A 72,089-nucleotide genomic window follows, 5' to 3' on the forward strand; every position below is an offset into this window, starting at 1 on the left:
GGCAGAGGTTACAGTTCGTTGCCCAACCAAGGCGTACAGGCGAGAGAGATGCAACTCCAATCCAGCAGAGGCAGGGGAACACTGTCAACCTTCTGGGACAGTTTTCTGAGATCCGCCCAGCTTACAGGCCCTGAGGCGCGGGGTACTCTCAGAAGGAGTGAAAAGTTTCAAAAGATGGTGAGGGAGTACCTTGTCGACCGTACCAGCGTCCTCCGTGATTCCTCTGTGCCTTTTAATTATTGGGTAGCCAAGCTGGACACTTGGAATGAACTCGCTCTGTATGTCTTGGAGGTCCTGGCCTACCCTGCCACTAGCGTGTTATCGGAGCGTGTTTTTAGTGCCGCTGGGGGAATTATAACTGATAAGCGCACTTTCCTGTCAACTGACAATGCTGACAAGCTGACCCTTATCAAAATGAGCAAGGGCTGGATTGGACCAGACTTCTCATCACGACCAAATGACAGCAGAGTAACATAAAGTCAAATCCACTGTGTTATTTCAGGAGGTGTATTCCCATGCACCGCTTTACACCCACACATGGGTATACGCATCCTCATTTCAGCTGTTTTTGCTCTTCTCCTTATCCTCAGCCTCCTTCACCACTATACCACCAGGGTGACCGTGGTCCGTGTTGCCAGCATTGCAAGTTCTTCCGTCCTAATTTTTGGCAGCTTTTGCTTGGAAGGCATAGGCAAAGACTATGGGAGACCCACTCCCCAATAATGGAAATAATGTTTTTAAGATGCTGTACTGCATGGCTCTTGTAAGGGGCATTGAAATCGTCTTGTTAAGCTACTATGACCTCCACGTCTCTTCCGAGAGTCATTGATATTGTCTTTTTATTCCACTGGGACCTCCACGTCTCTTCCAAGGGGCATTAAAACCGTCTTGTTAAGCTACTGTGACCTCCACGTCTCTTCCAAGGGGCATTAAAACCATTTTGTTAAACCACTCTGAACTCCACAGCTCTTCCAAGGGGCATTAAAATCGTCTTGTTAAGCTACTGTGACCTCCACGTCTCTTCTAAGGGTCATTGATATTTTCTTTTTATTCCACTGGGACCTCCACCACTCTTCCAAGGGGCATTGATATTGTCTTTTTATTCCACTGCAACCTCCATCACCCTTCCAAGGGGCATTGATATTGTCTTTTTATTCCACTGGGACCTCCACGTCTCTTCCAAGGGGCATTAAAACCATCTTGTTAAACCACTCTGAACTCCACGTCGCTTCCAAGGGGCATTAAAACCGTCTTGTTAAGCTACTGTGACCTCCTCGTCTCTTCTCAGGGGCATTAAAAACGTCTTGTTAAACCACTCTGAACTCCACGTCTCTTCCAAGGGGCATTAAAACCGTCTTGTTAAGCTACTGTGACCTCCACGTCTCCTCCAAGGGGCATTAAAACCATCTTGTTAAACCACTCTGAACTCCACGTCTCTTCCAAGGGGCATTAAAATCGTCTTGTTAAGCTACTGTGACCTCCACGTCTTTTCCAAGGGTCATTAATATTGTCTTTTTATTCCACTGGGACCTCCACCACTCCTCCAAGGGGCATTGATATTGTCTTTTTATTCCACTGCGACCTCCACCACTCTTCCAAGGGGCATTGATATTGTCTTTTTATTCAACTGCAACCTCCACCACTCTTCCAAGGGGCATTGATATTGTCTTTTTATTCCACTGTAACCTCCACCACTCTTCCAAGGGGCATTAATATTGCCTTTTTATTCCACTGGGACCTCCATCACTCTTCCAAGGGGCATTGATATTGTCTTTTTATTCCCCTGGGACCTCCACGTCTCTTCCAAGGGGCATTAAAACCGTCTTGTTAAACCACTCTGAACTCCACGTTTCTTCCAAGGGGCATTAAAACCGTCTTGTTAAACCACTCTGAACTCCACACCTCAACCAAGGTGCATTGAAATGTTGTTTTTAATTACCTCTAACCTCCACGACTCTTCCAACGGGCATTGCATTTCCTCGTAATTTTAGTCAGCTTTTGCTTTTCAATGTATAGGTGAACACTACCCCAATAATGGGTAGAAGGTTTTTAGTACGCTGTTATCCACGTCTGTTTCAAAGGGCAATACAGTTCCTCATAATTTTTGGAAAGCCTTCCATTCACTGCTTAAGCCAACAGTGTACAGGAGACCCAGTTGCTATAAATGGAAAAAACGGTTTAGTTAAGGCCCTCTGACCTCCATGTCACTTCCAAGGGGCATTGGAGTGCCTCGAAATTCTGGGTAGGCATTGCACTCACTGTATGCCCTATAACTGTGTAGCCGAACCGCTCCTTTTGGTACAGAAACATATCCTACAAGACATGTGCGGTTGACTGGCCTGATATTGATGTGAATGGTCACTGTTCCTCCTGCTCTTTCTCCTTTGCCACCACCTCATTCATCGTTCATCACCTGAAGCTTTGTTTTAACGGGAGTCATAGAACTGGGATAGTAGCAGGAAAACATCCAGCAAACGCTGACCACCTCAGGCCTAGCCGCTACTACATACATGCGCTTGCATTCCAAGGAATAGAAAGCTAAGGAGATGGATGGCCTCATGATCATGAATAATTTACTCGTTGTGTAGGAGGCCGACCACTGCTGCTGTCTACCTTCTGAACTTTGTGCTGAACCCTGATTGACCCAGGACCCGCAATCCTCTATGTCTGGAGGACATGTTGCATCCCAGTGTCCAACTGTGTCCCGGCTTCCACAATTTTAACCCAGTGTGAAGGCGTCAGTGAGATGGACCATCTCTGGCCACATTCACTTGTCCACGTGTTTGTGGTTAGGCTGTCCTTCCCACTAAATGCACTGGGGAGGGCACAGGTAATGTTTTGGTATGCGCGCTTTTGTATAAGGCACATCAGGACAAATAGGGGTGTCTGGGGTCCATTTATGGACACCCGGCCACCCCTAGGCGGCTGGGGACCGCGTGTGGGAACCCGGCCGTGGGGCGGCTGGGGACCGAGTATGGACACCCGGCCGTCGACGCAGCCATGACATGGTGGCCGGCGTCTGCCTCCACAAGCCTAAAAGGCCTCATTTCAAATGCAAACAAGCTAGCAGTATGGTATTGCAGCCTGGGGGTGGGTGGCAGGCTGCACACTTACGCTTGCATTCCAAGAAAACAAAGCAGATGCTAACTTCTATCATCATCATCATGCGCCTCACCTTGGCACTCTCAACTCCCCTGATGGAGAAGCCAGGGCCCACCGGAGGAGTCTGGTTGTCTGGTTGGCTCGTCCATTGCTGCCCTAAAGCAGGCCAGGCTAAGAAAAGTGTGGGGAAGGTTCCCGGGACAAATAGTGGCGGCTAGGGACTCAGTATGGAGACCAGGCTGCCGACACAGCCATGAGGTAGTGGACAGCTTCGGCCTCTTCCAAACTAAAAGGCCCCATTTCCATTGCAAGCTAGCAATATAGTATTGCAGCCTGCGGGTGGGTGGGTGGTTGGCTGCACATTTGCGCTTGCATTGCAAGGAATGGGGGAGGTACAATTGAACACTGCCCTGGGACAAGGACTTGCACGGGGATAGTTGCAAGTCTGCATCTTCTGATGCGGCAAGGATCACTTCTGATGGGCACACTTTTAGGCAGTGACCTGGGTGTCAGAGATGCTTCCAGGGGTCTTCCCCATGCTTTTCCCATGTCTTTTCAGCACTGTATTCATGTGTCACACAGCACATGGCCATATAAGGTTGTAAAATGTTAAAATGACATTTCCCGGTGAATGCATTTGTCACGGTTAAAAGCAATACAAAAGTGCAAAAACACATAAAAAATGCTACTTATGAACATAGTCCAAGGTGTGGAGGAGTAATTTTTTTTTTGGTTATTTATTTTACCTTATACACAAGTCTTTACCCTGGAAAAGATGTTCCTTAACATATTTCACAGGAAAAGCGTTTCTGTTTCGCTTTTGAACGTTTTATTGTGAGTCCGTAAAAGTGGCTTAATACCTCTGACCACGTTGTTGACAGCAGTGACCTGGGGGTCAGAAATGCTTCCTGGTGCGATCCCCATGCTGTCTCCATGTCATTTGAGCACTGTCACCATCGTTTTGGGCACTTTTTAGGCTTTCTACAGACTGCTGGGGGTGCCGCCACAAAAATGCTCGGGTCTCCCATAGACTAACATTGGGCTCGTTGCTCGGGTCGAGCACCCGAGTATCACGGTGAGCTCGGACCGAGCTTCCAGCACCAGAGCAATTTAGTGCTCGCTCAACACTATAGTTCACGCATTTTAAGATTTTTTAGGCTTTCACAAATACCTCCAAATTGATAAATAAACTTTCTTGAGAGCTCTCTTGAAGTTCCATACAGGGCTGCCATCAGGGCATTACTGTTCTTGCTGCTGTATGGGGACCGGTGACCAGAAGCAAAGAGCTGGGGCCTGGGACTGGTCTGGAAACCCCCTTTTGTGCTTCTCTCACTGGGCCCCAAGGCATCGTGTGTCAGAGAGCAAATGATGAATTGAGAGAGGGGTGTGGAGATAGCATATGATGAACTGTTAGTGGGGGGTGGGGAGAGCATATGATGAACTGGTAGTGGGGGGTGGGGAGAGCACATGATGAACTGGGAGTGGGGGGTGGGGAGAGCATATGATGAACTGGGAGTGGGGGGGTGGAGAGAACTTATGATGAACTGGGAGTGGGGAGAGCTAATTATAAATTGGGAGTGGGGTGGGGATAGAAAATGACTATACACTATATTCTACTGTATATACAGAGCTCCTGTATATAATCTCACTGGTAATTACTTTATTACCTGTCCACAATATACAGAGCTCCTGTGTATATTGTCAATGCTGATCTATGAGTTACCTGTAAACTGTATGCAGAGCTCTTGTGTAGAGATGAGCGTTGTTCTACTCGAACTGTTCGCCAATCTCAAATTCGAGCTGTTTTGGGCGGTGTTCGAGCCGGTCGGCGAACACGAACAATTTGAGAAAAATTCGGCTGTTCGAGGTTATGTTCGATAACTGTTCGTGCACCAAAATCATAACTGGATTTTTTCTCAGTAATGATGAAAATTAATGTTAATACGCAGTTTGAGTGTACAGCGGGGCGGGGGGAGGGGCAGGGGATGGATCTCTGCAGGAACAATGAAGATCTCCATTTTTTTTTCTCTTTCCCGCATTTGCAGTGGGGAGGTGCAATCTGTCAGCCTATCAGCAGCGCACACACGGAGCGAAGTGCTTTTTTTCACACAAGCAAGGGCATGTGTGATTGGCAGTGTATGTCACATGTCCTTGCCCTATAAGACCAAGCCATTTTCCCCGTCGCCACCATTTTCTCACTGCTGCAGCTGCGTGTTAGACGGCACCGCTGTTGCTGTGTGCGCTATACCTTGTTAATTTCAAGCCAATTTTCGCACAAATATACAGATAGCTTGGGAGTAGGGAATAGTTGTGATTGCAGTCCTTTTAAGGACTAGGTTACAGCATTTCCTACGACTTTTATCAGGCAGGTCTGTGCTCTTAAATAGATAGATTGTGGGAGTAAAGACTAATTGTAATTGGAGTCCTTTTCAGGACTAGGTTACATCAGTTCCTATCAGTTTTTGCCAGGCAGGTCTGTGCCAGTGCTGTGCAAGTTTTTTTCACAGCATTTGGCTGAATCTAGCAAAGCTAATCCTTTTTGGCCTATTGCAGAGTGTGTTAGTCAGTGGAGTAGCCTATCTGTGTTGCAAGATATACCACCTGTGTATAGAATACCAATTTTTTTACTGCACCTAGTGAAGTAAAATCTTTTGGGCATAGCATCATTCTATTAGTCCATCTATACTGACCTCCATCAGGTTGCAAACTGAATATAATTTTTTTCTGCATCTAGCTCTGAAAAAATATTTGGGCTTCTAGCAGTGTGTGGGACTTGGTCTATTAGTCCATCTATACTGACCTCCATCAGGTTGCAAATTAAAAATAATTTTTTTCTTCATTTAGCTCTGAAAAAATATTTGGGCTTCTAGCAGTGTGTGGGACTTGTTCTATTAGTCCTTCTATACTGACCTCCAGCAGGTTGCAAATTGAATATAATTTTTTTCTGCATCTAGCTCTGAAAAAATATTTGGGCTTCTAGCGGTGTGTGGGACTTGGTCTATTAGTCCATCTATACTGACCTCCATCAGGTTGCAAATTAAAAATAATTTTTTTCTGCATCTAGCTCTGAAAAAATATTTGGGCTTCTAGCAGTGTGTGGGACTTGGTCTATTAGTCCATCTATACTGACCTCCATCAGGTTGCAAATTAAAAATAATTTTTTTCTTCATTTATCTCTGAAAAAATATTTGGGCTTCTAGCAGCGTGTGGGACTTGTTCTATTAGTCCATCTATACTGACCTCCATCAGGTTGCAAATTAAAAATAATTTTTTTCTGCATCTAGCTCTGAAAAAATATTTGGGCTTCTAGCAGTGTGTGGGACTTGGTCTATTAGTCCATCTATACTGACCTCCATCAGGTTGCAAATTAAAAATAATTTTTTTCTGCATCTAGCTCTGAAAAAATATTTGGGCTTCTAGCAGTGTGTGGGACTTGGTCTATTAGTCCATCTATACTGACCTCCATCAGGTTGCAAATTGAATAAAAAAATTTTCTGCATCTAGCTCTGAAAAAATATTTGGGCTTCTAGCGGTGTGTGGGACTTGGTCTATTAGTCCATCTATACTGACCTCCATCAGGTTGCAAATTAAAAATAATTTTTTTCTGCATCTAGCTCTGAAAAAATATTTGGGCTTCTAGCAGTGTGTGGGACTTGGTCTATTAGTCCATCTATACTGACCTCCATCAGGTTGCAAATTAAAAATAATTTTTTTCTTCATTTAGCTCTGAAAAAATATTTGGGCTTCTAGCAGTGTGTGGGACTTGTTCTATTAGTCCTTCTATACTGACGTCCAGCAGGTTGCAAAATGAATATAATTTTTTTCTGCATCTAGCTCTGAAAAAATATTTGGGCTTCTAGCGGTGTGTGGGACTTGGTCTATTAGTCCATCTATACTGACCTCCATCAGGTTGCAAATTAAAAATAATTTTTTTCTGCATCTAGCTCTGAAAAAATATTTGGGCTTCTAGCAGTGTGTGGGACTTGGTCTATTAGTCCATCTATACTGACCTCCATCAGGTTGCAAATTAAAAATAATTTTTTTCTGCATCTAGCTCTGAAAAAATATTTGGGCTTCTAGCAGTGTGTGGGACTTGGTCTATTAGTCCATCTATACTGACCTCCATCAGGTTGCAAATTAAAAATAATTTTTTTCTTCATTTAGCTCTGAAAAAATATTTGGGCTTCTAGCAGTGTGTGGGACTTGTTCTATTAGTCCTTCTATACTGACCTCCAGCAGGTTGCAAATTGAATATAATTTTTTTCTGCATCTAGCTCTGAAAAAATATTTGGGCTTCTAGCGGTGTGTGGGACTTGGTCTATTAGTCCATCTATACTGACCTCCATCAGGTTGCAAATTAAAAATATTTTTTTTCTGCATCTAGCTCTGAAAAAATATTTGGGCTTCTAGCGGTGTGTGGGACTTGGTCTATTAGTCCATCTATACTGACCTCCATCAGGTTGTAAATTAAAAATAATTTTTTTCTGCATCTAGCTCTGAAAAAATATTTGGGCTTCTAGCAGTGTGTGGGACTTGGTCTATTAGTCCATCTATACTGACCTCCATCAGGTTGCAAATTAAAAATAATTTTTTTCTGCATCTAACCCAGCCAATAGTTTTGGCCTAATACCACAGTTTGGCCACTCAGCTCTGCTCGGTTACCATCCATTGTTTTTTTGTGCAAACAACTCCAGAGTTGTGAATTAGTTAACCACCAAAATGAGTGGAAAAAGGCCTGCTGCTGGTGGAAAGGGGAATAGGCGTGTTGGGAAGGGGAAAAAAGGTTGTGTCCGTGGGGTAGGTGCAGAAGAAAGACCATCTTCCAGCCAAACTAAAATGTCTACTTCTTTTAGCGGACAATGTGATAAGATCCCTTTCTTACGGCCACGCCAATCGCTACAAATTCCAGATGAGGCACAAAAACAGCAGGTGCTTCAACGGATATCAAGTGCTCCTTTAAGTGGGCTCTCCTCCACATCAACTTCAACATCACAAATACTCCAGTCCTCAAAGGTGTCACCCAAATCGCACTTGCTTCCTCACAGCTCCCAAATCTCCAGCTGCCCGTCTGAGTATGAGGTAGAACAGATGGTTGAGTCTGCAGAGCTGTTTACTCATACTATAGCCTGGGAATCAGAGGTCGACTCCAGCGCTTCTGTGAATCCAGACGAGGAAATGATCTGCACTGATGCCCAGAATCTTTATGAGTCGGATCCAGGACCAGACGCAGAAGGTTCTGACCATAATGTAGACCCTCATTCCCAAACTGTAACTCCTGTTGGTGGAGACAATGAGGAAGACGATGATAAGACTCAAATACCTGATTGGAGCGACAACTTTAGTTTTTTGTCAGGGCAGGAACAGGTTGGCTCTGAGGACGACGGGTGTGATAACGCACAGGGTGATGATGATGAGGTCGGAGATCCCACTTACTGTCAACCCACAGTCAGCCAAGAGATGAGGTCAGCAGAGGAGGTGGAGGAAGATGCTAGTGACGACGAGGTCAGGTTGCGCCTTCCTGGACAGAGACGTAGTACTGGAAGCACGTCAACAACTGCATCCTCAAACACAACTCTGCCTCTCACCACAAGTCGTGGTGGCTCTTCAGGTCGCATGGGTGCTAAGCCTTGCATAGCCTGGGCATTTTTTCAGATCGATAAAGATGACCCAACTCGTGTTATCTGTAACATTTGTCAGCAAAAGCTAAGTAGAGGCCAAAAAATACATAGTTTGAGTACTTCATGCATGAACCGGCACATGGACATGAAGCATAAGTTGCAGTGGGAAGCTCAGTGTGCTACAATGCGGTCTAGCCGGCCGGGCCAACCACCGTCTGCCATATCTTGTGCATCCGCGGCCTCTTCATCCTCTGTGACTGGGGGGACAGCAGTCACACCTGTTTTGGGGCGCAGACCTGCCACCTCTTTACCCGCAACAGCCAGCGTGATTGGCAGGTCATCATTTTCTTTGGAGGTGGTAACACCAGCTGGTCTTGAGCGCTGTCCGACATCGATAGCACCACCTTTGGATCAAGGCAACCTAACATGTCCGCCTGCATCTTCCTCACAGACCGGCAGTTTGCCGGGGACACCCTTATCAACCCCGTCTAAGCACAATAGCCAGCCCTCGGTCCCTCAGATGTGGACAAGTAAAAGACCATTTCCTCCTAGCCATGAGAAAGCTAAGAGGTTGAATTTCACCATCTGCAAGCTCTTGGCTACAGAAATGCTGCCTTTCCGCCTGGTGGACACAGAGGATTTTCGAGACCTTATGTCCGTCGCAGTGCCCCAGTACCAGATGCCCAGTCGGCACTACTTCTCAAAGAAAGGTGTGCCTGCGCTCCACCAGCATGTCGCACACAACATCACCGCTTCTTTGAGAAACTCTGTGTGTGACAGGGTGCATTTCACCACAGACACTTGGACGAGTAGGCATGGACAGGGGCGTTACATGTCGCTGACTGGGCACTGGGTAACTATGGTGACAGCAGGACAAGGGGCTGCTGTCCAAGTCTTGCCGTCCCCACGAGTTGTGCGTCAATCCTCTTTATGTCATTTTTCCTCCACTGCTTCTGCCTCCTCAACCTCCTCTCGGTCTTCCACCTGCACCCAAAGCCTGTCTGGTCATGCCACAAGCTTTCTAACTGCGCAGAAGGGATCCTGCACACCTCCTTACTATGCTGGCAGTAGGGCTCAACGTCATCAGGCGGTTTTTACATTGAAATGTCTGGGAAATGTGAGTCACACAGCTGAGGAGTTGTGGTCAGCTCTGGAGAACCAATTTCATGAATGGTTGTCTCCACTGGACCTGAAACCAGGGAAGGCCGTGTGCGACAATGCTGCAAACCTGGGTGCGGCCCTTCGCCGGGGCAATGTCACACACGTGCCTTGTATGGCTCACGTGTTGAACCTGGTTGTCCAGCAATTTTTAGCCCACTATCCCAGACTAGATGGCCTTTGCAGAGGGCACGGTCGCTGTGTGCTCACTTCCGCCGTTCGCATCCCGCAGCTCAGCGACTTACATCTCTACAGAAGTCGTTGGGCCTGCCACTTCACCGGTTAAAATGCGATGTGCCTACCCGGTGGAATTCAACTCTGCACATGTTGCAGCGACTGTGGCAGCACCGACAAGCCCTGGTGCAATACGTTCTGACGTATAGCCTTGGCCAACGAGATTCAGAGGTGGGGCAAATCACGCTGGAGGAGTGGTCTCAGATCAGGGACCTATGCACCCTTCTGCACAGTTTTGAAATGGCGACGAAGATGTTTAGTGCTGACGATGCCATTATCAGCATGACTATTCCGGTGATTTACATGCTGGAGCACATGTTAAACAGAATTCGGAGTCAGGTGGTGGCACAAGAGGAGGTGGAGGAAGTAGAGGAGGAGGAGTTGTATGCGGAAGGGCTAACATCTGCAAGGTCCAGACGGTCGGCAGCACCAAGGCGGCAGGCATGTGAGGGTGGGGGAGATGATTTTACCAGGGCGCATGGTAGCAGCCAAACTAGTGAGGAAGGTGCAGGAGCCCAGGAAGAAGTGGAGGACGAACTGATGGAAGACTCATCAGATGAGGGAGACCTTGATCACATTTCTGTTGTGCGAGGTTGGGGGGAGAGGACAGAGGAAGGAAGCATGATTGCTACCTCGCCACCAACACAACAGGGACTTGGTGCTCCTGGATGCGCAACACACATGAGTGCCTTCTTGCTGCACTACCTGCAACATGACCCTCGAATTGTGAGAATTAGAAATAATCCTGACTACTGGGTTGCCACACTGTTAGATCCCCGGTACAAAAGTAAATTTGCAGAAATTATTAATGCCATAGAAAGGGATGCACGCATGCAGGAGTATCAGCAGAGACTGTTGCAGAATCTTACATGTGCTTTTCCACAAAATACCAGTGGTGCACGTAGTGAATCTCACAGTTCCAACTTGCCAACCGTGGGACCGTCAAGTGTTCAGCACTCAAACCGTAACAGAACCACAGTATCTGCTGGTAACATCAATTTTGCGGAATCATTTCACCACTTTTTTAGCCCATCCTTTGCAAGGCCACAGGAGACAAGAAGTCTGACACATAGTCAACGCCTAGAGACGATGGTACAGGAGTATCTCCAAGTAAACATTGAAGCCACGACTGTGTCACTGGACCCTTGCTCTTTTTGGGCTTCCAATCTGGATAAATGGCCAGAGCTAGCCACTTACGCCTTGGAGATCTTGTCATGCCCCGCAGCCAGCATTCTGTCTGAACGTGTGTTCAGCGCTGCTGGTGGTGTGCTGACAGATAAGCGCACGCGGCTCTCCACTGATAATGTAGACAGACTCACGTTCATAAAGATGAACAAATCATGGATCCGAAACGACTTTTCTACCCCTGTGTCATCCTGGGGAGAGTAAAAGCTTGATGATTGGTTAAAATCACCCTACCAACCGTTTTAAGCTTTCAAATTACTAATCATGTTTATCTGTATCTTGACTGGAAAATAATTTGGGCTTTGTAGCAGTGTGCAGCACTGATCCTATTAGGCCATCTATAATAAGCTTCACCAGATTTAAAATTAAAAATAATTTTTAGCTGCATCTAGCCCGGAAAATAATTTTGGGGCTCCGAGATGCGCAAGACACATAAGTGCCTTCTTGCTGCACTACCTGCAGCATGACCCTCATATTGTCAGAATTCGAAGTAATCATGACTACTGGGTTGCCACACTCTTAGATCCCCCAAACTTTTCGATCAACCTTTTCATTTTAATAAAGACCAAAAAAAAGGTCATTTTTTAAATTATAAGCATTAGCAGGTTGTTAGAAACTGAAATCAAACAGTTTTCAACTCAAAACTTTATTCTAGGTGATGTTACATTTTCACATAGGACCCCTTGTTCGAAAGGAGCTTCTGAACTCTCTCGTCCATTGAATTTGTCAGGTTTTTGATGGTTTCTGCTTCAATTGTTTTGCATGAGGACAGAATACCCTCCCAGAGCTGTTGCTTAGATGTGAACTGCCTCCCGCCATCATAGACACTCCTTTTAATGATGCTCCAAAGGTTCTGAATGGGGTAGAGGTCAGGGGAGCATGGGGGTCACACCATAAGTTTGTCCCCTTTTATGCCCATATCAGCCAGAGATGCAGATGTTTTATGTGCAGCATGAGATGGTGCATTATCATGCAGAAAAATGATCTTGCTGTGAAATACACGGTTCTTCTTCTTGAACCATGGCAGGAAGTGCTGTTTGAGAAAATCCACATACATTATGGAGTTCATCTTTAGCGCCTTCAGGGATCCTAAAGGGGCCGACAATCTCTCTCCCCATGATTCCAGCCCAAAACATTACTCCACCTCCTCCTTGTTGGCGCTGTAGCCGTGTTTGCGTGGGGTGTCCATCAACCAGCCATCCTCCACTCCATTCATCTGGACCATCGAGCGCTGCACGGCACTCATCCGTGAACAAAACAGTTTTGAAATCAGTCTTCATGTAATGTTTGGCCCACTGGAGCCGTTTCTGCTTGTGTGAAGTGGATAGAGGAGGTCGACAGGATGGCATATGCACAGCTGCAAACCTCTGAAGGACCCTGCATCTTGTTGTTCGGGGGACGTTGGAGGCACAAGCAGCTTCAAAAACTTGTCTGCTGCTATGACAAGGCTTTTTTGCCGCTGCTGTTTCAACCTGACGTAATTGCCTGTAGGAAAGAGTCCTCAATTTGCCCTTATCAGCACGCACACGTGTGTACTGTGAATCAGCTACATACTTATTGATTGCCAAGACACTTCATCCTGATCATCGCACAATGTTGATTGTAGTCATGCCTTGACCTAAACACTCCACAATTTGTTGCTTCTCAGCAGCCGACACATCCTTTTTCTTTCCCATTTTGGCAGAAAATGTAGGCTGCTTAATAATGTGAGAGAGCCTTCTTAAGTAGTCTTGCCTTTCATTGGACACACCTGCCAAACTAATTAGCACAGGTGTCTGCAATTGCTTACAGTGATATAAAGAGCCCTGACACACATCACCATCAATGAGTTTAACTGACAAACAAACAAATTCTTCCCTTATCACTCCTAAACACTTTTTGCATAATAATTTGGAACGCGGTGTACATGTGCTTTTCCACAAAACACCAGTGGTTCACGTAGTGAATCTTACAGTTCTAACTTGCCAACCGTGGTCTGTATGGAATTGTTCAATAAAGGGCCCAAAATTTAGATAACATAGATGGGAGAGGTCTCTATGAATAGGAATTCCTAAGTATTTGATACCCTGTGAGGGCCAGGCAAAGGGAAAGTTGGACTGGATGGAATCCTATATGGATTTAGGGAGGGAGACATCGAGGGCCTCAGACTTCGCTGCATTGATTTTAAAATTTTACCATGTAACAAAGTGATCTATTTCAGCCATAACAGCAGGGATGGATATATGTGATTGAGTGATATATACTAGGACATCATCAGCAAATAGAGAGCACTTGTACTCGGTGCCTCCCACCTCAATCCACCTAATATTGGGGTTATGGCGAATTGATGAGAGCAGGTGCTCCGTCACTAGGATGTATAAGAGAGGGGACAGAGGACATCCCTGCCTTGTCCCATTGGTGATTGTGAAAGGTGATGAAAATGTTCTGACGCACCCCCTGGGCCTTGGGACACCCGGAGCCGGACCCTTTTTGGTGGATGCTGGTGGTTGTAGTCTTCGTGGCGGCGATCCGGTTCCGTGGCTCAGGGCGGTCAAACCAGTGGCGGAACTATTTATGTGGTTTTGATGTTTAAATGTCCGACTACGCCACCCGTGGATTGCGGTCAGAGTGAACCGCCGCTACAGGGCAGACCGCTAAGGCTGGTGTTGTGGGTGCAGCAGAGCGTAGCATAACTCCCCACGGGAGGAGTATAGCCTCAGGGCAGTGTATGCGGAGGATGGGGGTGATGGTGCAGGGCAGCAGCAGTAACGACACGGAGTCAGTGATGCAGTTCAGGGCCTTTACTCACAGTTCTTATTATCCAGACCACATCTGCAGGTAACGGCTGCCCACGTCGTACTGTGCTCACCAGGTGAGGGGCTCAGACAACTCCCAGATAACTTTGGAGCGCTTCACAGGACCCCCTTTGTGTGTCCTTTGTCTGGCCTTTCTTACCAACACTTCTGTCCGGCTGCCTCGGGCCTCCTCTTGGTAAACTTGGCGCCAGTTTCCCTGACCCTATGTGGTGCCTTCCTAGCGGGTGGAGCAAGGGGCTGCGCCACATAAAATGTCAGAGCCTCCGGTTTCTAGCTGAGGGTCGTTTCCTGCCTCCACTAGTTCGGGGACCGGTCTCCCCCTTTGGCCTGACCCCTCCACGCAGGTGGATTCGGGCGTGCGGTGGCGACTCGCCTGTCAGCACCCCTGGGATTCCTTCATTCCTCGTTCCTGGAGCCTTCTCCGCTCCTCTTCCTTCCTTCTCCCTCTTGCAGGCCTGGGCCTCTGTTACTAGGCCCGCCTCCGGAGCAGAGCTCATGCAGAGCCCCTGCTCCCTGCCACTTCTGCTCAGACTTCTCTGCACTGAACTAAGATGGTGCCCACCTTTTATACTCCCTTCTCAATGCACCCAGGAACTGCTTCCTCCCTGCTCCTGCACTGCAGGGTTCCCCTTCCTCAGTGTTCCCTCCCCCCACTCCAGCCAGGGACAGGGACTGTCGTGCCCATCTCAGGGGCATATTGGTCGCCCTGCCCCACGGCAATGTGGTGTAATGCATGCAGGTGTCGGGTCCTGATCCACACTCCATCCTTATCTGAGAGTGAGATATCACACCTCTGGGTGAGGTGCAATACGTCTGTAGCAACCGAGCCCTCGGTGCTACAGTTCCATTTATCTTCAGCCTAGGTGACGTATTGTGATACAGGGCCGTGATTTTGGCTATAAAAGGGTCCCCTAGACCCCTACCCCAAGCTTTTTAAGAGAATCATATATGGCGTGCCAGGAGACTCTATGGAATGCTTTCTCAGCATCCAACGAGAGTATCTACTTACAAATTTTTAACTGCATCTAGCCCAGGAAATACTTTGTGCCTAGTAGCAGTGTCTGCTAGTCAGCGGATTATCCCGGCTGTTAAGCAAGCTACACCACCTGTAGTTTGGACACTTAATTTTTTCAAAGGAAATGCTTCGGGACCACGGGATACTTAGTGAAGAGCATCAGGAGGCACCCCAAGGCATAGGGGCTGGGACTGACACTAGGATGCCTTGCGGTGGACAGCCGAGCTCGATCCTTATAAAAGCTTTTTAACTGCAGCAGCTTTAGTGGACGCTACTGGAGCTGGAATTACGCGGCTGCTGGCATGAGACTTGCCCTCCAATAGATCCTTGTAAATGGATTTAAAGTGTATTCATTCAAATTAGAGGGACAATTTAAATTAAAAAGCTTAGAGCTGCCTCCACCACAGCGGGGCTCTCTCGACCCACCAGCGGACAGGCACCAGTATTGGGAGAGGGGGGCTGGCCGTCAGGGTTCACCGCGGCTCTGGCACAAACCCGGCGACACGGAGGTGGCACGGGCAGGAGCGGACTGGCCGTCTCGGCTTCTCACTTTTTGGATTTTAGAAGGGCATGACATGCCTATATCTGTGTCTCCCCCTCCTTTTACTCCTCCACCTCTTTTCTTTTCGCATGACTATATGTACTTGTCACTTTTCCATGTGTTAGTTGTGTCTTCTGAGCAGTTTGTCAGCTTTTGGACACCTTTGAAGGTGTTTTCTATGTGTTTCTATGTGTTTTTGTTTGCCTGCCATTGGTTTTAACGGTGTTCGAAGGTGTTCGACGAACAGTTCGACGAACAGTTCGGCGAACACACGGGTGTTCGACGAACCGAACCGAACTCGAACACTACGGGGGTGGCTCAACACTACTCTTGTGTATAATTTCACTGGTGATCACTGTATTATCTGTACACTGACACTATATACAGAGCTCCTGTATATAATGTCACTGCTGATCCCTGTATTACCTGTACACTGACAGTATATACAGAGCTCCTTTGTATAATATCACAAGTGATCCCTGTATTACCTGTATACCATACAAATGTCCCTGCTGATCCCTGTATTACCTGTACAATGACACTATATACAGAGCTCCTGTTTATAATGTCACTTGTGATCACTGTATTACCTGTATACTGACACTATACACTGTATACTATGTACAGAGCTCCTGTGTATAATGGCACTCATGGTAATATTAGTATTGTGTTTTTTTATTAATGATCAGTATTGTAGTATTCGGTCACTATGTAGTGGCAATATGTTGTCTTGTCACGGGGTGGAGGTATTTGTTCCTTGCATGTGGTATTATTCAGTCACTATGTGGTGGTAATATGTGGTCTAGTCAGAGTGTGACCTTATTTGTTCATTGTATGTGGTATTATTCAGTCATTATGGGTTGGTAATATGTGGTCTGGTCATGGTGTGACAGTATTCCTTATATGTGGTATTATTCGGTCACTATGCGGTGGTAATATGTGGTCCGGCCATGGTGGAGACGGTATTTGTCCGTTGTATGTGATATTATTGGTCATTTTAAAAAATGCATGTAACACATTCCCTTAAAGAAAAATAACTAAAAATATACCTAAAAAGAGTATTGGATATTTTAAGAAATGTTTAATAGATTAGAGTTGAGTAGGACCCTGACAGAAGAGTCTACCTTGTTGTGGTGGTGGCTTAAAAAATCTTTTAGCCAAAACAAAAGCTGATGGCTATGTATGTGATATGGTGTTTGATGGGAAATGTTAATGTCTGATTGGTGAGGACGTGGTGCAGAAGTGGAGTATTTCCAAGAGTGGGTGGTGGGACTGTGGAAGGTTTGAGGGGTGGAGACAGAGTTGGAAGGGAGCCTGGGCGGAGTCTCAAGGAGCCTGAAAATTTTGCCCATATGGAGCACTGAATTTCCTGGTGGCAGCCTTGGTTCCTTACATTATCACTTTACTATGGCTCAAACAAAGAATCATTGGGTGTTTTTTTCAGAAAATACTGCCATTTTTGGCCTCCATTCCAATTTTTTTTCACTGTGTCAGCGACATTTTTGACACCGGTTTGCTGTTCAAAATACTTACCTACAGGCCAGGTATTTAAAACTCTGTTTTCTCCGTCACACGGATCACATATACAGTACAGACCAAAAGTTTGGACACACCTTCTCATTTAAAGATTTTTCTGTATTTTCATGACTATGAAAATTGTACATTCACTCTGATGGCATCAAAACGATGAATTAACACATGTGGAATTATATACTTAACAAAAAAGTGTGAAACAACTGAAAATATGTCTTATATTCTAGGTTCTTCAAAGTAGCCACCTTTTGGTTTGATGACTGCTTTGCACACTCTTGGCATTCTCTTGATGATCTTCAAGAGGTAGTCCCCGGAAATGGTTTTCACTTCACAGGTGTGCCCTGTCAGGTTTAATAAGTGAGATTTCTTGCCTTATAAATGGGGTTGGGACCATCAGTTGTGTTGTGCAGAAGTCTGGTGGATACACAGCTGATAGTCCTACTGAATATACTTAGAAATTGTATTATGGCAAGAAAAAAGCAGCTAAGTAAAGAAAAACGAATGGCCATCATTACTTTAGCCCTCTGTCACATACAATAGGCCTGACAGGCACATCTCTTTTACTTTCATTTCTCCTTCCTCACCAGATTGTGAGGAAATCCCCTCCCTCCAGGTAGTCTCCTGTCTCTAGCAGCTCTGTGAAACCTCATACCACAGTTAGATTGCAGAGCTTCAGGAGGACAGATATAACTGCGCTAATCTCTCAGGCTCATTGTATGTGAACATGTCACACTCAATAAGGTTGGTATTTTATGTTTTTATTCATCACAATTGTTTATTTAGCTTGTTTTATGAATGTATAGCACAAAGTGTGAGGATATTTCATAGAAATAAGGCAGATTAAAAAAGAAAGTGTGCTGCTCAGGCATATACAGTAGTTCCCTAACACATATTCCTTCTCTTGCTTCAGATTATCTGCTGAAATGGAGAGGAAAATGTACAATTTATCAAAAAACCTTGATGTTGAGGAAGTAACAAACATGCTGTTAGATGATGCAGACCCCACATTGAATGAGGATTTAGGAGAGGAAAGTGAGATTGATTCTCATGATGAGGTGGAAGTATGTGAAGTGGATTCTGAAACAGAGCAAGATGGTGACAGTGATGAGGATGAAGATGTAGAATCTTATTATATGGGAAAAGATAAAAAAACCTAATGGAACAAGAAGCCACTCCAGAAAAAACGTAGGGAACCTCAAAACATTATTACTCACCTTCCTGCAGTTATAGGAACTGCAAGTAATGCAAAAACTGCAGTTGAATGCTGGAATAGTTTATTCACAGATGACATTCTGGACTCTATTGTCACATATACCAACCAATATATAGACATTATAAAGGACAAGTTCATCTGCAACAGAACCATCAAGGCCACAGATGAAATAGAACTGCGTGCTTTTTTTGAATTATTATACCTTGCAGGAGCTTATAGGGCAAATAGACAAAGTTTGGAGGAACTTTGGAGTAAAGATGGGGATGGAGTTGAAAAATTTGGCCTTGTTATGTCCATAAACAGATTCAAGCTTCTAATTCGTTGCCTTCGGTTTGACGACAGAACTACCCGAACCGAACGAAAAACACATGACCGACTTGCTCCAATTCATGATATATTCCAAAAATTTGTTGAAAACTGTAAAAAAAGCTATTGCCCTGGGGAGAATCTCACTATTGACGAAATGCTCCATGGTTTTCGTGGTAGATGTGCCTTTCGTCAATATATTCCATCAAAGCCTAACAAATATGGAATACAAATGTATGCCCTTGTTGATGCCAGTAAGACCTACACTTACAACCTGGAAGTTTATGCAGGAACAAACCCAGTGATGTTGTAAAAAGACTGGCTGAGCCCTTATTTGGATCGGGTCGCAATATAACAGCTGACAATTGGTTTTCAAATTGTGATCTGATTGATTATCTGAAAATGCAGAAGCTTTCATATGTCGGAACTGTAAGAAAAAATAAAAAAGAATTGCCTACACAGTTTGTAAGTGTGAAAGGGAGACAACAGTACAGCAGTATGTTTGCATTCCATAATGGAAAGGTTTTGGTTTCCTATGTACCACAAGCAAAAAAAATTGTACTTCTTCTATCAACACTTCATGATGATGATGCCATCGATCCTGGGACTGAGGCACAAAAAAAACGGAGATAATTACATTTTATAATGCAACCAAAGGGGGTGTTGATACAGCTGATCAGATGTGCTCAACTTTCAACGTCAGCAGAAACACCAAACGCTGGCCAATGGTCATATTTTTTGCTATGTTGAATTTGGGTGGTATAAATTCACAAGTCATTTACCTTGAAAACAAGCTTGAACCACTCCGTAGACGATTCTATCTGAAAAAATTGGCCCATGAACTAGTGCTTGGAGAGCTACGCAGGAGAAGTATGAAAACAATCGGTATCCCCTCTCGCCTTCAAGTTCAGCTCAAAAGATTCCGCCCAGAAGATGATAGTGAAAATTCACCACCTGCACCACCTCCCAAAAGAAGGAGATGCACCACCTGCACCACGGAAATTGGAATCAGAAGGCTTTCTAATTATGAATGTCACAAATGTCATAATGCAATCTGCCTGACACATGCAAAAATGATGTGTAATTCTTGCTCTTTGCTCTGCAAGTGTAATTTTTCTGGGGAAACTTCAGGATCTAATTCTGATTGAATATGTGTTTAATAGTACTAAGGTACCTTAAAATTAAGTTTGTTTCCATAAATTTTCTTTGTAGAGTTTTTGGAGAGAGTCGAACTGGGGACTATTTGGCGGGAGTTTTGAAATGTTTGCATTTCAGAGTTATTAGTTTTATGTTAAGTAAATGGTTTTTTTTTGCACCTGATTATGTGTAGTCTCTTTTATTACATCCCTATGAAGGTCACTGATCACTTTTAGAGCACTGAAATTGCAAACATTAGATATTATAGGTATTTTTCTAGCCTGCGCCTGACAGTCACATTGTAAGTGAACTCGTTAGAGCCGATATTGTATGTGACGGAGGGTTAAGAAATGAAGGTCAGTCAGTGCGAAAAATTGGGAAAACTTTGAAAATGTCCCCAAGTGCAGTTGCAAAAACCATCAAACGCTACAACGAAACTGGCTCACATGAGGACCGCCCCAGGAAAGGAAGACCAAGAGTCTCCTCTGCTTCTGAGGATCAGTTTATAAGTCACCAGCCTCAGAAATCTCAGGTTAACAGCAGCTCAGATTAGAGACCAGGTCAATGTCACACAGAGTTCTAGCAGCAGACACATCTCTACAACAACTGTTAAGAGGAGACTTTGTGCAGCAGGCCTTCATTGTAAAATATCTGCTAGGAAACCACTGCTAAGTACAGGCAACAAGCAGAAGAGACTTGTTTGGGCTAGAGAACACAAGGAATGGACATTAGACCAGTGGAAATCTGTGCTTTGGTCTGATGAGTCCAAATTTGAGATCTTTGGTTCCAACCACCGTGTCTTTGTGCAACGCAGAAAAGGTGAACGGATGGACTCTACATGTCTGGTTCCCACCGTGAAGCATGGAGCAGGAGGTGTGATGGTGTGGGGGTGCTTTGCTGTTGACACTGTTGGGGATTTATTCAAAATTGAAGGCATACTGAACCAGCATGGCTACCACAGCATCTTGCAGCGGCATGCTATTCCATCCGGTTTGCGTTTAGTTGGACCATAATTTATTTTTCAACAGGACAATGACCCCAAACACACCTCCAGGCTGTGTAAGGGCTATTTGACCAAGAAGGAGAGTGATGGGGTGCTACGCCAGATGACTTGGCCTCCACAGTCACCAGACCTGAACCCAATCGAGATGGTTTGGGGTGAGCTGGACCGCAGAGTGAAGGCAAAAGGGCCAACAAGTGCTAAGCATCTCTGGGAACTCCTTCAAGATTGTTGGAAGACCATTTCCGGTGACTACCTCTTGAAGATCATCAAGAGAATGCCAAGAGTGTGCAAAGCAGTCATCAAACCAAAAGGTGGCTACTTTGAAGAACCTAGAATATAAGACATATTTTCAGTTGTTTCACACTTTTTTGTTAAGTATATAATTCCACATGTGTTAATTCATAGTTTTGATGCCTTCAGTGTGAATGTACAATTTTCATAGTCATGAAAATACAGAAAAATCTTTAAATGAGAAGGTGTGTCCAAACTTTTGGTCTGTACTGTACATTGTCAGAAAATACTGCCATTTCTGGCCTCCACTAAAAATTTCCTTAAGTGTGTCAGTGAAGCAATTCACACTATTTTGCTGTTCAAGCTAGTTACCTACAGGCCAGGTCTTTAAAACTTTGTTTTCTCCCTCACACGGATCACATTGTGTGGGACTTGGTGCACCCACTGCTGGATAAAGGTTATCACCTGTACGTGGATAACTTTTATACCAGTGTCCCTCTCTTCAAGTCCCTCTCTGCGCGACGTACCGCAGCCTGCGGTACTGTCCGCAAAAATCAGAAAGGCCTCTCAAAGATGCTAATTGGGCAGATGCTCAGAAGGAGTGAGAGCAGAGCCCAATGTAGCGATCACCTGCTGGTGGTCAAGTACAAGGACAAGAGGGATGTCCTTATCTTGACCACCATACATGGTGATGGTAGCACCCTCAGCACTGTACAAGGTTCCACTTCACAGGTCGGCAAATCAGACTGTGTAGTGGGGTACAGCATGTACATAGGGGAAGTTGATCTCTCTGATCAAGTCCTCCAGCTGTACAGTGCTTTGAGAAAGACCAAGATATAGTATAAGAAGTTGGCGGTGCTCCTTGTACAGATGGCAATGCACAACGCTTTCCTTCTGTCACAATGTGCAGTTCAGACTTCTGCGTCGTACCTTCACTTCCAGGAGACAGTTATCAAGGCCCTGATATTTGGCAGTGGTGACGGAGCGGGCCCCAGTACTTCCGGAACTGAAGGACCTCGAATTGTACCAGGCCAGCATTTCCCAGGGGAGATCCCTCAAGTCGCAAAAAAAGGTAAGTCACAAAAGAGATGCCGAGTGTGTTATAAAAGGGGAATATGCAAGGACACCATTTATCAATGTGACACCTGCCCCGACAAACCTGGCCTGTGCATGAAAAACTGCTTCAAAAAGTTCCATACTTCCATGAACTACTAAATTAATTTCTGACAAATGACAACTTGATGAACACTACACAACTGACGTAGTGTTCGTCAGGTTGTCAAACGTCAGTTGTGCAGTGTTGTCAGGTTGTCCTGCACAACTGACATATGACGCTACATTATAAACTTCACAAATCAGGTATCAGTTTCAAAGAGGGGGCACTTTTTGGGCATTTCCACTGTTTAGGCACATCAGGGGCTCTGAGAACGTCACATGACGCCCACAGACAATTCCATCAAAGTCTGCATTCCAAAGCGTCACTCCTTCCCTTCCGAGCCCTGACATGCTCCCAAACTGTAGTTTTCTCCAACACATGGGATACCAGCGTACTCAGGAGAAATTGGAAAACAGATTTCGAGGTCCACTTTCCCCTATTACCCTTGTGAAAATATTTTTTTTAACATTTTTGTGGTAAAAATGTTTTTCTTTTTATTTTCCCAAGTCAACATTATAATTTTCTGTGAGGCACCTGGGGGTTCAAAGTGTTCACCACACATCTAGATAAATTCATTGGGGGTATAGTTTCCAGAAAGGGGGCACTTATTGGGCATTTCCATTGTTTAGGCCCATCAGGGACTCTGAGAATGTGACATGACGCCCACAGACAATTCCATCAAAGTCTGCATTCCAAAGCATCACTCCTTCCCTTCCAAGCCCTGACATGCACCCAAACCGTAGTTTTCTCCAACACATGGGGTATCAGTGTACTCAGGAGAAATTGGAAAAGAGATTTTGAGGTCCACTTTCCCCTGTTACCCTTGTGAAAATATTTTTTTTAACATTTTTGTGGAAAAAATATTTTTCTTTTTATTTTCACAAGTCAACATTATAATTTTCTGTGAGGCACCTGGGGGTTCAAAGTGTTCTACACACATCTAGATAAATTCATTGGAGGTCTAGTTTCCAAAAAGGGGGCACTTGTTGGGCATTTCCACTGTTTAGCCCCATCAGGGACTCTGAGAATGTGACATGACTCCCACAGATAATTCCATCAAAGTCTGCATTCCAAAGTGTCACTCCTTCCCTTCCGAGCCCTGACATGCACCCAAACAGTAGTTTTCTCCAACACATGGGGTATCAGTGTACTCAGGAGAAATTGGACAACAGATTTTGAGGTCCACTTTTCCCTGTTACCCTTGTGAAAATATTTTTTTTAACATTTTTGTGGAAAAAATGTTTTTTTTTTTTTATTTTCACAAGTCAACATTATAATTTTCTGTGAGGCACCTGGGGGTTCAAAGTGATCCCCACACATTTAAATAAGTTCCTTAAAGGGTCTAGTTTCCAAAATGGGGTCACTTGTGTTTTTTTTTTCACTGTTTAGGCACATCAGGGGCTCTCTAAACGCAACATGGGGTCTGCTGTCAATATCAGCGAGTTTTGCATTAAAAACATCAATTGGCACTCCTTCCCTTCCGAGCCCTGCCGTGCGCCCAAACAACTTTTGGGGTCCAATTTCACCTGGTATCCTCGTTAAAATAAAAATATTGCGGCAAAAAGATTGTTTTGTGGAAAAAAATGTTTTTTTTTCATGGCTCTACGTCATAAACTTTTGCAAAACACTTGGGGGTTCAAAGTGCTCACCACACATCTAAATAAATTCCTTAAGAGGTCTAGTTTCCAAATTGGGTCACTTGTGGGGGGTTTCCACTGTTTAGGCACATCAGGGGCTCTCCAAACGTGACATGGTGTCCGCTGTCAATATCAGCGAGTTTTGCATTGAAAACGTCAATTGGTGCTCCTTTCCTTCCGAGCCCTGCCGTGTGCCCAAACAATGGCTTTCCCCCACATATGAGGTATCAGCGTACTTAGCAATAAAAAAATTGGAGTCTAAAATAAAATTTTAGTGAAAAAAAATTATATGTTCATTTTTTCCTTTCACATTCAATTAATTGGTGTGAAGCACGTGAAGGGTTAATAAACTTCTTGAATGTGGTTTTGAGCACGTTGAGGGGTGCAGGTTTTATAATGGCATCACTTTTTGGTATTTTCTGTCATAAAGGTCCCTCAAAGTCACTTCAAATGTGATGTGGTCCCTAAAAAAATGATTTTGTAAATTTTGCTGTAAAAATTAGAAATTGCTGGTAAACTTTTAACCCCTATAGCTCCCTAACCCCCAAAAAATGTTGGTTATAAAATTGTGCTGATGAAAAGTAGACATTTGGGAAATGTTATTTATTAAGTATTTTGACATATCACTTTGATTTATGGGCATGAAAATTCAAAGTTTGAAAATTGCAAAATTTTCAAAATTTTTGCCAAATTTCCATTTTTTTCACAAAGAAACGCAAGTTATAACGAAGAAATGTTACCACTATCATGAAGTACAATATGTCACGAAAAAACATTCTCAGAATCCGTTGAAGCGTTTCAGAGTAATTACCTCATAAAGTGACAGTGGTCAGAATTGTAAAAATTGGCCCGGTCATTAAAGTGCAAACCACCCTTGGGGCTAAAGGGATTAAACATTGGCACACCTAGGTGTGAGACTGAACAATACCTGTAGCCCACGAAGGTGTGAAATTGAACAATGCTTGAGCAATTCAATGGCAGACCATAGTGTGAAAATAAATAGTGTCCTACAAACTCAATGCACTGCCAGTATCTTAGAAAAACTATTCCTGAAAAATTCACCTCTCCTACTGTTACATTTGTAATTCTGGTTAATATGGCTTCACATATGTCTTGCATTGGTGACCTGTGTTCATGCTTCTGTGGTGAAAGCAAAACTGGACTTTGGGAGCTGAAAAATGCAGCAAACACGCAGCAAAAAACACACCAAAATCTGTGTTTTTGATGTAGCTTCTTTCCTGCCAAAAGATCAAGTATTGCTGTAGAAAAAATACACTGAAAAAATGCCTAGTGTGAAAATAGCCTTGGTATGTACTTAAAACTGCACAATGTCTCCCCACAGATTCCCTCTAAATAGGCCAGAGTCCTAATTGTGAACACTGGCAGTGGAGCGAGGTACAGAGAGCACAATTTAATGTAACTGTATATTAAACTGTATTTAATGTAACAAAGTGCAGAGTGCAAAGAATTAATAACACGTACAAGCTGTGAGTGGCGGCACAGACACCGAATATTTAAGCCTAATGAACTTCCTTCACTGTCTCATCAAGAGCATTACTACATTGCCCATTGTTACCATTCTAACAGGACACTCAGAGAATACACACTGCCTCAAACATAAGGGGACAACAAAAGCAGTTTCTATATGCCCTAAGGTAATAAGGGTAAATAAACAATTCACCTTGAAATTTGCTATATTTCAATCTACAATAAATATAAATAATTATTTATTCCGTTATTAAACTGGTTTAAGAAATGTGGCCACTATATCAATATATAAACTTTAGATGCTACATGGCCACAATGTAAGTATATTACAGATTTACATACAATATATACATGACCACTATGTAAATATATCTTAAAGTTACAGTTAAATACAGATTGCATCAATATATAATAAATACAACATTAGGGCACATAAATATGCAAATAGTGTTCTCCCTACAAATTGAAGTACCACCTACACTAGAATCCTTCACTTATAAATAGCACCACACGAAAGCTTACCTTTAATGCAATAGTTCAGCCCATTTTTAACCTCTCCCAGGGGCATATATGAAATACAAACAACATATATATGACACATTGAATAGAGAACTTAGTATCTCAAATAAAAGGAATAATTAATACAGTAGCATTCAAGCCCTTTAATTTAACTGATCTCATCTAAAAAATCCACTGAGCCTCTTTGTGGAGATGATAATTGTCCCAATTACCTCCTCTCATTGGGTCTTTCTTTTTTAAAGACTTGAAAGGTCAGGTCACATCTGTTTTGAGGGTGTGGCTGGTCTCTGCTGGCCGGGTTATCTCTTCACAATGCACACTGACAGTGCACTGTGTTGCCGACTCGTTACTTCTAATTAGAGTTGGCAAGCGAGAGCATTGTCAATGTAAAATGAGAAGAAGATTGCACAGTAATAAGAGAGCTCTTACTGATCATACATCAGAACTTACAGCATCTCGCCCGATAATCGCCCGAGAATCTCACTGTTCGAGATGCTCGGCAAATACTTCCAGGATGCTCGAGCGGGAGCTTGAATCCCCACCCCACTTTTGGCGCTGTTTAGACAGCAAATAAACAGGCAGGGATTGCCTGCCACTCACTGAAATACTGTAATCATGTTGGTTGTGGCATTACAGTGATTGACTGGGCGCATAGCGTCATCAGATCTATATAAGACCCGGTGACCCTATGCTCGTCACAGTATACCCTTCAAACAGGAAAATAGGGAGAGGTGCTGTTGAGCTATGGAGAAAATTGGCTGTTTATTTAGTTAGGTAGTTGGTATTCCAGAGCAATATATATACATCTCAACTAACAGTCCTTCAAATGACTAATCTAGATGCATATTAATAATCCTAGTGATAGCAGGAGTTAGGCAGGCAGAGTTTGTGGCGAGTGTACAGAGCAGAATAGGGTTCATTGCACGTTCTGTTTGCTGCTATTACTGATATCCATAGCCCTAGATATCAGGGCTAATATTCTTTTTGCTCTTAATCCTGATTACTTGCTTGAAAAGCAATATAATGCACCTTTTTTCTGCTCCATTTGCTTGTTAGCAGCATACAGCCAGATTTGTTTGTTTTTAGTAGCAATGCACCTGCATCTCAGGTGATCCGATATTACTGCTGTAATAATCGTGACATTTTTTGGAGCGTGCCAAATATTACACTCCATTTAAAGTCTGTCAGTTGTGTGTTGCTCAACCTATTCACACTTGGTCGCTGACCAATACCATACTACGAGGCCACTGCCTAAAATCATGGTCATCAGTCGTGATCTGATATTACTGCGGTAATAATTGTCACAATTTTGGGAGCGTGCCAGATATTACACTCCATTTAAAGTCTGCCAGTTGTGTGTTGTTCAACCTATTCACACTTGGTCGCTGACCAATATCATACTACAAGGCCACTGCCTAAAACAGTGGTCATCAGATGTGATCTGATATTACTGGAATAATAATCGTGACATTTTTGGGAGCTTACCAAATATTACACTCCATTTAAAGTCTGTCAGTTGTGCGTTGTTCAACCTATTCACACTTGGTTGCTGACCAATACCATACTAATAGGCCAATGCCTAAACCGTGGTCATTAGACGTGATCCAATATTATTGCGGTAATAAACGTGACATTTTTGGGAATGTGCCAAATATTACACTCCATTTGAAGTCAGCCAGTTGTGTGTTGTTCATGCTATTCACATTTGGTTGCTGACCAATAGCATAATACAAGGCCACTGCCTAAAATCGTGGTTATCAGACTTGATGTGATATTACTGCGGTAAAAATCGTGACATTTTTGGGAGCGTGTCAAATATTACACTACATTTAAAGTCAGCTAGTTGTGTGTTGTTCAACCTATTCATTTGTTCGCTGACCAATATCATACTACAAGGTCACTGCCTAAAACCGTGGTCATCAGAAGTGATCAGATATTACTGAGGTAATAATTGTCACATTTTTGGGAACGTGCCAAATATTCCACTCCGTTTAAAGTCTGTCAGATGTGTGTTGTTCAACCTATTCACATTTGGTCGCTGAATATTACCATACTACAAGGCCACTGCCTAAAACTGTGGTCATCACACATGATCCAATATTACGTCGGTAATAATCCTGACTTTTTGGGAAGTGTACAAAATATTATACTCCATTTAAAATGGTGACATGCATAGCAAGGATAGCAGTGCAAAGGGGGAGGGCGATGTAGCACAACAACAGGCAGGAACAAGCAATGGGTTGGCCATAGACACAAGGTGGGCAATTGTTCCCCGGAACACCAAAACGAGGGAATTTTTCAGTCTAGCTGTAAGGTCTTCCTGAGTCTGGCTTTTTTTTAAAGATTGTCCAGTTAACCCCAAAAAGGTAATTTGCATCATCTGCCATGCCAGCATCATCAGGGGCAGCAAAACTACTAGCCTTACCACCACCAGCATGCACAGGCACATGACAGCAAAGCACCCGACTATTTGGACCGAATGCCAGGGTCCAGAAACAGAGCCTGCGGGTGACACCACTGCCTATTTCGCTGTTGTACATGCACACCAATCCCCTGTCCATGGCGCAGGTGAAGATGACTCCCGCCCTGCACCTGTCATTTCACACTTGCAACCACCACCATCAGAAACCACGTCGACGTCCTTGTCCCAGCACAGCGTTCAGTTGTCCCTACCCCAGTCCTTTGAACACAAGTGAAAATACGCAGCCAATCACCCACAGTCCACCGCACTAAACTGACACATTTCTTGAATGCTTGCATCATAAATGTTGCCTTTTAGGCTCGTGGAGACGGAATCTTTTCTCAACCTCATGGCGGCGGCCGTCCCTCGGTACTCGGTTCCCAGCTGCCACTATTTCTTTCGGTGTGCCATCCCCGGCTTTCACAAGCACATGTCCCATTAACAACACAGTTACTGGGAAGGTCCACCGAACCACGGACATGTGGACAAGTGCTTATGGCCAGGGATGGTACATCTCATTGGCGGCACACTGGGTTAATAGAGTGGAAGCCGGGACCCAGTCGGACCTTGGGACAGAACATGTCCTGCCAACGCCAAGGATTACAGGCCCTGGGTCAATCAGGGTTGCCCCCACATTCTGCCCCCTGCACCTTCTCTTCCTCTTCAGCCTCCATCTCCAAAATTACCACATCAGTAGCTGGAAGCACTGCAGCACTGCAGCACTGCCTCGTCCAAGCGGCAACAGGCACTGCTGAAGCTAATATGCTTAGAGGACAAACCGCACACTGCTGCAGAGTTGTTGACAGCTGTAACAGTGCATGCAGATCTGTGGCTGTCACAGCTAAACCTAGGCCAGGCATGGTCGTGTGCTACAATGGCCGGAACCTGGTGGCGGCTCTGAGGCTAGTCATTACTTGTATTCGTGTTCCTCTTGAATATTAATTTTGTGGTTTGTTAGATTGCTGTTTTCATATTGTGGACATTATTGAGTGGTTATATTGAGAAACTCCTTCTGTTTTGTAGGATTTATTATCCTTATAACTGTCCCCCTGAGTTGGTTGAAGAACTTCCCACCAAACTGCAAGAAGTTGTGATGGAGAATAAATTCCTAAAGTGAACTTAAATAGTTACTCACAGCCAATGTTGTGAGGTAGAGAGCTGTATGATGCCTCCACATAAAGGCTTGCCAATAATGTCACAGATAAAGAGCGTCTGATATAGGAGGGATAGCACAGGAATATTAATATAGAATCAATATAAGGTGGCGAAAATAAGTATTTGATACACTGCCGATTTTGCAAGTTTTCCCACCTACAAAGAACAGAGAGGTCTGTAATTTTTATCATAGATACACTTCAACTGTGACAGACAGAATCTAAAAAAAATCCAGAAAATCACATTGTATGATTTTTACAAAAATAATTTGCATTTTATTCCATTAAATAAGTACTTGATGCAATAAAAAACTTAATATTTGTAATATTTGGTACAGAAACCTTTGTTTGCAACTACAGAGGTAAGATGTTTCCTGTAGTTCTTAATCAAGGTTGCACACACTGCAGCAGGGATTTCGGCCCACTGCTACATATGGATCTTTTCCAGATCTTTCAGGTTTCGGGGCTGTTTCTTAGCAATATTGAGTTTCAGCTCCCTCCAAAGATTTACTATTGGGTTTAGATCTGGAGATTAGTCAGGGCACTCCAGGACCTTGAAATGCTTCTTACGGAGCCATTCCTTAGTTGCCCTGGCTGTGTGTTTTGGGTCATTGTCATGCTGGAAGATCCACCCACGACCCATTTTCAATGCGCTTACTGAGGGATGGAGGTGTTTTTTCAAAATCTCACGATGTATGACCCCACCGATCCTCCCTTTAATACAGTGCAGTCATTCTGTCCCCTTTGCAGAAGAGCATCCCCAAAGTATGATGTTTCTCCCACCATGCTTCATGTTTGGGCCTGGACATGTGCTGGCATAAGCAGGGGGACCTTGTGTGCCTTGCAGGATTTTAATCCATGACTGAGTATTGTGTTACAAATGATAATGTTTGAGACTGTGGTCCCAGCTCTCTTCAGGTCATTGACAAGGTTCTTCTGCGTAGTTCTGGGCTGATTCCTGACCTTTCTCAGAATCATCCTTACCCCACGAGGCGAGATCCTGCATAGAGTCCCAGACTGAGGAAGATTGACAGCCATCTTGTGTTTCTTCCATTTTCTAATAATTGCACCAACAGCTGTTGCCTTCTCACCAAGCTGCTTGGCTATTGTCCTGTAGCCCATCCCAGCCTTGTGTAGGTCAACAATTTTGTCCCTGGTGTCCTTAGACAGATCTTTGGCTTTGGCCATAGTGGAGAGGTTGGAGTGTGATTGATTATGGGACAGGTGTCTTTTATACAGGTAACGAGTTCAAACAGTTGCAATTAATACAGGTAATGAGTACAGAATAGGAGGGCTTCTTAAAGAAAAACTAACAGGTCTGTGAGAGCCAGAACTCTTGCTGGTTGGTAGGTGATTAAATACTTATTTCATGCAATAAAATGCAACTTTATTATTTAAAAATCATACAATGCGATTTTCTGTTTTTTACTTTTAGATTCTGTTTCTCACAGTTAAAGTGTACCTATGATAAAAATTACAGACCTCTCCATTTTATGTAGGTTTGAAAACTTGCAAAATCGGCAGTGTATCAGTTACTAATATCCTGTGTTAAACTCCGTATGCTTAAGGTAATAGGGATTCCTTTGAGTGGGGTAACCCCCTTATGACTCTTTTGCAAACAATAGAAAGTTGTTATTCGAGGATGGTTAAGATAGAGAAATATCCACTCAGTTTTGTCAATCAGTCCATCCCTCAAAGCTCCTTGTAACATCTCTCCCAATTCTCTCAGGAAAATTGTAGTAGGATCCTGATCAAATTTCTTTTACCATTCAGAATTGCTCAGTAAAATGCTTGATTCCTACCTCACTGCTAGAGTAAAGCGGTTACCAATGTGATGCTCTATAGTTGTAATGAGGTATGGAGTGGAGGAAATATTCAACCACTTGCCTCTACTATGCCTTGAAAAAGTATTCTTACCTCGTGAACTTTTCCACATTTTTTCACATTATATCCACAAACTTAACCCTTTCACCCACGAGCCTGTTTTCACCTTAATGACCAGGTCAATTTTTTCAATTCTGACCATTGTCACTTTATGAGGTAATAACTCTGGAATGCTTCAATGGATCCCACTGATTCTGAGAATGTTTTTTCATGACATATTGAAATTCATGATCGTGGTAAAATGTATTCTATTTATTTGTGAAAAAATCGGAAATTTGACAAAAATTTAGCAAATTTAGCAATTTTCAAAATTTTAATTTTTATGCCCTTAAATCAGAGAGTTATGTCTCACAAAGTAGTTAATAAATAACATTGCCCACATGTCTAATTTACATCAGCACAATTTTTGAAACATCATTTTTTTTGCTGGGAAGTTGGAAGGGTTAATAGCTGACCAGCAATTTCTCATTTTTCAAACAAAATTTACAAAACCATATTTTTTAGGGAACACATCACATTTGCAGTGACTTTGAGGGGCCTATATGACATAAATGCCCAAAGTGACACCATTCTAATAACTGCACCCATAAAGGGTGCTCAAAACTACATTCAAAAAGTTTATTAACCCTTCAGGTGCTACACAGGAATTATTGGAATGTGAAAGGAAAGAATGAACATTTACCTCTTTTTCACAAAAATGTAACTTTATACCCATTTTTTTTATTTTCACAAGGGTAACAGGAGAAAATGCACTATTCAATTTGTTGTGCAATTTCTCCTGAGTATGCTGATACTCAATATGTGGAGGAAAACTACTAGTGTTGAGCGAGTATGTTCTGTTCCGAGTATGCTCGGGCCGAGCTCCGAGTATTTATAGCTGCTCGGTGATATGTTTGAATCGCTCCCATGTGCATGATTTGCAACTGTTTGACAGCTTTAGTACTTGTGAGGAATGTGTAAGAAATAGACATTCCTCACATGTAATAAAGCTGTCAAACAGTTGCAAATCATGCACACGGGAGCAATTCAAACATATCACCAAACAGCTGTAAATACTCGGAGCTCGGCCCGAGCATACTCGGCGAAAGGGTTAATAGAACATACTCACTCAACACTAAAAACTACTGTTTGGGCACACGGGCAGTGCTCAGAAGTGAAAAAGCGTCATTTGACTTTTTGAATGCAAAATTTGCTGTAATCATTAGTGGATGCCCTTGATGTGCCTAAAGAGTAGAACTCCCCCCCCCCCCCCAAGTACAAGCTAACAGGTACTGTCTCTTGTAGGGTGTAGCGTTGAAGTTAATTTAATAATTACTATGATGTCACCATAATTTTATTTTTGCTTCATAATAATAAGAAATTACTTTAAACTTACAGCTTTTTTTCAGTGCCTGCTTAATATCATTGTTTCGTAAACTATAGATCACAGGATTGATCATATGGGTGATAACAGAGTAAATCAGCGATATAATTTTGTTGAAGTTGAAAGTATTCGTCCTTGGCCTGATATATGTGAAGATTGTGGTGCCATAAAATATAGTTACAATTATAAGATGAGAAGCACATGTAGAAAAAGACTTTTTACGATCATCAGCAGTTGTGATCTTCAGTATGGTCAAAATTATTTTTATATAAGAAATCATGGTCAACAAGAAGGAGGTTAGTAAAACAACTGACCCCAAAACAAAATTGATGATTTCGATGCTGTTGATATTTTGACACGCAAGATCTAGTAATGGTACTGAGTCACAGAAGAAATGATTTATAACGTTCGAGCGGCAGAAAGGGAGACTAAATACAAAACTAGTTGGAATAAGTGGTGAAAATAAACCAGCTAACCAGCAACCTCCAGCTAGTTTAATGCAGACTTTTCTATTCATGATTCCATTATAATGAAGAGGATTACAGATAGCAAGATATCGGTCATATGCCATAGAAGTCAACAAGAAGCATTCTGTGCTACCTAAAACGAAGAAAATGTACAACTGGGAGAAACATGCATTGAAGGAGATTGTTTTTTTACTTGACAACAGGTTGTCGCAGAGTGCATCTTCTTATAGTCACCACTGTACTTACGAGAGCTTCAATCAGCAAGATATCTTGAGTAAACAGTATTTACTTCATACTGGTTAAACATGAGATACAATTCAGTGTCACACAGTCCGTGTGCTGCTGACATAACACATTCAGGAAAAAAAAGGAAACACAGGAAGTAAGAACAACCAACAATTGAGAGCTTTTCTCCCACCATAACAGCAAGCATATAACTTTACACACTATCGTCATCTGCTGTCTGGTTAGTATAAAGTCCTCCTTTCACTTATAATAAATTCTAATCTGTTGCATATGCCAACACCCTTTCTCAACAGTAAGGACTTATTCAATCAAACCCAACTTTTTTATTAGTCTCTGGTGTTTATCAGCATTCAACGCCTTCGTGAAGATGTCTGCTGTCATTTCTTCAGTAGGACAATACTCTAACTTCAAGACTCCTTGTTCCTGATGATCTCTCAAGAAATGATATTTCACATCAATATGCTTGATTCTTGTATTGACTCTTTCCATCTGAGTAAGAACAAGACATCCTTGATTGTCCTCTTTCAGTTTTGTTGGTTCCAACTGTGGTTGTCCTAATTCTGTCAACCATTGTCTTAACCACAGTACTTCTTGACTCTCATGTGCTGCGGCAACATATTCTGCTTCTGTTGAAGACAGTGTCACAATTAACTGTTTCTTACTTGTCCAACTTATTGGTCCACCTGAGAGAAAAAAAATATGTCCACTGGTAGATCTTCTGTCAGTTGGATCTCCAGCCCAATCTGCATCAACATATCCTGTTAAAATGCAATCATCACTTGTGGGTCATTTCAGCTTAACATTGCTAGTTCCTTTCAAATAACGCATTACTCTTTTCACGGCATTCCAATCAGCTTTATTTGGTTTTGATACCTTTCTACTCAGGATTCCTACTGCTGCTGCGATGTCTGGTCTTGTAACGGTCGCTAGATACAGTAGTTTTCCTATTGCTGTTCTGTATTATTCATTATTTGGTAGCATATTTTTTTCATCTCTTTGAGATAATTAGTTTCCATTGGAGACTTTACTGTTTTTGCATCCTTTAATCCAAATTTTTCTGTTATATCTTGAATCATGTGATTTTGATTCAGTAGGAAACTTCCGTCTTCTTCTCTTTCTACCTGTATTCTTAGGTACTGTTTTACATTTCCCAAGTCTTTGATTTCGAAATGTTGCTTCAGGAATTTTAGAATGTTTTCTTTATCCCTTTCTTGTTTAAAACAAATCAAAATGTTGTCTACATATATGAGTACATAAATCCATCTATTAATCAGCCTTTTTGTGTACATGCATGGATCAGCTTTGCTTCTTTGAAATTTTTCATTTGTAAGTACTGCCGTGATTTTGTCATTCCACGCTTTAGCTGCTTGCTTTAAACCATATATGCTTTTCTGTAGTTTGCAAACTTTGTGTTAGGCGCCGGGTGCTTGCTGGATCAGAAATGGGTTCTGAATCATCAGTGGATTCTGTGGTCTCTCATTCTGGTTCAGCCAGGGATGATGCTGCTCAGCATTACCATCGGTCCCAACGTCTAGCCAATGCACGAGAGGTACGAGTGGTATCTTGTGTTTTTGTGCCTAGCAACATGAAGCACAGGTTGCGGAGAGAGACTAGGCCACCGCAGCCTAAGTCTAAAATGCATCGCACTGAGCATGCCCGTGACATGGCGCAACGTGATTGGTGGTTCAGGAACCAGCTGACCCGGTGACCTGGCACCGCCTGATTGGTCACAGGCGACGTCACCAATGGTGCGACAGTGGGGCAGGGCTTAGTTTTTAAAGGTCCGCCCACAAACATGGTGGCGCGCTCAGATCATTTGAGCTAGTTGCTTGGTTGTGCACGCATCTCTCTTGAGCTCCTCTAAGAGCCATATTGAGCGGGTCGGCTCAGTCTGGTAGCATGCCGGCTGAGTGCATGAGTACCTGGCGGAAATCACTCCCGCACACTAGCGTCGTCTCCTATAGCGTAGCGCCTGTACCATAGACAGGGCTACTGCTCCTAGTCCGGTCACATGTCTCCCTGCGGTTCTTGGAGATAGTGTGAACCCCGGAGTCGGTTGCTTTCCTATTTAATAAAGTGTTTGCAACCGTCCCCCTAACAGTATTTGAGCGCCAGGGTCTTGCCGAACATGGCCGACAACCAGCAGCTGCAGCGTTATATACAGCAACTGGAGAACAGACTCAAGTCTCTGGAACAAACGGTCCCGGTTGCTGATACCACTGCACTAGCTACCCAGGCGGCTTCTCTAGCAGCCAACATGATAAACTCGGCTGCCACCGCTGCAAGTGCTCCATTACCCCGCTTTGCTCTCCCGGAGAAATTTTCTGGGGATAGTAAATTTTGCAGGGGTTTTATAAATTTATGCTCCATTCATTTGGAGTTGATGGAGGCACGATTTCCTTCCGAGAGAGCCAAAGTGGGTTATGTTATCTCGTTGCTCTCCCACAGGGCTCTGGAGTGGGCTACTCCACTGTGGGAGTGGAATGACCCGGTTGTGGCTAATGCAGGTCTTTTTCTTAAGACCTTAAAAAGCGTCTTTCTGGGGCCTCAGGTCACGCATGATACGGCTCTTAAGCTGCTTGCGTTGACCCATGGTTCGGTCACCGCCAGCCACTATGCCATTCAGTTCAGAACCTTCGCGGCTGAACTGGATTGGCCGGAGCGGTCGCTGATCCCGGTGTTTTGGAGGGGGCTGGCTGGGCACATTAAAGATGCTCTAGCTACCAGAGAGATTCCAACCTCTTTGGAAGAGTTAATTACACTTGCTAACCGAATTGATCTGCGTCATGCAGAACGCAAGTTAGAGCTGGAGTTTTCCAGACCTCGGTTTTGGTTGGCACCCGCTTTCTCTAGGCCTATCTCCAAACCCGTGGTTTCCAATCCGGAGCCTGAGTGAGGCTATGGACATTTCCCGGACTAAGTCTAAGTCCCCTCGTTCCAGACTCACACATCCCCTGGAGTACCCCGTTAATAAGGTCTCCAAGCAGTCGGAAAACGAGAGTGTCTAACCGCCGTTGGAGGGGGTGTGTTAGATTCAGGGGTCTCGTCCTCCAAATTACTTTATGAGGTGACGTTGTCCTTCGGAACAACCGTGGTCACAGCCAAGGCGTGGGTGGATTCTGGAGCTGATGGCAACTTTTTGTCTGCAGCATTTGCCCAGAGATATGCCATTCCTATGGGCTTACTGCCTAGGCCAATGAACATCAGGGTGGTCAATGGGTCCCTGCTGGATACACAAATTACCCACCAGTCTGTTACTCTCACCCTGTCGTTTCCTCAGGGTCACTGGGAGGTTATCTCCTTCCTTATTATCCCCGGGGGATTAGATGAGGTGTTATTGGGCCTTCCTTGGCTACGCCATCACTCTCCACACATTGACTGGTGTACAGGGAGAATTTGGTCCTGGGGTAAAGACTGTGTGCCCCAGTGTATGGTTACAGCTGCTCGAGGAGCAGTCTCTGAGCCTCCTTCCGACTTGTCCGCTCTGCCTGTGCAATACCGGAGCTTTGCGGATGTCTTTTCTAAAAAGGCTGCTGAGACTTTACCTCCCCACTGACCGCATGACGGCCCTATTGACCTGGTCCCCAGTACTGAGCCTCCTCGCGGTAGGGTCTACCCTCTGTCTGTACCCGAGACCCAGGACATGTTTGATTATATCAAATAGAATCTGGCTCGGGGGTTTATCAGATAATCGGTCTCTCCTGCGGGAGCGGGGTTTTTCTTCGTTCAGAAAAAAGGGGGTGATTTGCGTCCCTGCATTGATTACAGAGGATTAAATGCCATCACCATCAAGAATAAATATCCTCTGCCCCTTATTTCTGAGCTGTTTGACAGGTTGCGAGGGGCTCATATTTTCACTAAACTGGACCTGCGAGGGGCATATAATCTGGTGCGAAGCCGTGAGGGCGACGAGTGGAAAACAGCCTTTAACACTCGTGATGGCCATTACGAGTATCTCGTCATGCCTTTCGGATTATGCAATGCCCCCGCGTTTTTTCAAGATTTTGTCAACGATATCTTTCAGGATTTGCTGCTATCTTCCGTGGTAGTCTATCTTGATGATATTCTTATTTTTTCCCCGGACCTCTCCACACACCGAGAGGATGTTCGCAGGGTTTTCGAGTGATTGCGAGCAAATTCCTTGTACTGTAAGCTGGAGAAGTGTCAAATTGAACGAGAGTCATTACCGTTCCTGGGCTACATCATTTCCAGTAAGGGATTGGCTATGGATCCACAAAAGTTGGTGGCGGTACAGAACTGGCAGGAGCCCCATTCTCTTAAAGCGGTACAACGCTTCATGGGCTTTATTAACTACTACCGGCAGTTCATACCACATTTTTCCACCCTGGTGGCTCCCTTAGCCGCTTTAACCTGAAAGGGTGCCAATACCAAGGACTGGTCTCTGGAGATATCCGAGGCTTTCCGGGAGATTAAATCCTACTTTGCTAGAGCTCCCATTCTCCATCGCCCGGATGTGGACAAGCCATTCTTCCTGGAGGTTGATGCCTCTTCTGTCGGAGCAGGAGCGGTTCTCTCCCAAAAGAATGAACAGGGTCGGACAAGACCATGCTTTTTCTTCTCCAAGACCTTCTCTCCAGCAGAGAGGAATTATACTATTGGTGACAAAGAATTGCTGGCCATTAAAATGGTTATTTCAGAATGGAGGTACCTCTTGGAGGGAGCTAAGCATCCGTTCGTGGTATATTCCGATCACAAAAATCTGTTATACCTACAGACGGCGCAGCGACTTATCCCGAGGCAGGCCAGGTGGTCTCTTTTCTTTTCTCGGTTCAATTTCTCCATCCATTTCTTAAAAGGAGAGAAGAACCCTCGGGCGGACGCTTTGTCCCGGTCCAGGGATATGGCTGAGGATGAGGACGAGCCAAGGCTCATTGTTCCGCCAGAGTGTATGTGGACGCTTGCTCCAGTGTCCCTGAACCAGGTTCCTCCCGGGAGGACGTTTGTTCCACCAAATTTACAGAATGAGGTACTGTCCTGGGCACATGCCTCTAAGATCGGAGGTCATTTTGGGGTCAAGCGTACCACAGAGCTTCTCCAACGCTCATATTGGTGGCCTCGGCTATCCCAGGATGTTAAGGAGTATGTCCAAGCATGTGTCTCCTGTGCGAGAAATAAACCATCCCGTCAGAAGCCGGCTGGTCTTCTTCATCCGTTACCCGTGGCGGATAGACCTTGGGAGCTGGTTGGGATGGATTTTATTGAGGAGTTGCCTAAGTCCCGGGGAAACACGACTATATGGGTGGTGTCTGACCATTTCTCTAAGATGGTTCACCTGGTCCCTCTGCCTAGGGTTCCTTCCTCCCGGGTTCTGGCATCACTGTTCATTCGTCACGTTTTCCGTCTCCACGGGATGCCTGATACGATTGTCTGTGATCGGGGACCACAGTTTTCCTCCCGGTTTTGGAGAGAATTGTGTAATTTGCTCGACATTGAACTAAATCTTTCCACTGCTTATCACCCAGAGACCAATGGTCTGGTGGAACGCACTAACCAGACGCTGGTGACATACTTGCGCCATTTCGTTTCGGCCAACCAGAATGACTGGTCGATATTGCTTCCCTGGGCAGAGTTTACCTTAAACAACGCAGTGGCGGATTCCACGGGTCAGACTCCGTTTCTCCTAAATAATGGCCAACATCTGCGAGTCCCGGTTCCTATGCCGGTTTCCTCTGTGAAACCTGGGGTCAGAGATTGGGCTCAGGAGGCGCGGGAGGTTTGGGATCATACTCAGGAAGCTATTTTGGCTTCCAAGAATCGGATGAGAGAGTCGGCTGACGCTCATCGCCGTCCAGCCCCCGTATTCTCCCCGGGCGACAGAGTGTGGCTCGCGGCTCGCAACATTAGGGTACGCGGGGAATCCGCTAAGTTTGCTCCCCGTTTTATTGGTCCTTTCAGAATCCTGGCCCAAATAAACCCCGTAGTGTACCGGTTACAATTACCTCGACATATGAGGATTCACGACACCTTTCATGTGTCGCTTCTCATGCCGGTTCGTCTGACCAAATTTTCGGAACCCCAATCTGCTCCAGACACCAGGGGTGATGATTTTGAGGTACAGGCGATTGTGGGGTCTAAGATAGTTTGGGGGAAAAATTTTTACCTCGTACACTGGAGAGGTCATGGATCTGAGGATCGCTCCGGGGAGCCTGTGGACCACATTCATGCCCCCCCTGCTCATTGAGGAATATGAGCGGCAAGTGGAGGGGGAGGTTAGAAGGGGGGATAATGTTAGGAGCCGGGCACTTGCTGGATTAGAAATGGGTTCTGAATCATCAGTGGATTCTGTGGTCTTCTGTTCTGGTTCAGCCAGGGCTAATGCTGCTCAGCATCACCGTCGGTCCCAACGCCTAGCCAATGCACGAGAGGTACAAGTGGTATCTTGTGTATTTGTGCCTAGCAACATGAAGCACAGGTTGCGGAGAGAGACTAGGCCACCGCAGCTTAAGTCTAAAATGCATCGCACTAAGCATGCCCGTGACATGGCGCACCGTAATTGGTGGTTCAGTAACCAGCTGACCCGGTGACCTGGCACTGCCTGATTGGTCACAGGCGACGTCACCAATCGTGCAACAGTGGGGCAGGGCTTAGTTTTTAAAAGGTCTGCCCACAAACATGGTGGCGCGCTCAGATCATTTGAGCTAGTTGTTTGGTTGTGCACGCATCTCTCCTGAGCTCCTCTAAGAGCCATATTGAGCGGGTCGGCTCAGTCTGGTAGCACGCCGGCTGAGTTCACGAGTACCTGGCGGAAATCACTCCCGCACACTAGCGTCATCTCCTATAGCATAGCGCCTGTACCGTAGACAGGGCTACTGCTCCTAGTCCAGTCACACGTCTCCCTGCGATTCTTGGAGATAGTGTGAACCGCTTTAGCGCCAATCCCCATAGCGTAGCGCCTGTATCAAAGACAGGGCTACTGCTGTTCCCACGGTTGCACGTCTCCCTGCGGTTCTTGGAGATTGTGTGAACCGTCTTACCCTTCCGTGTGCTTTAACACGAAGGGCTAAGATTGTTGTTAGGTGCGTCGCCGGTCGCTCTCCCTCCATGCAGTTAACGGAGATAGAGCGTACCGCTATACCCTGTCCGGTGTGAAGTTAACACGGAAGGGGTATCTTTAGTTGGTTGTCTTCCCTTCTCACTCGGGAAGAGTTCGGCAGCAGTCCACAAGGCTGCATCGCGGACCCCGGGGTCGGTTGCGTTCCTATTTAATAAAGTGTTTGCAACCGTCCCCCTAACACTTTGTTTGGATTTCTTTCATCTTTGAATTCTGGAGGTTGTTCCATGTAAATGTCTTCTGTTAAATCCCCATTCAAAAAAGCTGTCTTTACATCCAGATGTCTCAGTTCCATCTGTTTCATTGCTGCAACTGTAAGTAAAGTTCTTATTGTAGTGTGTTTGACAACTGGAGCAAATGTCTCATCATAGTCTTCTCCATATTTTTGAGAATACCCTTTAGCTACGAGTCTTGCTCGGTATCTTTCAGCTGTGCCATCTGTTTGGTATTTTACTTTAAAAATCCATTTACATCCTATGGCTTTTCTTCCTTCTGGCAAATCTGTTAGTGTCCATGTATTTGAATCATGCATGGATTTAATTTCTGTTTCTGTTGCTTCTATCCATTTATTAGCTTCTTCTTCAGGAAGTTTAGATATGTCTTACCAAGAGGTAGGCTCATAGATTTTTCTTATGCTTGTCTTGTATGAGAGACGTTTTGGTGGTTTTCCATTGTTCTCTCTCATTGAACGTCTTGGTTCTGTGTCTGTTTGTAGTTGTGATTCTTCACTTTCAGTATTTTGTTCTTCATTAATTTCTACTTCTTTCTCATCAGATATTTCTTCAGTTATGTCACTATTGTTTTTCTCATTTTTTGTTTCAACTGAAATCATAATGTCTTCATTTAAATTTTCAATGAATGTCACACTGTTACTCACCGTAACTCTGTCTGTTTTGGGATCTAGGATTCTATGTCCTTTGCAATTTTCACTATATCCAACGAATATTCCTTCCATGCATCTGTTTTGAAGTTTGGAACGTTTTTCTGTTGGAATGAATATAAAAACTTTACATCCAAAAACTTTTAAATGATTGACACTTGGTTTCATACCTTGCCACAGTTCATATGGAGTTTTCGTCAGTTTTCTGGAAAAAAATCGGTTCTGCAAATATGTAGCTGTCATTGCTGCCTCACCCCAATATTTCTCTGGTAGTTTAGAATCCGTCAGCATACATGTTATCATTTCTGTTAGAGTTCTGTTTTTCCTTTCTGCTACTCCATTTTGTTCAGGTGTGTATGGAACAGTTTTCTGGTGTTCTATTCCATTTTGTCTTAAGTATTCTTCTATTCTGTGACCTGTAAATTCACCTCCATTATCACTTCTGATGACAATTGGCTTCCTTTGAAATTTGTTACTTGATCTTGTTACATAGTCTACAAGTTTATCAAAAACTTCACTTTTGTTTTTAATTAAGTATGTGACTGTGTATCTTGAGTAGTCGTCTATAAAAGTCAACATGTATCTATTGCCTCCTGATGTAGTCACTTTCATCGGTCCACATACGTCAGTATGCACCAAATCAAGTGGTCTTTTACTTTTCATCTCACTTTCTTTTGGAATAGATATCCTTGTGGCTTTGGATTTTATACAACATTCACATCTTACGGTAATTGAGCAATCTGATATCTTTAAATCTTTTGTCAGTTCTTTTCTCTGTAGCTCCCTTATACTGTCAGGGTGTCTATGTCCTAGACGTCTATGTCACATGTGAATACAGTTTTTGTGATCATGTGTACATACCTTCATCTGTTCCTTTGGTGTGTCAAAATGATATAATTGTTCATCTGCCTTGACTTTGATGATCACCTTGTTTCCTGCAATAATTGCACACTCATTGTCTTTGAATTTTACTGTAAGTCCTTTTGCTGTTAAACGTTTCACAGATAATAATCCGCCTTCCAATTTTGGAACATACAACACATCCTGTACAAGTATCTTTGAATCTTGTCCTAACTTGTTTGAACAATTTAGCATACCTTGTCCGATACCTTCTGCGGTTATTTTACTTCCATCTGCAAGATAAATGGCTTCTTTCTTATCTAAATCAAGATCAGTAAAGAAATTCTTGTCACTTGTCATATGACTCGTTGCTCCTGAATCAATAAACCAACCAAGTGATGATTTTTTGACTGTTACTTTAAATGTGCCATTCCAATTATTCTCACATGAATCGGAAATTGTGTTTTTTACTTTCTGTGTATGCTTTTTATGTTGTAATTTTTGTTGTTCTGCTTTCCATAAGGTACAGTCTTTCTTTAAATGACCTTTTTTCTTACATCTGAAGCATTCTCTTGTCTCTTTGTTATAGGGTTTTTTAAACTCTGTAGCTTTAAGAGCATTTTCACTGTACTTTTCAGTAAAAGAATCATTTCTTTGTTCTTTTCTTCTCTGATATTCATCTATTGGAAGCGGAACAAACAGTACAATCCCCTTCAACTGCTCCCGTGCACCTTCACCGTGGCTCTAGAGCATTCCCGCCCTTGTCCTCTTGCCCACAAATCGAAATCTTCGTTAAATTAGTACGGGAAGATTTTTCCAAATTGGATACTAAGATCCATTCCGATAATTTATCGTTACCCCTACGCCGTGCGATTAAAGAACTACAAGGTATGAAAAATATAGTAATTAAAAGAGCAGATAAGGGCGGGAATGTGGTTATTTGGCCGGTGGAAATGTATGAGGCGGAGGCCTTTAAACAACTTTACGAGGCAGACAAATATAGAAGACTTGAAAACATTCCATTGAATGCATTTCGTAAAGAACTGATGGATCTGATCGACGACGGATTGGAATCTAATGTGATTACATCGAAAATGGCGGAGGCATTAATACCAGATTTTCCAATCAATCCTACCTTTTATCTTTTGCCTAAGGTCCACAAGGACCCCCGTTGCCCTCCCGGTAGACCTATTGTATCGGGGGTGGGGGGTCTTTGTGGACCCGCCTGTAGCTTTATTGACTTCTACCTACAGCAGTGTGTTGAGACCCTCCCTTCCTTCATTAGGGATACTACTGACATCCTTAGAAGGCTTGATGGTGTTATGATGGAGGATGATATGTGGCTGGTCACCTGCGACGTGGAGTCCCTTTACACGTCTATACGGCATGACCAGGGAATACAAGCTGCAAAATTTTTTCTTAACATGACAAACCTGGATCCTGAACTTATTGGATTTATACTAAATCTATTAAAATTTATTCTTACACACAATTATTTTTTGTTTAAGGACCGCCCCTTCCTACAGCTCCAGGGCACTGCAATGGGGGCGGCTTGTGCGCCCTCATATGCAAATTTGTTCCTGGGCCTGTGGGAGAGGGATACGGTCCTTAATACCCCAGGTAATGATGCAGTGGTTCTCTGGTCACGCTATATAGACGACGTGCTATTTATTTGGCAGGGCTCCACGTCGCAGTTGGAGATGTTTCTTAATAGCCTTAATAATAACGAATGTAATATCAAATTGACCTGGAAATATAGTCAACAACAAATCGACTTTCTGGACTTGCTGATTTCCAGAAACTCAGACAACACGCTTGGCACAGACATCTTCCGTAAAGCCACATCAACCAATTCACTACTTAATTTCTCCTCATCTCACCATCCTAAGCTTAAGAGCTCCATTCCTATCGGCCAGTTCTTAAGGGCACGAAGGATCTGTTCAAGTGAAGATAGGTTTATAAAACAAGCTAATGAACTGACCAGAAGATTTCATAATAGAGGTTATAGACAACATGATATTCAGAGGGGACTGTCTAGAGCAATAAATACCACTAGACATACCCTTCTAAGCGCACCTTTAAGATCCTATAATAAACAGAGATCTGACCAATCTAATGTGAGCCCGAGATTTATCTCAACGTTCAATGCTAATTGGAGGGGAGTCAAGGATATCCTATGTAAACACTGGCCTATCCTCCTGACAGATAGGGATTTATGTAACAATTTGACACCTCAGCCACTCATTACCTGGCGTAGATCACAAACATTGGGAAATTTACTATCAAAGAGTCACTATATACCCCCCGGCAATCGTTTCATTTTTGGCAGCAGAGGCCCACCATGGGGTAGTTTCCCTTGCAGCAGATGTTCTGTTTGTAAATACATCCCAAAAACATTAGAATTTGAGAACTCTAGGCACGATAAGTTCTTTAAAATAGTACATCATACATCATGCGATACCGTAGCAGTGATTTACCACCTCACCTGCCCCTGTGGATTGATTTACGTGGATATGACCACAAGGTTATTCAAAACCCGTATTCAAGAACACATTCGCGATATTAAAAATGCGATCACATGTCAAGAACCCGGGTTACTTAAAACCATTCCTAAGCATTATTATGAAGCCCACCAATGCAATCCCAGGGGCATGAGAGTTTGTGGTATTGACCACATCTCGCTCGGTATCAGAGGAGGCAATGTTAAGCAGAAACTGCTGCAAAAAGAAACACGTTGGATTACAGTGTTGGATACACTTGCCCCCAAGGGTCTCAATGAATACGTTAGCTTCAAGTCCTTTCTGGCTTAGATAGGCTGTGTACTTATATTTTAATAGCTGTTCACTTTTTAACTGTTTTATCTGCCTCGTCTTAGGTATATGACTCACGTGACGTTGTTCTTTCTGACTGATGGTGGAATGCCATGCCTAATTCCCATAATCACCAATATGGACTTCATTCGTTATACTTTACATCTTAAATCTATTGATTTGGACCTTATTCTTCCGGCTGTAAGAAAATACTCCGAACGAAGAAAATAACATTCTCTACTATGAACCGGAATAGCGATACTATGTGACACATCGAGTATATCTCATATCTATCGACTCGGACCTTCTCTTGGCCCTAAGTAAATATTCCGGATGAAGAAATTAACATCTCCTGTTGAGAACTGGAATAGTGTTATTACGTGCTGTATTGAATACCTATGCCACGTTTGTATGGTTATACGTACATACATGTATGTTAATATTGGTGTGCATGTGTATGTACATTCATATACAGGATCGATATTTTTATATATATAGTCGATGCGATACATTTATGCACAAATGCCCTGTATATCATTAGTATACCACGTATACACTACTTTGAGGATTATAGCTGCTTATACGTATACATATATTGATAATTGAGCACCTTTATCCTCTATTTGGTATGTCCACATATGGCTAATTGTCTATTTTTATTATCATTATTGTTAACTTTTTATGTTAACAGTATTAGTTATTTATATTCATATGACTCCACCTGATACCAGCTGGGCATACCTTAGATTATTATGGGGATATATGATTACTAACGAGCAGGCTTCTTTATATATTCTGACACTTTCTTTATATATGTTTTGACACTTTCTCTCTTGATGCTGCCTGCTGCGGCTCATGGGCGTCCCAGGCACCTCTGGACTGGCCACCCACCTGTTGTCCGGTTGTATGCCCCTGTTTGCTGCAGCGGTCGGTATCTAATCCTCCTCCTTGTTGCATCTGATCCGGTGCATCATTAGTATCTGGGACGGGCCTGGGTTGCCATGACAGCGGGCCGGTTGTTATTACTTCCGCCCTGCACTGCATGACGTGCTCGGGGCCCGCCCGGCTGCCTGGAGAGGGTGTGGCATCGGGACTCACTCGATGCCCATTGGTCGGGTTTCACGTTGAGTCATATATATAGACCTACCTACACATCACAAAGCCACGCCTCCTGACGAAGCTATCAAGGCGAAACGCGCGTCGAGGCGCGCTATCAGCTCCCTGTCAGCTGTGCCTGCACACCGCACCTTCAACATGTCTCTAGGTAATGTTGTTTGCATTTATACCTAGTATTTTCTATAACCCTTAAGACACTTACATATTTATATAGTGTTACTTTAGGGGTTATTAACTTTCTGGCTACCTAAATGTATCAAGGAGCTCTGGTATATACCGCTGATTCGTGTTTGTTTATATGCCAGGTGCCTAGTTGCTACCATTGATGATATTAGAATATCACTGCAGCCCTATTCTATACCACTGCTCTGACTTCTATAATATTGACCATTTTACTAAGTAGTATTATATGATATCTGTAGCACTTGATCTTAGTCAGTCTATATGTACATGCCTTATACATGTTTGGTTGGTGTTTGGGGCAGCTTATAGGGATATTGTTTCCTTCTTCTGCTTATATTCATCTACCACATCCAGTTATGCCTCTTATGGAAACCACTTTTTACTAGTTGTAATTTTATATTCTGATATTTGTCCTATTCTAGATTTAATAAATTGTATAACTATTTAATGGCTTTTTTCTCTGGCTGTCTTTTCTCGGGATTGGGTATCCATCATTTGGTTGCTGGTTATTTTCCCATATAATCCCCCTCTTTCTTGGTTTTATGTTTTCATTAAGGGAAACATTTCAATAGGTTTTGTATTCATCTATTAGTCTTGTTTTCACAAAATCTAATGTAATGTCAGTTTCTGGTCTCGTCTCAAGGGCATTTATCAAGGCTGTATACGAATCTGGTAAACTGCACAATAATATAGCTGCTACATGACTATCTTTAATGTCTTCACCAATAGATCTTAGCTGTGATATAACTTCCATCATTGAGAATATGTGCTTCTGCATGTCGTCATTTGCACTCAATCTCACACTGTAAAGCTTTCTTAATAAAAATAACTTGTGATTCAAGCTAGGTCTTTCATACAGTTTTCTTAATTCTTCCCACATTCCTTTAGCTGTTTCTTCATTTCTTATATGTATTAATTGAGCATCATCCACTAATAAGCTAATGGTGGCTCTCGCTTGTCTATTCTTCTTATCCCATGTCTGATTATCTTGATCTGGTCTTTCTGTAACAATTACTTCCCATAAATCATCCTTAGATAACAACATCTCTACTTTGAATTTCCATAACTGATCATTTTCACTATTCAGTTTAGCTACTGTGAATTTCAGTTCTGTGTTACTCATCATCTTTATATAGTCTTACTTGTTTATAGAGTTGTACTGAAAATATTCTCCTGTTTTTTCTTCTTGCTGATAGTTCCTGTATGTCCTGTCTGTGTTGAATTCTCTGTAATTATATCCAGCTCCTGGGATCATGAATTCCACTGTCACTCTGTATCTGGATTTATTTCCTTCTGTTTACAGAGCTTATCTGTGTTCTCCGTTATCTGGGGTTATAAACCAGGATCCTCTTGTAGTGCGGGCCTGTAGTGTCTGGGCTTTAGTGTCTGGGTTCCGGCCTGGGCCCATAACCTGTCGCAGAGTGCATCTTCTTATAGTCACCACTGTACTTACGAGAGCTTCAATCAGCAAGATATCTTGAGTAAACAGTATTTATTTCATACTGGTTAAACATGAGATACAATTCAGTGTCACAAAGTCCGTGTGCTGCTGACATAACACATTCAAGAAAAAAAAAGAAACACAGGAAGTAAGAACAACCAACAAATGAGAGCTTTTCTCCCACCATAACAGCAAGCATATAACTTTACACACTATCGCCATCTGCTGTCTGGTTAGTATAAAGTCCTCCTTTCACTTATAAGTTCTAATCTGTTGCATATGCCAACACAGGTTAGACAACATATTAGGAACAGTGACAGTGACGTAACTTATCTCTAAAACTGAGAGGTTAGTGAGATAAAAATACATAGGAGTATGAAGATGATAATCCAAGTGGATGACCACAATCATAACGGCATGCTGTGTGAATGTCAGGATATACATCACCAAGAAAATAATAAATAAAGCCAACTGGATCTCCTTGACATCAGAAAATCCAAGAATGATGAACTCTTTCACTCTTGTGCAGTTTGCTGCGTTCATTATATCTGATTGGTAAAGAAAAAATACGTTCAACAAATTTCCAAAGTTCAAAAATGCACAATATATCTAGCGAATACTTTCAAACTTTATAGGGCACCAAGCACCTTATGTAATTAAATGGCCACATACAGTAATTATTCACAAAAAGCTGGAATGGATCACAATATGGATTTAAAGAGGATATTCAAGATAAGAAAAAGGGTCTGCTTCATTTCCAGTAACAGTGGCTCTCTTGTCCATGGGTTGCATATGGTTTTGCAGTTAAAGCTTCATTTGCTTAAAGGGTTATTCGTATCTTATAAATTAATTGCATATGTCATATGAATGGACGGGCTGCAGCCAGTGTTCCCTCCTAGCTGTGCTCACTGCAAAGGAAACGGTTAAAACAACATACTAATGAGGAACTATGAGCCCAACAGCATCTCTACCTATCAAGGAACCATAAGTGCACCACTTAAAAGAAACTGTGGTCGCAGCACTGATTTAGTGCATAGTTCTCATGTAAGTTTGCACTGCACAGTAGTATTCCCGGCCATTTGGTTGTGGGCACTTTTTATAGAATGTGAAAAACTCTAACTTTTTGCTCAAACAACCCTCTTTTTGTGCTTTATATGCACGTTCACCTAGTTTGTAGTGATTTTCTATAATAAATGCATATGTATGTGCCCATTGTGTTTGCATATTTAATTTTAGATAACTGCAGGTTTAGCCACTTAGTGACGGAGCTAATTTTGCCCGTAATGACCAGGCCAAATTGTAAAAAAACTGACCAGTGTCACTTTATGAGGTAATAACTCTGGAGCGCTTCAACGGATCCCACTGATTCTGAGAATGCTTTTTCGTGACATATTGTACTTCATGATAGTGATAAATTTTGGTCAATATGATTTGCGTATATTTATGAAAATATAAAAAATTTGACAAAAAATTGGAAAATGTAGCAATTTTCAAACTTTAAATTTTTATGCCCTTAAATAAGATAGTTATACCACACAAAATAGTTAATAAATAACGTTTAACACATGTCTACTTTACATCTGCATCATATTTGAAAGTTAGAGGGGTTAAAACTTAAGCAGCAATTTCTAGTTTTTTTCAACAAATTTACAAAACTCATTTCTTCAGGGTCCCATTCAGATTTAAATGGACTTTGAGGAGATTATATATTGGAAGCTCCCCAAAAGTGATTCTAAAAACCACACCCCTCAAATATTTCAAAAATTTTGTTGGGAATATTTTAACGCTTCAGTTGCTACACAGGAATAAATGTAATAAAAAATAAATACATTTAAATTTTACCTAAAAAATCTTGCTTCAGCCCAAAATGTCTCACATTTGCAAGAGGTAACACCAAAAACTGGACACCACAGTTTGTTACCCACTTTCTTACGAGTGCGGCGATAGCCCACATGTAGTCAAAAAGTTGTGTTTGTACAAACGGCAGAGCTCGGAGCAGAAGAGCAATATTTGAATTTTGGAACAAAATTTTTTCTGAAAGAGATGGCTGGCACCTTGCTGCATTTGCAGGGCTCCTAAAGAAACCCCCTACAAATGACTTGATTTTGGAAACTACACTCCTCAAGGATTTTATCCATGGGTATAGTGAGCATTTTGAACCCAAAGGTACTATGCAGAATTTGATAACATTAGGTCCTCATGTTGAATGTCATCATTATTGTTGAGTGCAAGTGCTCGCTACTCGATTTTACATTGGGTGTTCGGGTATGCACCGAGTATCGCGGGTGCTCGAGTGACATGCTTGAGTCCCGGCCCCATATGTTTTGCAGCTTTTAGACACCCAAAAAAAATGCGGAGATTGCCCGTGTATGGCAGGAAATCCCTGCATGTTTTTTTTTTGCTTGTCTAAAAGCTGCAAAACATGTGGAAGGGGACTCGACCATGTCACTAAAGCAACCACGATACTTGGGAGTGCTATAGTGGTGGCCAAAAGTATTGGCACTCCTGCAATTCTGTCAGATAATACTCAGTTTCTTCCTGAAAACAATTGCAATCACAAATTCTTTGGTATTATTATCTTCATTTAATTTGTCTTCATTGAAAAAACACAAAAAAAATTGTCCTAAAGCCAAATTGGATATAATTCCACACCAAACCTAAAAAAGGGGGTGGACAAAAGTATTGGCACTGTTTGAAAAATCATGTGATGCTTCTCTAATTCGTGTAATTAACAGCATCTGTAACTTACCTGTGACACCTAAAAGGTGTTGGCAATAACTAAATCACACTTGCAGCCAGTTAACATGGATTAAAGTTGACTCAACCTCTGTCCTGTGTCCTTGTGTGCACCACATTGAGCATGGAGAAAAGAAAGAAGACCAAAGAACTGTCTGAAGACTTGAGAAACCAAATTGTGAGGAAGCATGAGCAATCTCAAGGCTACAAGGCCATCTCCAAAGACCTGAATGTTCCTGTGTCTTCCGTGCGCAGTGTCATCAAGAAGTTTAACGCCCATGGCACTGTGGCTAACCTCCCTAGATGTGGACGGAAAAGAAAAATTGACGAGAGATTTCAACGCAAGATTGTGCGGATGGTGAATAAAGAACCTCGCCTAACATCCAAACAAGTTCAAGCTGCCCTGCAGTCCGATGGTACAACGGTGTCAACCCGTACTATCGTCGGTGTCTGAATGAAAAGGGACTGTATGGTAGGATACCCAGGAAGACCCAACTTCTTACCCCGAGACATAAAAAAGCCAGGCTGGAGTTTGCCAAAACTTACCTGAGAAAGCCTAAAATGTTTTGGAAGAATGTTCTCTGGTCAGATGAGACAAAAGTAGAGCTTTTTGGGAAAAAGCATCAACATAGAGTGTACAGGAAAAAAAAGAGGCATTCAAAGAAAAGAACACGGTCCCTACATTCAAACATGGCGGAGGTTCCCTGATGTTTTGAGGTTGCTTTGCTGCCTCTGGCACTGGACTGCTTGACCGTGTGCATGGCATTATGAAGTCTGAAGACTACCAACAAATATTGCAGCATAATGTAGGGCCCAGTGTGAGAAAGCTGGGTCTCCCTCAGAGGTCATGGGTCTTCCAGCAGAACAATGACCCAAAACACACTTCCAAAAGCACTATAAAATGGTTTGAGAGAAAGCACTGGAGACTTCTAAGGTGGCCAGCAATGAATCCAGACCTGAATCCCATAGAACACCTGTGGAGAGATCTCAAAATGGCAGTTTGGGGAAGGCACCCTTCAAATATCAGGGACCTGGAGCAGTTTGCCAAAGAAGAATGGTCTACAATTCCAGCAGAGCATTGTAAGAAACTCATTGATGGTTACCAGAAGCGGTTGTTCGCAGTTATTTTGGCTAAAGGTTGTGCAACCAAGTATTAGGCTGAGGATGCCAATACTTTTGTCTGGCCCATTTTTGGAGTTTTGTGTGAAATGATCAATAATTTGATTTTTGCTTCATTCTCTTTTGTGTTTTTCCTTGCAAGCAAATTAAATGAAGATAATAATACCAAAGAATTTGTGATTGCAATCATTTTCAGGAAGAAACTCAGTATTATCTGACAGAATTGAGGGGTGCCAATACTTTTGGCCACCACTGTATACCCTTATCAGCCACCATTTTAATGCTTATTGGCGGTCGATAAGGGGATAAATATTATTTCATATTTTCTCCATACATTTGTTTGCTATTAGCAAAGCTTTATTTTCTTGCATTTATAAATTAATAAATGATGCATTTGAGAACTTTTTAGTTTACTTTAAATAGCATTTTGTAAATCTGTTTTAGCCCCTTACTGACATGTGAAACAATAGTATGTCACAGGTTGGGTCTCTATGTATGGTGCGGGCAAAGGAGCTGAACTCACACCACTTTAACAAGTTGGTGACTGTTTTACATAGCTAACATCATTCTATAACAGCAGCAGGTGAAGTTTGCTCCATTTAACTGCACCTGTGAGTCTCTACCAGCGGCATTTAAATAGTGCGATCAGCAGTGCGCTCAACTTGATTATGGAGAACTGATTGGTTACCATGGCCTGTTGAAGACCCCTGTAACTGCTATCTTAGTCCATCTGTGAAGCTCAGCCATATGAGAACCCCATTTTCACTTTCTATGTACCATTACTAGTGTTGAGCGAACATGCTCGACACTGCTCGGTACTCGCCCGAGCATCACGCTACTCAGGATGTTCGGCGAGCACCGAGCATTTCCGGGTTACTCGGGCAGGAGCTCGGGTCTCCGCCCTGCATGTTTGGCGCTCTTTACAGAGCCAATGAACATGCAGAGATTGCCAGCCAGTCACTGTAATGCTGCAGCCATGTTGGTTGTGGGCATTACAGTGATTGGCTGGCCGCACAGCGTCACCTCGAGTATTTAAAACGGGGCGCCGCCATCTTGGACACAGTCGCTCCGGATTACACAGTGTAGGGACAGCGCTGCTGATTTAGGGAGAGATATAAACTGCGAAATAGTTAGTGTAGGGTGTGTAAAGGCTGCCAGAACAAACAAACAGTCCTTTTCAGGACTAATATCCATCCCAGATACCAGGCAGGCAGGCTGTATAGGAGACACAGTGGTTATACCAGCAAACGCTGCATTACAGTCCTGTGTGCTCCTGTTGCTTAAATTGCTGGACTTAGCACCAGGTGTCGGGGGCCAGGAAAAATCCTTTTTTTTTCATCTAAATCCTCCTTTTTTTTTCCTCCTTCACACTGTACAAATACCCGTCTTATTAACCTTTTGGTGTGTCCCCCCCCCCCCAAAAAAAAGCATGTCTCTGATTTTTCAGACACAAATATAACTGTTGAAAATAATCTGGTGTAGGCTAGAGAAACAGAAGTGTTGTTTTGCACTTCCACGGTTCAAACCTCTGTATTATCCATTTTGGGCCATTTGTATCTAAAAAAAAAACAGTTTGAGTGTGTCGCTCACTGTTCAGCCGCAAATATCTCTATTTAAAAAAGTGTGGTATACCCCAGTAAACAATAACTGTGGTTTTGCCATCCCACGGTAAAAAATCTCTATTATTCAGGTTTTGGTAGTTTTTTCCGTAAATAAAAACAGTAGTGTCTCCTGACTGTTGTGACACAAAAATATATCTGTTGAAAATAATCTTGTGTAGGCCCAACATCCCAGTGTGGTTTCGCAGTTCCACGGGTCAAATCGCTGTACTATCCAGTTTTGGACCTTTGGTATCTAAAAAAAAAGCAGTTTGAGTGTGTCGCTCACTGTTCAGCCGCAAATATCTCTATTTAAAAAAGTGTGGTATACCCCAGTAAACAATAACTGTGGTTTTGCCATCCCACGGTAAAAATCTCTATTATTCAGCTTTTGGTAGTTTTTTCCGTAAAGAAAAACAGTAGTGTCTCCTGACTGTTGTGACACAAAAATATATCTGTTGAAAATAGTCTTGTGTAGGCCCGACATCCCAGTGTGGTTTCGCAGTTCCACGGGTCAAATCGCTGTACTATGCAGTTTTTGGCCTTTGGTATTTAAAAAAAAAGCAGTTTGAGTGTGTCGCTCACTGTTCAGCCGCAAATATCTCTATTTAAAAAAGTGTGGTATACCCCAGTAAACAATAACTGTGGTTTTGCCATCCCACGGTAAAAAATCTCTATTATTCAGCTTTTGGTAGTTTTTTCCGTAAAGAAAAACAGTAGTGTCTCCTGACTGTTGTGACACAAAAATATATCTGTTGAAAATAGTCTTGTGTAGGCCCGACATCCCAGTGTGGTTTCGCAGTTCCACGGGTCAAATCGCTGTACTATCCAGTTTTTGGCCTTTGGTATCTAAAAAAAAAGCAGTTTGAGTGTGTTGCTCACTGTTCAGCCGCAAATATCTCTATTTAAAAAAGTGTGGTATACCCCAGTAAACAATAACTGTGGTTTTGCCATCCCACGGTAAAAAATCTCTATTGTTCAGCTTTTGGTAGTTTTTTCCGTAAAGAAAAACAGTAGTGTCTCCTGACTGTTGTGACACAAAAATATATCTGTTGAAAATAGTCTTGTGTAGGCCCGACATCCTAGTGTGGTTTCGCAGTTCCACGGGTCAAATCTATGTACTATCCAGTTTTGGGCCTTTGGTATCTAAATAAAAAGCAGTTTGAGTGTGTCGCTCACTGTTCAGCCGCAAATATCTCTATTTAAAAAAGTGTGGTATACCCCAGTAAACAATAACTGTGGTTTTCCTCTTCCACAGTTCTAATCTACTCTTTATTACCCTTTTTCCATTGATAGTGCAAGTGTAAGCTATTTTACTTCATTTACAATGGTCAAGGCGCGTGGCAAGGGGCGTGGAAGTGGACGTTCTGGTGTTGGATCGTGCAGAGGACAGGGCCGTGGCCAAGGTGAAAATGTGCCACAACCAACAGCCACATCTTCTCGCTCCCACCTCTTGACCGAATTACTAGGGAAGCACAGAACAACACCAGTATTGAGAACTGATCATTGTGAACAGGTTATTAATTGGATAGCAGATAATACTTCCAGTTACCTGGGCACCACCACCTCCGGTCTGTCTTCCACACGGTCAACTCTTAGTAGCCGTGAGTCTCGACCGCATACTCCTCCTCACCCTGATGCTCCTTCCTCCCACCATGCCGAGTGTCGTCAGAAGGCAAGTGATCCCACACTTGGACACTCTGAAGAGCTGTTCACTGGTCCATTTCCATATTTCCAAGTCGACGTTGGCAATCTATCACAAGAGGTGGACGATGACGAGACACAATTGCCAGGAAGTGAGGAGGAGGATCATGGTGCGCAAGTGGAAGAGGAGGAGGTGGTGGATCATCTAGTAACTGACCCAACGTGGAAGGAGGACATGCAGAGTGAGGCCAGCAGCACACAGGGGGAGGGAGGCAGAGTACCCCAACAGGCAGGAAGAAGCAGTGTGGTGGCCGCAGACAGAAGGCAGGCAATCGTTCCCCGTAACACCAACACGAGGGACGTTGCCAGTACAAGCGGTAGGTCTTCCAGAGTCTGGAATTTTTTTAAAGACTCTGCTGATAACCCCAAAAAGGCCATATGTTCCACTTGCCATGCCAGCATCAGCAGGGGTGACAAAACTACCAGCCTGACCACCACCAGCATGATCAGGCACATGGCAGTAAAGCACCCGACTTTGTGGGGCGAAACCCAGGGTCCATGACCAGTGTCAGCGGGTGTCACCACTGCTTCTTCCACTGTTGTGCGTGCAATAGAACCCCCTGTTGTGTGTGCAAGGCAATCCCCTGTCCATACTGCATGTAAAGATGCCCCCTCCTCTCAGTCTTCACTTGTTATGGCAGTTTCTCAAGAAACAGCATCAAAGTCCACGTCCACGTCCCACCGCAGCGTTCAATTGTCCATATCCCAGACCTTTGAACGAAAGCGGAAATTCGCAGCTAACACCCCACAGGCGTCCTAAATTCGCACATTTCACGACTGCTTGCGTTGGAAATGCTGCCTTTTAGGCTGGTGGAGACGGAATCCTTCCGCAATCTTATGGCGGTGGCCGTCCCTCGGTACTCGGTCCCCAGCCAACACTATTTTGCCCGGTGTGCCATCCCCGCACTACAGAAGCACGTGTCCGAAAGCATCTGCCGTGCCCTCAACAACGCAGTTACTGGGAGAGTCCACCTGACAATGGACACGTGGACAAGTGCTTGTGGCCACGGACGGTACATCTCTCTGACGGCACACTGGGTAAACATAGTGGAAGCCGGGACCCAGTCGGACCTTGGGATGGAACACATCCTCCCCACACTGAGGATTGCGGGCCCTATGTCAGTCAGAGTTGCCCCCACAGTGTACAGCTCCTGCGCATCCTCCTCCTCCTCCTCCTCCTCATGTTCAGCCTGCATCTCAGATATCACCACATCAGTTACAAGCTGGAAGCATTGCAGTACTGCCTCCGCCAAGCGGCAACAGGCTGTGCTGAAACTCATAAGCTTAGGTGATAAACCTCACACTGCTTGTGAGTTGTGGACAGCTGTGAAAGAGCAGGCAGATCTGTGGGTGAGACCGCTGAACCTACATCCCGGCATGGTCGTGTGTGACAATGGCCGTAACCTGGTGGCGGCTCTGAGGCGAGGTGAGATCACACACGTACCATGCCTGGCTCATGTGCTTAACCTCGTGGTTCAGCGGTTTCTTAAATCGTACCCCGAGTTGCCAGATCTGCTCGTGAAAGTACGCCGCCTGTCAGCTCATTTTCGCAAGTCGGCTACAGCTTCCGCCGCCCTTGCTGTGTTGCAGCAGCGTTTGCAGCTTCCGGCACACCGACTGGTGTGTGATGTCCCCACACATTGGAACTCTACCCTCCACATGTTGCAAAGGATTTGTGAGCAGAAGAGAGCAGTTGTGGAGTACCAGCTGCAACAAGGTCGTCGATATTCAGGTCAGACTCCACACATAAGACCTCAGGAGTGGACCTGGATGTCTGACATATGTACCATCCTGACAAACTTTGAGGAGGCCACCAAGATGGTGAGTGGCGATGACGCCATCATTAGTGTCAGCATCCTACTTGTCTGTCTTTTGCAACGCTCTCTGCAGAGAATTAAAGAGGAGGCATTGCAGCCAGAGTATGATGAGATGGATCAAGAAGCCGTAACGGGCGATTACACACAGCCCAGCCTCATCTCATCCCAACGTGCATTGGGGAACAATGAGGGAGAGGAGGAGGAGGAAGAGGAGTAAGAACAGGAGCTGCTATCATGCGTTGTAGACTGTAGTACCTGTACAAGTGTCATACCGTCGGTTCAGCGTGGGTGGCCTGAGGACAGGGGGGAGGAGGAAGAGGAGGAGGAGGAGGAGAGCATGGTCAGTCGTCATCTTGGTGAGGACACGGAAATTTTGCCCGTTACCAGTCTGGCACGCATGGCTGACTTTATGTTACGCTGCCTTAACCGTGACCCTCGCGTTGTCAAAATGTTGGGTGACAGTCATTACTGGTTGGTGACACTTGTAGACCCCCGCTACAAGGAGAACTTTAACTCTCTTATTCCTGAGGTGGAGAGGTCTACAAAAATGGGGCAGTACCAGAAGGCCCTTGCTGCAGAAGTCTTAAAAAAATTCCCATCTGAACACGCTAGCGCCAGAGGTCACAGTTCGTTGCCCAACCAAGGCGTACAGGCGAGAGAGATGCAACTCCAATCCAGCAGAGGCAGGGGAACACTGTCAACGTTCTGGGACAGTTTTCTGACACCCGCCCAGATTACAGGCCCTGAGGCGCGGGGTACTCTCACAAGGAGTGGAAAGTTTCAAAAGATGGTGAGGGAGTACCTTGCCGACCGTACCAGCGTCCTCCGTGATTCCTCTGTGCCTTTTAATTATTGGGTAGCCAAGCTGGACACTTGGAATGAACTCGCTCTGTACGCCTTGGAGGTCCTGGCCTGCTCTGCCGCTAGCGTGTTATCGGAGCGTGTTTTTAATGCCGCTGGGCGAATTATAACTGATAAGCGCACTCGCCTGTCAACTGACAATGCTGACAAGCTGACCCTTATCAAAATGAACAAGGGCTGGATTGGGCCAGACTTCTCATCACCACCAAATGACAGCAGAGTAACATAAAGTGAAATCCATTGTGTTATTTCGGGAGGTGTATTCACATGCACTGCTTCACACCCACACATGGGTATACGCTTCCTCGTTTCGGCTGTTTTATCTTCTTCTCCTTATCCTCAGCCTCAACCACCACTATACCACCAGGGTGCCAGCATTGCAAGTTCCTCCGTCCTTATTTTTGGCAGCTTTTGCTTGCAGGGCATAAGCAAATACTATGGCACACCCACTCCCCAATAATGGGACTTATGTTTGTAATATGCTGTACTGCCTGGCTCTTGTAAGGGGCATTGCAATTTGCTCCGTACTAATTGTTGGCAGCTTTTGCTTGCAAGGCATAAGCAAATACTATGGGACACCCACTCCCCAATAATGGGACTTATGTTTGTAATATGCTGTACTGCATGGCTCTTGTAAGGGGCATTGCAAGTTGCTCCGTCCTAATTTGTGGCAGCTTTTGCTTGCAAGGCATAAGCAAATACTATGGGAGACCCACTCCCCAATAATGGGACTTATGTTTGTAATATGCTGTACTGCATGGCTCTTGTAAGGGGCATTGCAAGTTGCTCCGTCCTAATTTTTGGCAGCTTTTGCTTGCAAGGCATAAGCAAATACTATGGCACACCCACTCCCCAATAATGGGACTTATGTTTGTAATATGCTGTACTGCCTGGCTCTTGTAAGGGGCATTGCAAGTTGCTCCATCCTAATTTTTGGCAGCTTTTGCTTGCAAGGCATAAGCAAATACTATGGGACACCCACTCCCCAATAATGGGACTTATGTTTGTAATATGCTGTACTGCATGGCTCTTGTAAGGGGCATTGCAAGTTGCTCCGTCCTAATTTTTGGCAGCTTTTGCTTGGAAAGCATAGGCAAATACTATGAGACACCCACTCCCCAATAATGGGACTTATGTTTGTAATATGCTGTACTGCATGGCTCTTGTAAGGGGTATTGCAAGTTGCTCCATCCTAATTTTTGGCAGCTTTTGCTTGCAAGGCATAAGCAAATACTATGGGACACCCACTCCCCAATAATGGGACTTATGTTTGTAATATGCTGTACTGCATGGCTCTTGTAAGGGGCATTGCAAGTTGCTCCGTCCTAATTTTTGGCAGCTTTTGCTTGCAAGGCATAAGCAAATACTATGGGACACCCACTCCCCAATAATGGGACTTATGTTTGTAATATCCTGTACTGCCTGGCTCTTGTAAGGGGCATTGCAAGTTGCTCCGTCCTAATTTTTGGCAGCTTTTGCTTGCAAGGCATAAGCAAATACTATGGGACACCCACTCCCCAATAATGGGACATATGTTTGTAATATGCTGTACTGCATGGCTCTTGTAAGGGGCATTGCAAGTTGCTCCGTCCTAATTTTTGGCAGCTTTTGCTTGGAAAGCATAAGCAAATACTATGAGACACCCACTCCCCAATAATGGGACTTATGTTTGTAATATGCTGTACTGCATGGCTCTTGTAAGGGGCATTGCAAGTTGCTCCGTCCTAATTTTTGGCAGCTTTTGCTTGCAAGGCATAAGCAAATACTATGGGACACCCACTCCCCAATAATGGGACTTATGTTTGTAATATGCTGTACTGCATGGTCTTGTAAGGGACATTGCAAGTTGCTCCGTCCTAATTTTTGGCAGCTTTTGCTTGGAAAGCATAAGCAAATACTATGGGAGACCCACTCCCCAATAATGGGACTTATGTTTGTAATATGCTGTACTGCATGGCTCTTGTAAGGGGCATTGCAAGTTGCTCCGTCCTAATTTTTGGCAGCTTTTGCTTGCAAGGCATAAGCAAATACTATGGGAGACCCACTCCCCAATAATGGGACTTATGTTTGTAATATGCTGTACTGCATGGCTCTTGTAAGGGGCATTGCAAGTTGCTCCGTCCTAATTTTTGGCAGCTTTTGCTTGCAAGGCATAAGCAAATACTATGGGAGACCCACTCCCCAATAATGGGACTTATGTTTGTAATATGCTGTACTGCATGGCTCTTGTAAGGGGCATTGCAAGTTGCTCCGTCCTAATTTTTGGCAGCTTTTGCTTGCAAGGCATAAGCAAATACTATGGGACACCCACTCCCCAATAATGGGACTTATGTTTGTAATATGCTGTACTGCATGTGACGCAGCCCCTGGGCCGTGTGTACACGTGTGTGGGATACCCGGTGCCGGGTCTCTGGGGTCTGTAGTCTCCGTGGCGGTGACCCGGTCCCGTGGCTCAGGCTAGTCAAACCAGTGGCAGTCTTTCTTAGGTTTTGAGGTTAATTGTCCGACTGCGCCACCCATGGATTGCGGTCAGGGAGTACCACCGCTGCGAGGCAGACCGCTGAGGCTGGTGTTGTGTGTGCAGCAGAGAATGGGATAACTGCCCTGAGTATAGCCTCAGGGCAGTGAGTGTGGATGATGGGGGTGATGGTGCACGAGCGCAGCAGGAATGACTCAGAGTCTTTGCAGTGCAGTTCAGGGTCTTTACTGATGATTATAAGGTAGACCCTCCCGGGAGTACTGGCTAGCATAAGAGGCCTGGTCAGTCTGTGAGCAAGCAGGAGTTCCCCTGGCCAGGTGGAGTTGTAGGCCTCCCCGTCTGTCTGCACTCTTCCTGGCTACCTTGCTGTAAGCGGGTAGAAGTAGCCCACGTCCCTGAGTGTACCGTGTAGTGCTCACCCGTATGGCTGGTGACTTGGGGCCTTCTGTTAGCCTCCGCTCCACGACGGCGGTGCTGGTCCCTTGCTTGTGACTGAGCCTCCGGGCTTCTATGGCCAGAGGACCTGAAATCCCCTGCCGGCTGGTTTCTGCTGCTGGATATATAAGTCCTCACAGCCTCGGACTCCTGTGTCCGGTTCCTATTGTCTTCTGCCAGGGCGAGCTCTGCTCAGCTTCCAGCCCCTGGTCTTTAGCTCCTAGCTCCTACAGAGCTCCTTGCTGTTACTTTCCCTTGCTCTCACTCTGACTCTGACTGTTCTCTGTTCTCTGACTCACTCAACCCCGCCCCAGATCCAGTTTATAAGGGCAGAATTCTCCCCTCCCAGGACTGGGGCAGGAGGATGTTGCATGTTTAAGGGATCCTGACCAGGAAACCTCCCACTTGCTCTCCGACGTAATATCTCTATTACTGTGGTGACCAGACCCCTGGGGTGCCACACATGGCTCTTGTAAGGGGCATTGCAGTTCCTCATAATTTTTGGAAAGCCTTCCATTCACTGCTTAGGCCAACAGTGCACAGGAGACCCAGTTGCTATAAATCGAAAAAAAAGGTTTAGTTAACGCCCTCTGACCTCCATGTCATTTCCAAGGGGCATTGGAGTGCCTTAAAATTTTTGGTAGGCATTGCACTCACTGTATGCCCTATAACTGTGTAGCCGAACCGCTCCTTTTGTTACAGAAACATATCCTACAAGACATATCTGGTTGACTAGCCTGATATTGATGTGAATGGTCCCTGTTCCTCCTGCTCTTTCTCCTTTGCCACTACCTCATCCATCATTTATCACCTGAAGCTTTGTTTTAATGGGAGTCATAGAACTTGGATAGTAGCAGGAAAACATCAAGCAATCCTCGGAGGAGGTAGGATATGCGCCAAAACGCTGACCACCTCAGGCCTAGCCGCTACTACATACATGCGCTTGCATTACAACAAAACAAAGCATATGCTAACTTCTATCATCCTCATCATGCTCCTCACCTTCGCACTCTCAACTCCCCTGATGGAGAAGCCAGGGCCCACCGGAGGAGTCTGATAGTCCGGTGGGCTCGGCCAATGCTGCCCTAAAGCAGGCCAGGCTAAGAAAAGTGTGGGAAAGGTTACCGGGACAAATAGGGGTGGCTGGGGACCGAGTATGGACACCCGGCCACCCCCTGGAGGCTGGGGAGCAAGCGGGGACACCCGGCCACCAGGCGGCTGGGGACTGAGTATGGATACCACGCCGCCGACACAGCCATGGCGTGGTGGCCAGATTCCGCCTCCACATGCCTAAAGGCCCAATTTAAAGTGCAAGCAAGCAAGCAGTATGGTATTGCAGCCTGGGGGTGGGTGGGTAGCAGGCTGCATACTTGCGCTTGCATTGCAAGGAATGGGAGAGGTACAATTGAACACTGCCCTGGGACAAGGACTTGAATGGGGATAGTTGCAAGTCTGCAATGACAGGTGCAAGGTGGGAGGCATCTTCGCATGTACCATGAACAGGGGTTTGGCATGCACACACTACAGCGGAATAGGCTCTCCTTCCCACTAAATGCACTGGGGAGGGCACAGGTAATGTTTTGGTATACGCGCTTAATCTTATGTATAAGGCACACCAGGACAAATATGGGCGGCTGGGGACTGAGTATGGATACCTCGCTGCCGAAGCAGCCATGAGGTAGTGGCCAGCTTCGGCCTCCTCCAAACTAAAAGGCCCCATTTCAAGTGCAAGCTAGCAGTATGGAATTGCAGTCTGGGGGTGGGTGGGTGGCAGGCTGCACACTTACACTTGCATTAAAAGAAAACATAGCAGATGCTAACTTCTGTCATCATCATCATGCTCCTTACCTTGGCACTCTCAACTCCACCGATGGAGAAGTCAGGCCCACCGGAGGAGTCTGGTTCTCTGGTGGGCTCGTCCAATGCTGCCTAAAGCAGGCCGGGCTAAGAAAAGTGTGTGGGGGGATGTTCCAAGGAGAAATAGGGGCGGCTGGGGACCGTTTATGGACACCCGGCTGCCCCCAGGCGGCTGGGGACCGTGTGTGGACACCCGGCCGCGGGGCGGCTGGGGACCGAGTATGGACATCCGGCCGCCGGGCAGCTGGGGACTGAGTATGGATTCCAGGCCGCCAACACAGCCATGACGTGGTGGCCAGATTCCGCCTCCATATGCCTAAAAGTCCCAATTTCAAGTTCAAGCAAACAAGCAGTATGGTATTGCAGCCTGGGGGTGGGTGGGTGGCAGGCTGCATACTTGCGCTTGTATTGCAAGGAATGGGGGAGGTACAATTGAACACTGCCCTGGGACTAGAACTTGCATGGGGATAGTTGCAAGTCTGCATCTTCTGATGCGGCAAGGATCACTTATGATGGGCACACTTTTAGACAGTGACCTGGGAGTCAGAGATGCTTCCAGGGGTCTTCCCCATGCTGTTCCCATGTCTTTTCAGCACTTTATGCATGTGTCACACAGCACATGGCCAGATAAGGTTGTAAAATGTTAAAATGACATTTCCCAGTGAATGCATTTGTCATAGTTGAAAGCAATACAAAAGTGCAGAAACGCATAAAAAATGCTACTTGTGAACATAGCCAAAGGTGTGGAGGAGTATTTTTGTTTTTGGTCATTTATTTTAACTTATACACAAGTCTTTTCCCTGGAAAGGATGTTCCTTAACATATTTCACAGGAAAAAAGTTTCACTTTCGTTTTTGAACGTTTTATTGTGAGCCCGTAAAAGTGGCTTAATACCTCTGACCACGTTGTTGACAGCAGTGACCTGGGGGTCAGAAATGCTTCCTGGGGCGATCCCCATGCTGTCCCCATGTCATTTGAGCACTGTCACTATCGTTTTGGGCACTTGTTAGGCTTTTAAAAGACTGCCGGGGGTGCCACCGCAAAAATGCTCGAGTCTCCCATAGACTAACATTGGGCTCGTTGCTCGGGTCGAGCACCCGAGTATCACGTCAAGCTCGGCCCGAGCTTCGAGCACCCGAGCATTTTAATGCTCGCTCAACACTAATTATGAACAGTTAAGCAAGTTGAAGATGAAATGATCTCTAAAATGGCTGAAGTTAAAGATGACAAATTTACTTTGTTTGTTAGGCAAAAAAAAAAAATATAGTCATTTTTTACATTTTAAAAATTACAAAGAGGAAAATGGGCTGATGCAAAAGGTTTGGCACCCTGCATGGTTAGCACCTAGTAACACCCCCTTTTGCAGATATTACAGCTTACAAACACTTTTTGTAGCCAAACAATAGTCTTTCAATTCTTGTTTGAAGGATTTTCATCCATTCTTCCTTGGAAAATTTTAAAGGTTCTGTGAGATTTCTGGGTCACCTTGCATGCAATGCTGTTTTGAGGTCTATCCACAGATGTTCAGATCAGGGAACTGTGAGGGCCAATGTAAATTCTTCAGCTTGCGACTCTTGAGGTAGTCTATTGTGGATTTTGACTTGTGTTTAGGATTATTATCCATTTGTAGAAGCCATCCTCTTTTCAGCTTCAGCTTTTTTACAGATGGTGCTATGTTTGCATCAAGAATTTGTTGAAATTTCATTAAATTCATTCTTCCCTCTACCCGTGAAATGTTCCCTCATGCCATTGGCTGCAACACAACCCCAAAGCATGATTGATCCACCCCCATGCTTAATGGTTGGAAAGAAGTTATTTTCCTGAAATTCTGTGCCCTTTTTTCTCCACACATACCTTTGATCATTGTGGCCAAAGAGTTCTATTTTAACCTCATCGGTCTTCAGGACTTGTATCCACAATGCATCAGGCTTGTTAAAATGTTCTTTTGCATACTTCTGATGCTGAATTTTATAGTGAGGACTCAGGAGAGGTTTTCTTCTGGTGGCGCTTCCATGAAGGCAATATTTGTGCAGGTGTCTCTGAACAATGTACCACGACTCCAGAGTCAGTTAAATCTTTCTGAACATATTTTGCAGTCAAGCAGGGGTTCTGATTTGCCTCTAGCAATCCTACCAGCATCTCTCACTGAAATTTTGCTTGGTCTTCCAGACCTAATCTTGACCTCCACTGTTCCTGCTAACTGCCATTTCTTAATTACATTTCAAACTGAGGAAAGGGCAACTTGAAAACGCTTTGCTATCTTCTTATGGCTTTTTCCTGCTTTGTGGGTCTCCATCATTTTCATTTTCAGAGTGCTAGGGAGCTGCTTAGAAGAACTCATGGCTGCAGTTTTTTGGCACAAGATTAGAGGAGGCTGGGTTTTTATAAAGCTGGGAAATTTGCACCACCTAGCCTTTTCTAATGATGATATTGAACAAGGCATAACCCTAGCAGGATAATTAAGGTCTGAAACCTTGGTCAAAATTATTTAAACACACAAATCTCCAAGGGTGCCCACAATTTTGCATAGGCCATTTTCCTTTTAGTAAGAAAATGACAATATACATACATATATACAGCATAGACCAAAAGTTTGGACACACCTTCTCATTTAAAGATTTTTCTGTATTTTCATGACTTTGAAAATTGTACATTCACACTGAAGGCATCAAAACTATGAATTAACACATGTGAATTATATACTTAAGAAAAAAGTGTGAATGTACAATTTTCAAAGTCATGAAAATACAGAAAAATCTTTAAATGAGAAGGTGTGTCCAAACTTTTGGTCTGTACTGTATATATTTGCCTAAAATACAAAGGAAATGTGTCATCTTTAACTTAAGCCCCTTTAGAGATCTTTTAATCTTCAACTTGCTTATCTGTTCACAATAACAGTGTTTTGACCAGGGGTCCCCAAAATTTTACATGCCATTGAAGGTTAGCTTAATTTTCTATAATAGATTTGAGCTTCGCAATTCAGTTTTCTAGGTTACACTGCTACAAATAACACATTATGGTTGTACTTGGTGGGTAGTGAATGACAATAGAACAAAGGATGGATGGATTAAATACTGGTACAATGCATATTTGGGAACTAAATCTCGTGAATTTGTAGTTACTAGTGATGAGTGAGCATACTCGCAAGTACCCGGTACTCGCCCGAGCATCTCAGTACTCGAGATGCTCGGAGCTCGCCGAGTACTTGCGAGATGCTTGGGCGGATGCTTGGGTCCCCTCCCTGCATGTTTAGCGCTCTTTAGAGCGCCAATCAACATGCAGGGATTGCCTGCCACTCACTGTAATGCAGCAGCCATGTTGGTTGTGGCATTACAGTAATTGGCTGGCCGCACAGCATCATCAGGTCTATATCAGACCTGGCGCCGCTGTGCTTGTCAGTCTACTCCGCAATCAGGCAGTGTAGGGAGAGGTGCTGCTGAGCTAGGGAGAGATTTGGTTGTGTATTAGGTAGTGTAAGGAGAAAACAAGTACATTACACATATCCATCTCAACAAGCAGTCCTTCTGAGGACTAATCCATCTGCAGAGATATCAGGCAGGCAGTTTATATAGGCAGGCAGGCAGTGTATATAGCAGACTGCAGTGCATATAGCACAAGAGGCTTCATTCCAATTCTGCCTTCTGCTGCTGTTAGATATTTCTAGACAAAGGCCCAAGTCTCAGGGCCAGGAATAATTTTTTTGGGATCTTAATCCTCATTAATCATTATTTGCTTATAAAGCAATCCAGAGAACACAGTTTTTCTGTGCCATTTGCTTGTTGGCACTGCAGAATACAGCCAGGTCCTTCCCATATTACAGCGCTAAAAATCCAGCTATTTAAAACTGTGGTTTGTCCATCACACGGATCACATATAATTGTGCTGAAAATACTGACATTTTTGGCCTCAATTCAAATTTTTTTTCAGTGTGTCAGCAAAGTTTTTGACACCGGTTTGCTGTTCAAAATAGTTACCTACAGGCCAGGTATTTAAAACTATGGTTTGTCCGTCACACGGATCACATATATGTTTTCTGAAAATTCTGCCATTTCTGGCCTCCATTCTAATTTTTTTCAGTGTGTCAGCAAAGTTTTTGACACCGGTTTGCTGTTCAAAATAGTTACCTACAGGCCAGGTATTTAAAACTGATTACATATAACTTCGCTCCAAATTCAGCCATTTGTAGTGAGCGTGGAAGATATTGTCCTCCATTTAAAATGGACAAGGCGCGTGGCAAGGGACGGGGAGCTGGACGTGATGGTGATGGTGCATGCAGAGGTTGAGGCCGTGGGCAAGCTGAATTGTGCCACAACAAACACCCACATCTTCTCGCCCGACCTTCCTGTCCCAATTCATAGGGGACCGCAGCACACGACTATTGAACCCAGAGCAGTGTCAAAAGGTTGTTGGTTGGATAGCGCATAATGCTTCCAGTCACTTAGCCACCACCACCACCACCCTGTCTTCCACACTTTCAAGTCTCAGTAGCCGTGAGTCTGGACTGCATATTCCTCAACCTGATCCTCCTTCCTCCCACCATGCCGAGTGGCCGGAGACAACTGATCCCACACTTGGACACTCTGGAGAGCTGTTCAGTTTTTCATTTATAGATTCAGGCCTCTTGCCCAGTCCACTTGAAGCAGGGCAAAAGGGGAATGCATGTAGCGATGCCCAAATATTTGAGCAGCCACGGTCACACGAAGGCGACGGTGGGAAAGTGTCACAAGAGGTGGACGATGATGAGACCCAATTGCCAGAAAGTCAGGAGGAGGACCAGGGTGTGGAAGTAGAAGATGAGGTGGTGGATGATATAGTAACTGACCCAACCTGGCAGGAGGACATGCAGAGCGAGGAGAGGAGCACACAGGGGAAAAGAGGCAGAGCACCCCAACAGGCAGGAAGAAGCAGTGTGGTGGCCGCAGACAGAAGGCGGGCAACTGCTTCCCATAACACCAACACGACGGAAGTTGCCAGTACAACTGTTAGGTCTTCCCGAGTCTGGCTGTTTTTAAAGACTCTGCCGATAAACCCAAAAAGTCCATTTGCACCACCTGCCTGGCCAGCATCAGCAGGGGTGGCAAAACGACCAGCCTGACCACCACCAGCATGATCAGGCACATGGCAGCAGAGCACCCGACTTTGTGGGCCGAACCCCAGGGTCCCGGAACAGTGTGTGCGGCTGGCACCACTGCTTCTTCCGCTGTTGTGCATGCAAGTCAATCCCCTGTCCATGGTGCATGCGAAGATGCCTCCTGCCCTGCACCTGTCGTTGCACATTCTCAAATAGCAGCTGTTATGTTCTGCAACTAAGAACTAAGGAATAGAAGGGAAAAGCTGTCCCTGCACTGAGACTCTGCTAAAACCCTACGCTGGGGTGGGTGCCCTATTCCTTGTGAATAGCCCCACCGACGATCCTGCACTGAACTCAAACGAAGACCTGAAGGTAGGGGAAAGGGTGTCCCTAAAATATCTAAGGACTGGGAGCCAAAACAGGAGACCTCCTAACAGAAAAGTTAGTTGCAGAAACGAAGATTAAAGGGAACAAAACTGGTGGAACAAGAAGTCCCAGGATAACAATTATCCTAAGCACAAAGAACTAACAAGGCAACTAAGCCAGAGCACAAGTGTAACAACACTGATGTCCAGCAAGAAATGGGAGACAGGTGCTGAGTAGTGATGAGCGAGCATGCTCGCTACTGCTCGGTGCTCTCCCGAGCATCTCACTGCTCGAGATTCTCGGTGCGCGCCGAGTATTTCTGGGTTGCTCGAGCAGGAACTCGGGTCCCCTCCCTGCATTTTTGGCACTCTTTAGAGAGTCAATGAACATGCAGGGATTGCCTGCCATGCACTGTAATGCCAGAGCCATGTTGGTTGTGGGCATTACAGTGATTGGCTGACCGCACAGCGTCATCAGGTCTATATCAGACCTGGCGCCGCCATGCTCGTCACAGTCACTCCGGAATCAGACAGTGTAGGGAAAGGTGCTGCTGCATCAGGGAGAGATTTGCTTATGTATTATGTAGTGTAGGGAGAAAAAACGTACATTATACATATCCATCTTAACAAACAGTCTTTCTGAGGACTAATCCATCTGCAGAGATATCAGGCAGGCAGGGTGTATAGGCAGGCAGTGTATATAGCAGACTGCAGTGCATATAGCACAAGAGGCTCCATTCCAATTCTGCCTTCTGCTGCTGTTAGATATTTCTAGACAAAGGCCCAGGTCTCAGGGGCCAGTAATACTTTTTATTGGATCTTAATCCTCATTATTTTCTTAAAAAGCAATCCAGAGAACACCGTTTTTCTTCACCACTTGCTTGTTGGCACTGCAGAATACAGCCAGGTCCTTTCCATAATACAGTGCTAGAAATCCAGCTATTTAAAACTGTGTTTTCTGTGTCAAAGGGATCACATATACGTTGTCAGAAAATACTGCCATTTCTGGCCTCCATTAAAAATTTCCTTTAGTGTGTCAGTGAAGCAATTCACAGCAGTTTGCTGTTCAAACTACTTACCTACAGGCCAGGTATTTAAAACTCTATTTTCTCCGTCACACGGATCACATATACGTTGTCAGAAAATACTGCCATTTCTGTCCTCCATTAAAAATTTCTTTCAGTGTGTCAGTGAAGCAATTCACAGCAGTTTGCTGTTCAAACTACTTACCTATGGGCCAGGTATTTAAAACTCTGTTTTCTCCGTCATACGGATCACATACAAGTTCGCTCCAAACTCAGTCATTTGTAGTTAGCGTGGAAGATACTGTCCTCCATTTAAAATGGGCAAGGCATGTGGCAAGGGACCGGGAACTGGACGTGATGGTAATGGTGCATGCAGAGGCTGAGGACAAGGCCATGGGCAAGCCGAAATTGTGCCACAACAAACACCCACATCTTCTCAACTGATCTTCCTGTCCCAATTTCTAGGGGACCGCAGCACACCACTATTGAACCCAGAGCAGTGTCAAAAGGTTGTTGGTTGGATAGCGGATAATGCTTCCAGTCACTTTGCCACCACCACCACCAACACCCTGTCTTCCACACGGTCAAGTCTCAGTAACCGTGAGTCTGGACCGCATATTGCTCACCCTGATCCTCCTTCCTCCCACCATGCCGAGTACCCAGAGACAACTGATCCCACACTTGGACACTCTGAAGAACTGTTCACTTTTCCATTTATAGATCCGGGCCTCTCACCCGGTCCACTTGAAGCGGGGCAAGAGGAGATCGAGTGTAGCGGTGTCCAAATATTTGAGCAGCCACGGTCACACGAAGGCGACGGTGGGAAAGTGTCACAAGAAGTGGACGATGACGAGACTCAATTGCCAGAAAGGCAGGAGGAGGACCAGGGTGCGGAAGTCGAAGACGAGGTGGTGGATGATATAGTAACTGACCCAACCTGGCAGGAGGACATGCAGAGTGAGGACAGCAGCACACAGGGGAAGGGAGGCAGAGCACCCCAACAGGCAGGAAGAAGCAGTGTGGTGGCCGCAGACATAACACCAACACAAAGGAAGTTGCCAGCACAACTGTTATGTCTTCCCCAGTCTGGTTGTTTTTTAAAGACTCTGCCGATAACCCCAAAAAGGCCATTTCCACCACCTGCCTGGCCAGCATCAGCAGGGGTGGCAAAACGACCAGCCTTACCACCACCAGCAAGATCAGGCACATGGCAGCAAAGCACCAGACTTTGTGGGCCGAACCCCAGGGTCCAGGAACAGTGTCTGCGGGTGGCACCACTGCTTCTTCCGCTGTTGTGCATGCAAGACAATCTCCTGTCCATGGTGCATGCGAAGATGCCTCCTGCCATGCACCTGTCATTGCACACACTCAAGTAGCAGCATCAGGAAGCACGTCCATGTCCTTGAACCAGTGCAGTGTTCAGTTGTTCATACCCCAGTCCTTGGAACGCAAGAGCAAATATTCAGCCAACGCCCCTCAGGCCACACTACTAAATTCTCACATTTCACGACTGCTTGCGCTCGAAATGTTGGCTTTTAGGCTCAAGGAGACGGAAGCATTCCGCAACCTGATGGCGGCGGCAGTCCCTTGGTACTCAGTCCCCAGCCGCCACTATTTCTCCTGGTGTGCCGTCCCCGCATTAGACAAGCACCTGTCCCAAAACATTAGCCATGCCCTCAACAACGCAGTTACCGGTAAAGTCCACCTAACCACGGACATGTGGACAAGTGCTTGTGGGCAGGGATAGTACATCTCGCTGACGGCACACTGGGTTAACATAGTGGAAGGTGGGACCCAGTCGGACCTTGGGACGGAACACGTCCTTCCGAAGCCAAGGATTGCGGGCCCTAGCTCAATCAGGGTTGCCCCCACAGTCTACAGCTCCTGCACCTCCTCCTCCTACTCTTCAGCCTCCATCTCCGAAATGACCACATCAGTCACAAGCTGGAAGCACTGCAGCACTGCCTCGGCCAAGCGGCAACAGGCTGTGCTGTAGCTAATATGCTTATGTGACAAACCACACAATGCTGAAGAGTTGAGGACAGCTCTGAAAGAGCAGGAGGATCTGTGGCTCACACCGCTGAACCTACAGCCAGGCATGGTCGTGTGTGACAATGGCCGGAACCTGGTGGCAGCTCTGAGGCGAGGCGAGCTCACACACGTACCATGACTGGCCCATGTGCTTAATCTCGTGGTTCAGCGGTTTCTCAAATCCTACCCGGAGCTGCCGGATCCGCTTGTTAAAGTACGCCGCCTGTGTGCCCATTTCAGAAAGTCAGCTACAGCTTCTGCCGCCCTTGCAGTGTTTCAGCAGTGTTTGCAGCTTCCTGCTCACAGACTGGTGTGTGATGTCCCCACGTGTTGGAACTCTGCACTGCAGATGTTGGGATGGATTTGTGAGCAGAAGAGGGCAGTTGTTGAGTACCAGCATCAACAAGGCTGTCGGTATTTAGTTCAGACTCCACACATAAGACTTCAGGAGTGGACATGGATGTCAGACATATGTACCATCCTCCAAAGCTTGGACGCCATAATTAGCGTCACCATCCCGCTTCTCTGTCTTCTGAAATGCTCTCTGCTCACAATCAAAGAGGATGCATTGCAGGCGGAGCACGATGAGATGGAGCAAGGAACCATACAGGGTGATTACACACAGCCAAGCCTCATCTCATCCCAACGTGGATTGGGTGACAATGAGGAAGACGAGGAGGAGGAGGAAGGACAGGAGCTAGTTTCATGCACTATAGACGGTACTACCTGTACAGCTGTCATACCGCCTGTTCAGCGTGGATGGCCAGAGGACAGAGAGGAGGAGGAGGAGGGGAGCATGGCCATTCATCCTCTTGGTGAGGACACGGAAGTCTTGCCTGTTAGTAGTCTGCAAAGATGTGAATTAGAGCAGAGTTTAGAGTTGCACAGTCTAAATATATATATCAGACAAAATAAGTATGGACCGTCCATGCTACAACCCACTCGCTAGATATATATATAGATGGCCAATCGTTGAAAAACTATAAATAAAGGAGTGCCGAAGCAGAAAACAACGATCACATGGCCATAATGTGAAAAATGTGTATAAACTTTATTGAAAAATTCTTTACATACAAAGTAGAAAATGGAGCAAAATGTCCAGGGAGACAAATGAGTACCAAATCAACATACAAATCGTTAAAACATAAGTAAAAACAGGCAGGCAGCATAAGAAATGCAGGAATCTCGTCTCACGACTACCAT

The 72,089-nt window shown here is 44.5% G+C and overlaps 1 protein-coding gene across 1 annotated transcript; it reads right to left on the reverse strand.

Moving 5' to 3' along the window:
• Nucleotides 1-25,563: 25,563 nt before the first annotated feature.
• On the reverse strand, nucleotides 25,564-48,331 carry LOC141257349 (olfactory receptor 6Q1-like). Its single transcript, XM_073671855.1, has 3 exons — nucleotides 48,076-48,331; nucleotides 32,746-33,420; nucleotides 25,564-25,568 (listed from the first exon to the last, which is right to left on the reverse strand). The coding sequence occupies exons 1-3, from the start codon at nucleotides 48,329-48,331 to the stop codon at nucleotides 25,564-25,566; spliced, it is 936 nt and encodes a 311-aa protein (XP_073527956.1).
• Nucleotides 48,332-72,089: the final 23,758 nt, after the last annotated feature.

This window comes from Phyllobates terribilis, unplaced genomic scaffold, assembly GCF_046119375.1.
Source record: "Phyllobates terribilis strain yellow unplaced genomic scaffold, ASM4611937v1 Scaffold_1__5_contigs__length_1240528914, whole genome shotgun sequence".
Lineage (NCBI taxonomy): Eukaryota > Metazoa > Chordata > Amphibia > Anura > Dendrobatidae > Phyllobates > Phyllobates terribilis.

What these genes read in the sequence shown, in the direction of transcription:
- LOC141257349 (XM_073671855.1), bottom strand. Translation starts at nt 48,331, where the DNA reads ATGAACGCAGCAAACTGCACAAGAGTGAAAGAGTTCATCATTCTTGGA. An exon ending in TAATATGTTGTCTAACCTGT is followed by an intron (nt 33,421 to 48,075) that starts GTTGGCATATGC and finishes GACTATAAGAAG; the next exon opens with ATGCACTCTGCGACAACCTG.